This window comes from Aphelocoma coerulescens, chromosome 27 (assembly GCF_041296385.1).
Source record: "Aphelocoma coerulescens isolate FSJ_1873_10779 chromosome 27, UR_Acoe_1.0, whole genome shotgun sequence".
NCBI lineage: Eukaryota > Metazoa > Chordata > Aves > Passeriformes > Corvidae > Aphelocoma > Aphelocoma coerulescens.
This window is the reverse complement of record NC_091040.1, coordinates 1,130,298-1,199,883: the sequence shown is the minus strand read 5'-3', so window position 1 is coordinate 1,199,883 and position 69,586 is coordinate 1,130,298. Positions and strand designations below refer to the sequence as shown.

The window sequence follows — 69,586 nt, the reverse complement described above, 5'->3', positions numbered from 1 at the left end:
TCACGTCAATTTTACAGTTTTAGGGCTTTGTTTGGTGTGGAGTTTATTTCTTTTTTTAATCAATTTATTCCCACGCGCAACACGTTGAGAGGGAGGATGTGGCGAAACTCTCGTGGGCATTTCTGAGGCCGCCTAAAATCCCCTTTGATTCGGTGAAATTCGCAGCCGTGGTCTGAGGATGTTGCAGATGATGAATTTAGAGTTACAGGTGACGAATTTAGAGTTACAGATGATGTTAGAGATGAAATTAAAGACCAACGCCCAGCCACGAGCATCAGCCGCTCATCTCTGCGCGGTTTTGTGTCTACAGACCCCGGCTTGGCATTTATCCATCCCTAAAATCCTGCGGCAGGAGCTCCTGGGTGACCAAATATTCAATACTCGCACAGCTAAATCCCGTATTTTCCATAGGAAAAATCGCAGGAGCCGCTAGCCAGCCCAGTCCCTATAAAAATTGCCAAGGGGACCTTTAATAAACTTATTTTATCAACTGGAATAATTAAACCCAAGAGCTGCTCACAGCCCCTTTGTGCTGCCCAAACCCACACGTTACCCTTTACACCGAGCTGGAGATCACAGCTCCTAAAATAAGACGCCCTTAAATTCCTTTATGGCTCTGCGTGTATTTATAGGGATGCATTTTTATGCCAGACACAAACGGAGGGGTTTGCTGACCCTGGGCCGGGGAGGATTTGCCGGGGAGGGGGATTTCAGCCTCTGAGAGGCGCCGCAGCCTAATTAGAGCGTTAATAAGCTCTTGATGATTCGGGGCGTGACTGCGCTGTCTCGCAAAAGGTCCCTGGAAGGGGGATTTAAACAAAGAAAGCGTCACCCCTGCCCCGGCGGTGCCCGGTGCTGGGGCCCGGGAGCGGCGGGGGATGGGGCGGGGGGACGGAGCCGGGGCTGGGGACACGGATCTGGGGTGGGGGACACGGAGCCCGGGGCAGGGGACACGGACACGGTCCAGGGGATGGAGGGCAGAGGGGATTCAGGGCCCTTCCAGGTCCAAATTCCCGTGTCCGGGAAGGGGATCCGGATCATGGATGAAGGGGAGTCACGGTCCCGGGAGAAGGGACACGGAGCCGGGATGGGGGATACGGAGCCGGGGTGGGGGATACAGAGCCCCATTCCCGGTGCCGGTGAGGTCCAGGGGATGGACAGGAGGGGGAAAATTGGGCTGCCAACCCTTCCTCATCTTTCCCGGGATAAACGCCCGTCTCTGGGAAGGGGGATCCGGGCGGGGGGTGAAGGGGAGTCACGGTCCCGGGAGAGGGGACAGGGATTTAGGAGGGGGACACGGTCCCGGGAGAGGGGACACGGTCCCGAGTGGGGACATGGAGCCAGGAAGGGGAACAAAGACCCCGGGAGGGGGGCAAAGACCCAGGGATGAAGGGGAGTCACGGTCCCGGGTGGGGACACGGTCCCGGGAGAGGAGACAGGGATTTAGGACGGGGACACAGTCCCGGGAGAGGGGACAGGGACTCAAAAAGGGGACACAGACCCAGGAGAGGGACCCAGAGCCTGCATCTCCACTCCCGGTGCCAGCAGGGTGCAGGAGATGGAGGAAAAAGGGGCAATCCAGGGCTGCCACCCCTTCCCCACCCTCCCAGGGGCCAAGCAGCGCGGAGGAGAAACTGGAGTAAATCAGGTAGTTTGATGTCCTTGTGTTTGAAACGAAGAGCCCAACAACATGAAACTACCTAATTCACAGAGCAGTTCTAGTTCAGCCTTGGGTCAAAGGCTAAAATTCCCAAGAAAGGCGCCCGGGCAGCCATTTTGTTGGGCATCATCTGCGATCTGAACTTTTATAAAAGAAAACAGTTGCTAGGAAACAAAAGCAACAAAAGGATCTTTTCAGCGCCCGCATAAAAACCCCTCGGATTGCAGGGAATAACTATTGAGATGATTTCCTATGTACAGTGTCGGCAGCGGCTCCCTCCCGCAGGACTTTACAAATAGTTTACAAATGGACCAGAGGAAACAGTAAAATGCTATTGACGTTGAGAAAGAAGCGATTATCGCAGCCATAAAACAGAGCAAAAATCCCCAAAGTTCTTCCCCCGCCTCCTCTGGAAAGGCAATTTGAGGGATGGTTTCCTATATGAAGCCGATTTATCAAGATTTCGTATTAAAACGCCATTACCGCTTCTTTTTTTTTTTTTTTAATTTTTATTGGTTTGGGTTTTTTTTAAATCTAAATCTGCCAGAGTTTGGAGAATTTTTCGCAGAGTAAAAGCAGTGAGTTCTGGGGGAAAAAAAAGGGCGATTTATTCATAATCTCCTCCCCTGGAAGGAAGTATGACGTGAGTCATTTAGAGAAAAGAAAAAAAAAAGAAGGGAAAAAGGGTAAAACCCGTAGAAATCAATTAAAGAAAGAGGGGAAAAACGTGAAATTTGGGCTATTTTGAGCAATATAGAGAAATTTGTGTGTCCTTTTCTCCCTCAAATTCCCTGCCCGAGCTGGAAAAGTGTTATAAAATAATGAATTAAAGTCCAAGGAGGCGCCCAGGCCCCCGGGGCTTCCGCGGGGGAAGTTTGCAGGAAGAAAAAACCCGCCAAAATTCCTATTTAGGGACAAAAAAAAAAGTATTTATTATTTTTTTTTAAAAGACAACGCTTCCCCAGCAAACAGGGTCAGGCCGCAAAACGCTTTTTCTATGTAAATATTCAAATATATTGAATACAAATTCAAAGTCTTACCTGGCGAGCTGGGGGTTGTCCTCAGAGTGAATTGAACAATTAAACGGGGGATGAAAAATGAAAAATAAACTCTGAAAAGGCAACAGGGCAGGGCCGAAAGGGCAAATCTGGGGGGGAGTTTAAAAGTTCAGCGGAGGAAACAAATCCTCCGGGTTCAGGAGATGCGCGGAGGAGGCAGAAACTTGGCGATAACTCGGCTCCATTTCCTTGGAAAAGCCTTTAAAAAGCCTGGATGGGCCGGGATATAAATCTATTGTACCGGAAATACAATAAAACTTCGCCCTGTTGTTGAACTTCAAACACTTCGCACCAGCTCGGGCGGGGAGAGGGGAAAATAAACAAACAACGGCGGCAAGAACCCCTGAGAAACCCCAAGCAGGCGTTTGGGAGGGCATAAAGAGGGGGGAAATCCCTTTTTTGGGGGGGAATATTGACATTCTGAGCTTTGGTTTGTGGCTTTGTTTTGTGCCAGGTTGGAGCTCTAAAAGAGGGTCCGAGCCCGCGTTTTTATAGGCTGTAATTTGAAATTAATACAGATTTCCCCCCCCCCCCCCTTTTCTTTCACATTTCGCCGTTTCTCTGCTTTTTGTCACATAAATATGGGGCAGGGTCGGCTCTAAGCGCAACCTCTGAATCCGAAAATTCGAATTTTGCTGTGAAGCTTCAATTATTTTTACACGTGAGGGACCTCCAGCATCACATACCTACAATATTTATTATTTAGTATTTATTATTATTATCCTTTTCTTACCTGGACCACACCCGTAATAACTTAAAATTTTTGATTTTTTCTGTTCCTTGAACAGGAATTTTGTTTTAAGAATCCCTTGAACCCCCTGCTTTACTTCTGCCAATGCAATTTATAAGACAAAAGTCTTGGTTTACCCTTGAACCCGTCCTATTAAAAGCTCTTTATTTCACCCCAAAACAGGCAGCAGGGATTTTTTTTTTTTAATGAACTTTCACTGCTGCAACTCGGAAATGGAGCCCTTAAATCGCAGAGCGGGAGCGTAAATGAGGAAAAGCACTCAGGGTAAGCATGAAAAACACGCGAGCGCCGTTTAAATTCGAAAATAAATAACATTAAGGCGGGAAAAAAATGAGGGGGAAAAAAAACCCATTAAAAGCACCCCAAATGTAACTAGGTGATGTATGAGCGTTAATTCCTGGGGCTGCAATCGCATTTTAAGGTAATGGCTCATTTTTTTCCTCCTCTTCTGGCTGCTGCTGAAGTTTGTAAAGACATTTTAAATTCAGATGTCAGCGGCGAGTCGCGGCTCTCAGACACTAAATGGGCGCCGGAGCTGCGAGATAACTCCTCCCTGTCAGGGGAACGGGCGCTGGGATAACGAACAGGCCGCGATGGGAGGGATTTCGAGTGGGAATAGATCAGGAAATGCAGATTTGTGTCCGAATCCATCAGGCGCCCACTCGCGGGATGAAGGATCGGCCGCGGGGAAGCGGCTCCTGAATTTTCCAGTCTCATTTACGGCTCCCCCGCGCCCCGCTCGGGGCGGACAAAGCCGTATTTTTATTAAAATACGATGATAGCAGCGGCTCCCGGCCGTCAGCGCCCGCCTTTGGGAATATTTGGGTGGCCGCTTCTCAGGAAGGGGAATTTGGGGTGCTCCCAGCAGGACCGGGGGGCGAACAGGAGGCGTTTAGAGGGAAAAGGATGGAAAAGTTGGATTTCGATCTTAAATCCTCCTCCTGACGGCCGTGGGGGACAGCTCGGGGTGGGGTTTTTGTCCCTCTGCCCGAAATCCGTCAGGGCCTGGGACAGGGAAGAGCGCGCTCAAACCGGGATATTCCTGAAACGGGATATTCCTGAGCCGGGATCATTCTGAACCGGGATAATTCTGAACCGGGATATTCCTGAACAGGGATATTCCTGATCAGGGATAATTCTGAACCGGGATGTTCCTGAACCTGGATAATTCTGAACTGGGATAATTCTGAACCGGGATAATTCTGAACCGGGATATTCCTGAACAGGGATATTCCTGAACAGGGATAATTCTGAACCGGAATAATTCTGAACCTGGATAATTCTGAACTGGGATATTCCTGAACCGGGATAATTCTGAACCTGGATAATTCTGAACTGGGATAATTCTGAACCGGAATATTCCTGAACCGGGATATTCCTGAACAGGGATAATTCTGAACCGGGATAATTCTGAACTGGGATATTCCTGAACCCGGATAATTCTGAACCGGGATATTCCTGAACTGGGATATTCCTGAACAGGGATAATTCTGAACCGGGATATTCCTGAACTGGGATATTCCTGAACCGGGATAATTCTGAACCGGGATAATTCTGAACCGCGATATTCCTGAACCGCCCCCCCCAGCAGGCAGAGAGGGATTTTCCCGAGTTCTGGCAGGGCGGGCGGTGCCCGTAATGCCACAAATAATTCCATCAACAATTCCATAAACAATTCAGTCAGTGGGAAGAGCGGGTCCGAGCGGCCGCAGCCGATCCGGGCCGGCCCCGCCGGGACCCTCGCGGTGGCCTCGGGGCGGCGCTCGCCGGCCGGGCTGGACCCGCAGCGGCTCCGCGGGGCCTTTTGTTCCCCTGGCAGCGAGAGGAAAAACATCGCCCCGGTTTCTGTTCGGTTTCCTCTTTCTCTTTCTCTTTTCCTTTTTTTTTTTTTTTTTTTTTTAAATTTTATTTTATTTTAATTTTTTTTTTTTTTAATTATTGGTGTTTTTTCAAGGGGAAGGAGGGAAAAGCGAAAAGGGGTTTGGAGTCAAAATCAAGGTTTGTGGCTTAAAGAAAGGCGAAATAAAGTAAAGTAAAAGTAAAAGCAAAGTAAAGGTAAAGGTAAAGGTAAAGGTAAAGGTAAAGGTAAAGGTAAAGGTAAAGGTAAAGGTAAAGTAAAGTAAAATAAACCCTACTAGGGCACAGTAAACACGGACCAACCACACCAGGACACCCTAAAACACAGAGAAACCGACCCAGGGCAGCCTAAAACAGGAACAAACCAGACCAGGGCACCCCAAAACACGAACAAACCTCACCAGGACCCCCTAAAACACGAATAAACCAGACCAGGACCTCCTAAAACACAAACAAACCGCTCTTGGACTCCTTAAAACACGAATAAACCAGACCGGAGCACCCTAAACCACGAACAAACATCACCTGGGCACCCTAAAACACGAATAAACCAGACCAGGGCACCCTAAACCACGAACAAACATCACCTGGGCACCCTAAAACACGAATAAACCAGACCAGGGCACCCTAAACCACGAACAAACATCACCTGGGCACCCTAAAACACGAATAAACCTCACCAGGACCCCCTAAAACACAAACAAACCGCTCTTGGACTCCTTAAAACACGAATAAACCAGACCGGAGCACCCTAAACCACGGACAAGCGGCACATGGACCCCCTAAAATGCGGATCAACCCGGCCGGGGGGGTCCTGGCTGGGAGTCCCCGCTCGGGATCCGCGCCAGGAGCAAATCCCGCACTTGTTGCTGCGGGAGGAATTTTCCTCCGGGATCGGGAAAACCTGAGTGGGGTGGGAAGGGAGCCCTGGAGCCTCCTCCCGCCGGGGGATTTGCTTCTCTATTTTTGGCTTTTTCCCCCGGTCGAAATCCTGCGTAGAGCCCCCGATTTTATCAATGGAGCCCGTAATTAGATGGAATCGTTAATCCCGAGCTGGAACACCCCAAGGAACGGCCCCGCAGCGCCCCTTTCCCTCCGCACCCCCTTTTTTGGGGAATTAAGTGAGAAACAGCTCTTTAAAAGCAGAATCCACCTTGGGAAAGAATAAATTCCGATTCATTCCAGAGGGCCAATTAGTAGGAAAACTCTAATTAGTAGGAAGGAGAAAGCGGCGGGAGGTCCTGCACAGCTTCTTTGGGATAACTCTGAGAATTCCCTGGATTTTGCAGGGCGAAAAGGGAACCCAGGCGGCCCCAGAACGGCACCGAGGAGCGCCGTGAGCATCTTCCCCCAACACCCGAAATGAAAATTTAATTCAATTAATTATGGGATGTCCGGGGGTGCCTTTGCACCCTCACGGCCCCATCCCGGCCCAGCCAAAATTGAGGGGGAAATATTAATTAATCTCCAGACATGCGGCAAAGTTTAGTCAAATGAGGTTTCCTTTAATTAGCGATTTTCGGCTGGAGGGTTTGGGCGGTTAAGCCATAAAAAGTAAATTTACAGCTACAAAAGTGCCCAAAACATCGCGATTAAATTGAATTCATTAGCAAAATATTTCGGCTGAGCCCATGGTCGGACAAATCCACTTTGCTTTCCTGAATTAACCTCTCGCTTTGCCCAGAACGTTTCAGGCCCAGCAACTCGTGCGAGGATTTATTTTGCTCCGCAGATTCGCCTGCCAGCAAAATAATCCTAAAATCTTAGTTTTAATTAATTTTTCACGGGAGTTTTCCTTTCTTTTTAGGAATTCCTTCAAACGCTGCGTTCGGGGTATTTTGAATTAAATCTAAATATTTGCAAGAATTCTCGGTTGGATAAGAAAATAAGTTTGGAAAAGGGATTCTATTGATTAAAAAATCCTTGGAAATGAGCAACAGAAATAAATCCAACACCGGGCGTTGCCTTAAAGAAAATATTCCATTTGCTCCTATTCCATCCATTTGCTGGGAAAAATCAATTAAGCCTGGCTACCTTTAATTATTTACATAATCCCTCTGTCCCGGAGACTTTAATGGGCTCTTCCCTGGTTTCCAGCATTGTCCTTGGAAATCCATAAAGCCGGGGAGGGACGGGAAATTAAATTTAAAGGTACCTCATTATGGGCCGAGCTCTTTCCCAGCGCTGCGAGGGTTTGGAGACGGAGAGAACCCCCTGGAAAAGCGGAGTGGACTTGGCAATCCCGGAGAAATGACCTTTGGGATCCAAGTCCAGCCAAGATCCTTCCTTCCCATCCCACCCGAAAGCCGGGAAAAAAAAAAAAAAACAGGGAGAGAAGAAAACCGTGCAAGGAAAAAGCGGCGCGAGTAGAAAGTGCGGGGTTGAAGAATTATTATTATTATTATTATTATTATTATTATTATTATTATTATTATTATTATTGCTAAGGAAAGGCCGGACTCGGGCGGGATAATCCCGAAGGTTTTCCCAGCTTTTGGAGCCAAGGATTTCTCCGCCTCTGATCCGCGGTTTTGGCCAAAGAGAGAAATAAAAGAGGGATGGAAACGATGGAAAATCGGCTCAACGATGGAAAAAGAAATCGCCAAAATTCCCAGCGGGAGGAGAAGCAGCGCGGATTTTCCTCGGATTTCTGCTTCGGAAGAGCTTGAGGGGTTTTAGAGGGCGGCGCACGGAAATTCTGGCGAAAAATGAAATCAAGAAGGACTAAAGCCGAGCCCGCCCGCTCGCCCAGAGCTTTTCCAGCCCGAGCTCTGCGCAGGGTGAGGATAAAACATTCCCGGGAAGCCGCACGTGGGAAACGATCAAAAACCCGCACTCACTTACCTGGCCGTGCCTTTCCTCTCCGATTTTCCTGGTTTTTAAGATTTTTTTTTTTTTTTTCAATCCAAACCTTCCCCTCCCCCTTAAAACCCCCGGGAAATAAAGAAATCCCAGCAGAGCTCTGCAGAGGCGTCCTCGCACCACTTGTTACAGCCCGGCCCCGCCTGAGCGGATTCGATTTCTTCCATCATTTTCTATTTCTCTCTTATTTTATTTATTTAATTTTTTTCCCCCCCCCAAGCCTGGCGATTGTTCCTGGTGGAGCTTTGCCCCGGCTTGAGAGCGAGGGTGCCTCGAATTAATTTTTAACCGAAGGGCCGCTGTGTCAGCGAGGGGAAAAGAACAAGGGAAAGAAAGGAGAAGCCACAAGCAGCTTCCCTCCCCGTCTAGACCAAATCGCTGTTTTGACGGCGAACCGCGGCCTCTCCCCTCTCCTCCCCAATTCCTGCTCTTCCTCCTCCTCCTCCTGCTCCAAAAACGGCGGAGCGGAGCTGGATTTTGGGTTTTTTTATTGATTCGCTTTTACCCACCTTCGCATTCTCGGGCTGCCTCAGCATCTTTAGCCCCGGCTAAAGAATAAAATTTAAACTCTAAAGAGCGGGGGGCCCTTCTGGGCGCGTCCCCCGAGCCACGGGGGCTGCGGGAGGGGTGGGATGCGGTTCCAGCCCCGGTTTCCAGGCGGGATCCCAATTCCGTGCCAGGCGGGAGGGACAGGGGTGGGCAGGGGGGATCCCGCGGCTCCCGGGGGGAGCGCAGGAGCCGCAGCCGCTGATCCCAACCCCAAAAAAGACGCGCGGGGAGCGGGTGGGGGGCAGGACCCTTCTCCCCCCCACTCCCCAGTTTAGGGTGGGAAATAGGGAGGGAGCAGAGAAGGGAAGGAGCCGGCTGGAGCTTGGCAGAGCGGATTTTTGGGGGGGAAAGCGGGGTGGGGGGAGGTGTCTGCCGCTGGAATTATCTGCTGGAAAAGCGTCTGCAGCGAGCTCAAACCAATCCGGGCTCAAACCCTGCTCGGCCCAGCCCCCGGGCTCGGTGTTAACGGGGAACTTCCCCGCTTTGCAGAGGGAGGGGATGGATTTTATTTAATAGAAAAACCCGCAGCCCTCCCCCCCCACCGCCCCCAGCCCCTCCCCGCGGTTCGCTCACCCCTCCTTCTCCAGGCTCCCCGTTTTCGGGTTATTTTGGGAAAGCCCTTCCGCAGAGGTGAAGCGACGGCGGCGGTGCCAAGGCGTGAAAGCCCAACCCCAAAAACGAAGAAGGGAAGAGGAGGGAGAGCCCTGCGCAGAGCTGATGCTCAGATTTCCCCCGCTCGCAGCCTCCTGGCAGCGCACCTTGCTGCGGAGAGGGGCCCAAACCTGAATATTCCGCATTAAATATCGCCTTCTAAACACCGCATTAAACATTGTATTCTACACATCAGATAATAAACACTGCGCGTGACTCAGGAGCGTGAAATGTTAAATACTAAATATGAAATATTACCGCAAATATTGCGTTTTAAATATTATACATTAAATATCTAATGCTTTTAGGGAAGGGAACACGCCCTGACCTCTGGGATGGGTTTTTTTTTCCCTATAGGGCCTGGAGCCACAGGGAGAAGACTGGGGAGATGACACAAATCCCAGAAATCCCCCCCAGATTTTGGCAGATCCAATGGAAATCCCTCCCTGCACACGCGTGGACCTGGTGGGGCAACAGAACGGTTCGGATTGAGAAGGTGGAAAAAGGGGGAATTCTCTTCTTCCATAGGATCTTTTTGTGGATTTTTTTTTTTTCAATTATAATTTACTTTTCCTTTCGGGAATGAGCCCCCGGGTGTTGTTGGAAGCCTCCTAAAGTTTTGGAGTGGAGATTTTGCGGTTTAATCTGGTTCCGTATTCCCGACACGTTCTTAAAAGTGCTGAAATACACCAATTTAAGTAGCTATTAATGGTCAATAACGGGGAAAAAAAACAAGGAAAAATATGGAGGAGTGGGATTTTTCAGATTTTGGGAAGCACAGGTGTGGATCAGAACTTCATACAGGAAAAAAAAAAAAGACCCCAAGCCCACCCCAACCAAACTTCTGCTGTGGAATAGCCTGAGAGGAGGGAGAAGGGGCACAGGTCCGAAAGTCGGGATCCCCTTTTCAGCCTCCTCCAGGGCCTTTTCCAGCCCTTTTCCAGCCGCTTCCAGCCGCGGTGCTCCCCCCTGGCCGGGACGGACCCGCTCGCCGAGCCGGAGCTGCGAGCTGTGAAATTGGGGTGGTTTTCCCCAGTTTCCCCCCGCTTTTATCTCCCATCTCCTCTTCCAGCCGGGTCCCCACTTTCTCTCATCCCTTAATTAAATTCCTTAATCAAAGCCCCACCTTTCGCCTCCCGGCTCCGGTTCTGTCCCGCGGTTCCTCGCGGGGACTTTTCCCTTCAGCCTCGCCCCTTCCTCTCCCCGCAGGGAGCCAAGTCCGGGCCCGTTGATCCCGAGGTTCAAATGTCACCCGTGGGAGCTTCCAGAGGGTCCCGGGGACAAACCCAGCGCCTGCTGCCCGAGGGGACAGCCCGGGACCGTCCCCCTCCCCTCCGACCCCGCTCCCGGCACTTGCTCCTTTCCCGTTCCCGGGAGCCGTCGGGGAATTGGGGAGGGAGAACCGGGAGGATGCAGAGGAAAAGTCCGGGATTAAAGTTTCAGGCTCTGGGGGATTTTTTGGTTGGTTGGTTGGTTGGTTTTTTTGGTTGGTTGGTTTCGCTGGTTTTTTGTTTTGATTTTTCTTTTTTAAAAATATATTTTAGTTAGCAAAAATCTGCTCGTTGGAAAAGCGCAAAGGAAAAAAAGATCCTGCGGGGTGAGCTCCCTGCAGGGAAAAGGGGCAGGAATCATTCCTTGGAAAGGACCCGAGCATCCCGCTCAGGGCACAGCCCTCGTGCCCCAGGTTCTCCCTTGTAAAAGTCACTTCCCATCTCCCCATCCCGAAAACCGCCCGGGAACAACTTTTTACGAGCCCACTCCCAGGACAAGGATCCATCCAATTCCTCAACTCTTCCATCCCTCTCCCCCCGGCCAGACCCCTCGGGTTTAGCTCGAATTTAAACACTCAAACCTTGCAACGAGAGCTGATTCGCGGCCTGGCCTTGAGCAGGGGGATTTTGGGACCATCTGGAGCTGAACTCGGATTGCAGCTGCGAGGGATTTTTGGCTTTTTAAGAGTCCGTGGGATTCCCAGGATTGTGGGGAGAGCCCCTCCTACAGCAGCAGCTCTGTGGGAAGGTGCTGAGGGTGGTTTGTCCCGCGGTTTTCCTGGCGCCGGGATATCCCAGTGATCCCAGCTAGGCCCAGTTATCCACGCAGAAAAATCCCATCCCGATCCCAGCCTGGAGCAGCTCCTCAGGTGTTCCAGTTGCTGCTCTCGCTGCTTTTCCTCCCGATTGTGAGTTTTGGAGTCGGAACTGGGAGCTTGGAGAGAAGGAGGTGGGAGAGGGGGAAAGCAGCCCCGGGAATCCGGCCGGGGATGAAGCGCAAGAGCAAATCCATGAATCCATGGCTCAACTCGCCTTGGAAATGGATGGATGGGAGCCCTCCTCCCCCCGGGCCCTGCTCCGGGGGCTTTTTCCTCTCAGGTTTATGGTTCTTGTCTGTGCAGTGTCAGCGTTTCACACCCTGCACGGCGCAGCCTCCCCTCCTCCGCTCCCCCGGAAGGTTCAGATCCCAAAGAGAGCAGGAAAACCCCAAACTTCTCCATCTCAGCGCTGCTTCCCGGTGCTTTGAGGGTGCCGTGGCTCTGCTGGCTCATCCACCCTGAAGAAATAAAATCCAATCCAACGCCCCAAAACCAAAAGAGCCGAACAAGAGCGCAGATCCCGAGCGGCCGAGCTCGGCATCCCTCGCCTGCCGGGGAGCGGAGGCACCATCCTGAATCCATTTAGTTCCCATCCCTGGCAGATAGGGGCCTTTTAAGGTCTCTTCTCCCTTCCCCACCCCCCAGAGCCACTACCCCTCATATATTATTTTTACTCATGTGCTGGGATTTTTTTTTTTTTTTTTTCCCTTTCTGGGAGGAGGAGGGATTTGTGTGGCCGGAGCAGAGGAATTTCGGGAGAGAGAGAGGGAGAGAGGGATGGCCCTGCTGACTCGAGGGATGTTGTTCTTGGGATTAGAGCCGTCTGACCTTGAAGGTCGCAGGTCACGGTCTTGAATGAGGCGCAGGAGTGGCGGGGCCGGGGATTTGAAACCCGAGGTGCGTCTGCCGCAGATCACAGGGAAAACTCCCCCCGAACAAAGAGGAACGGGGCGAGAAAAGACAACTTCCCCCAGAATTACGGCCCTGCATAGCTGCAGACCCCCCGAAGGATGCTCGGAGGGGAGGAAGGAGGGGCGGGGTGGCTGCAGACAGAAGGCCCCGTTATTTATTGCTGTTTGAGCTCTGGGCAGGCCCGGAGGCCCCAGCGCTGGAAGTTTTCTGAGGAGGATGGAAAAAGGAACATCCCAGCCCCGGGGAGGAGGGCGGAGAGCAGGGAGGGTGCCCAGGAGTGGCTCGGTGGGACGGGGAGACGAGAGGAGACTCCCCAAAAAAGCAGAGTGACCCCGCCAGAGACCGGAAAGCCGGCTATGAAAGGATCTTTGGGAGTCGCTCCCAGCTCTGTGCCTCAGTTTCCCTCCTGGAGCAGCAGCCAGAGGGGCCAGGAGATCCTCAGGCCGGGCTTTAGGGCAGCGAGGGTGGAACAGTCGGCAGAAATCTCATTTCTCTGCCGGGATCTCCATTCAGAGGTGGAAAATGCGGCGTTCAGCGGCGCGGAGGCAGCGCTGGTCGTGCCCTGGGTGCCGCAGGCGGGGTTTGTGCATCTCCCTCTGGGTGCCTGAGCTCTGCCTCTGCCCAGGGAACGAGATGGGGGTGACGGGAGCAGGATCCCGGCACGATCCTGCTGATATTCCCCGCTGCAATCCCGCCCATCCCACCCAAACTCATCCCTTGGCTGATTACACAGCCTTAAATCCGTGCTCAGACAAATCCAGCTCGACCTGCCGGGAAAGGGCGGTGAGGAGCGCAGGGAAGAGTTTGAAAATCCAAGACCTCTCCAAGGTTTGCAATAAAACCCCACAGAGCAGGACTTTGAGGCCTTTTCCTGCCCGTTTCCAGGCCTGGAGGTGGGGAAGGGGTGGGGAAGGGTCGGGATGGGAGCGGGCCCTGCCCCGGGAGGGGACCCGGGCGACGCTAGAGGGAGCCCAGGGCTCGATTAATTAACGAGCAGGAATTAACCGAGGGCGAAAAGCCTTGGAGCGGGGAGGGAAAGTGGGAATTCGCTCACCTGAGTCACTGCGGGCGTTTTATGTACCGAGAAAAAACCTTTTTTGTGTAGGGTGGGGCGGCACAAACCCAAAACACGGCGAAGGAAATGGGGTTTTGTGACGTGATTCGGGGCAATTTTGGGGCTCTAACTGATGGAAACCTGCTTTTTCCCTCGGCCTGGGTGTTTATTCTCCACTTGGAAGCCTTTCAGGGAGAGTAAAAAGCCTCAGCCTGCCTCCGAAATGCCTTTTTAAAAACCCCGGTATTGATTTTTTGAAGCATTTCTGGAGTAAAGGGGAATCTGAGGAATAAGTGTTGAGGAGTTTGATCTTTCCCAGCCTGGCCCAGCCATAAATCGTGCCTGGGGATGCTCCAGGGAGGTCCTAAACCTGATCCAGAGCCTAAATCCAGTGGGATCACAGCCAAGAGGAGGCTCTCGGAAGCCCTGGGCACCCTCGGGTGCAGCCTGAGTGGCCACAGCGGGCTCCTCTGGATTTTGGAATGCAAGAATTCCAAATTTTGGGGAAATTTCTGGGTTCTGCAGATCCACCCTGAGTCCCAGCCTCAGTTTCCCCCTCGTGTCCCTCCCTCTGCAGCATTCCCTGCCCGGAGCGAAGCCTCGGGAAGGCACCGAGGGTCAAAAACTCCCTGAGCTGCTCTGCCAGGGCTGGATGCGTCCCTCAGGAATCTGCTGGATGCTTTCCCAACATTTTCTTTGAAATCTTGGCTTCTGCGTCCTCCCGCAGCAGCCGCGGAGGTGAGAAATGACTCGTCCACGCTCGGAAACAGAGGAGAAATATTTTCCTGGGCTCTTCCCTTCGTTTTCCGGGCTGGGCCAGGCTCTGCCATCCTCCAGCTCAGCCATCCCTCTGTGAAAAATCGGTTTTCACCCCAATTTTTTGGCGGAGAAAATCCTCTCCTCCAGGGCAGCGCGTCCCAGGAGAGCCAAAGTGTCCCTGGGGTGTGGCAGGTGCAGGAATTCCAGCCCCAGGGGAAGGGCGGGGAGCTCCTGGGATGCGACTTTCCCGGTCCTCCAGGAGAGGGCAACCCCCGGCTGGAGCTGAGCTCGGGGAGGGATGCTCGGGGGGAGTGGTTTGGGTTTCTCGCTGCTCCTTCCCGGCAAAAGCTCAAATTACTGGGACGGGAGAGGGTTGTGAAATGGGAAACGCAGATGGGAGAAGACACTGGAAGTTTGGGGCAGGCAAAACGCGGGGGATTGCATCAATCTGCCTCTGCCAGAGGGAAAAAACCCAGAATTAAACCTAAACCAGAGCTTCTGAACAAGAAATTAGGATTTTGCGTTGGGTGACCCAGCCATAAGCAAATCTCACCGCCTGTCCTCATCTCGTTGATGCCGAGTTTGTCTTTTCAAATATTTTCTTTTCAAGCCCAGACGGAAAGTTCGGGGGCGTGTGAACACCAACCCTACGGGTGCCCCTCTCTCCACCTCCCCCAAACACTGGATTCTTCACCAAAACCACTTTCTGTTTAGGAAATTCACTCTCACAGAGAGAGAAACAGACTTTCCACCTGCCCTGGAGAGCAAAACCCCGGCAGGAGTTAATTCCCTGTGGGATCCGTGCCATCGGGTGATGGATCAAAGAGCTTTTTCCCTTTTTTTCCCCCTCTCACTTTTCCCATCTGCAAAATCGGGACCCCGAAACCGCAAGGTTTTTGCGAGAGGCCGCCTTTTGCAGCAGCCGTGAATGAAATGTGATTTTTTTCAGCTGTCCTCTGTCCTGAGAGGGCGGCGGAGATCCAGGGAAGCGTTTCCAGGATGTTTTATGGCACACGGGAGAGGTGGAGCCGCTTCGGCCTCAGTTTTGCACTTGGAGGTGCCCAGGAGCTGGCGGGGAGAGGAAAAGGGCCCCAAATCCTCCCGGAACCCTCTCAACACCTCAGCGATTCCCTTCGAATGATCTCATTCTCAACACCTCAGCCATTCCCAGCCACTTCCAGGGAGAAGCTTTGGGAAAACTTTATGGGAAGGGAAGAGTTCATCCCACCAGGCCGCTCCGCCCCAGAGAGGGTTTGAATATCTGGAGAATAAATGAGCAAAACCTCGTTAAAAGAGTCCTTTGAACCACCCAGCCCCTTGCTGACTGCTAACCCCAGAAGAAAAGCAGGAATGAGGGGGGGAAAAAAAACCAAAACCCCACAGGAGCCCGGGAGAAGCGGAATGCGGAGTTTTTTGGGCCCAGGCCGAGCGGGAGAAGCTTCCAGAAGGAAGAACGCGAGCGAGAGGGTTATTAGGAAAGGCCAGAGTGTCAGAGCTGTGCTGGGAGTTAAAAGGCTCCCATAAAATCCACTTGGGCAGGGACGGAGCCGGAGCAAGGTTGGAGTTAACTCCTTAAAGCCCAGGAAGCAGCGAGAGGCAGCGGGAGGAGCTTTTCCCTCTGCCGGGGGCAAAGTCCCGCCTCAGCCGCCACCGCCGGGCTGTAAAGAGGGGGAAAAAAGCAGATCCAGCAGGTTGGGGAGGGTTTTATGCAGCGCCATAAAGGGCTAGAGCGGCTTTCTAATGGAAACTTCCCCTTTTGTAGCTGCGCAGAATAAATCCAATAAAAAAGCACAGAAAAGGGAATGGGATCTGATCCGTGAAGTCCCACCCGGGAATGGGAGAGCAGCACAATCCGGCCTCGTTTTCCCATCGTTGTTAAAAAATCCTGCAGCTTTGAGGGGCCGGATCTTACAGGGGGAGTTTGCAAACTGGTTGCAAAGTAGGGAAAAAAGGGAATTTCAGTGGGTTTTAGTTTGTTTTCCCTGCTCAAGCCCTCTGCAAAGGCTGAGCAGTGAATCCCTGCAGGCTGCAGAGCAACTTTCCCCTTTTCTGTGGAAATTCAGTGGGAATTTGCAGATATTTGAATCTTTGATTTCCCTTAAAAGATAAATATTAGAGCAGTGCCCAAATAATTTGTGAAAGGCCGGAGTGTCTTCAAGGACAGCACAAAACCCGGTGGGTTCAGGTCGCAGCTGTGATTTATGGGATATGTTTTCCATGGTTTCGTGCTGGCAAGGAATAAAAAAAGGATGGATTTGGGGTCTGGTGGGAGATCTCTGCTGCTGGGTGGGTGCGAGTCACAGGGAAAACAAGGAAAAACCAGGATTTTTGGCAAACCGAGCCTGGGATCGCCTTCCTTAAAGCCCTGAGCTCCTCCTGTCCTTGCAGGGCGCCCTCACTGACCTCTGATCCCACATCCCGGAGCAGTTGGTCCTGGGATCTCAGCCCAGCCCTGTCCTTGCTTCCCCTCCCGCTCCCGGCCTTTGGATCCTGACCCCGTTCCCGAAATGTGGGAGAGGAAACCCGGGAAGGACCCAGCAGGAGGAATCCCAGCTCTGGCTCACGCACACCAGGGAATGGCAGAGAAGCAGCGGGGTGTGCGAGAGGATGAGATTTTGGCTGGAAATTTGGGTAATTCAGGGCCGTTTCGACTGCCGAGACGTTTTGGGGGACAAAAAAAAAACCCCACGTGGCCAAGATTTGGGGGGGGGGGGGGTCCCCTCCCGCGGCAGGTGCTCAGGCAGCAGAAATGATTCCACCTTGACACACCCCAGAACAAACTCCGCGCCTCCGACGCAGCAGGGCAGAGCTGAGCGGGGGGGGAAAAAATCAAACCGAGAAGCTTTGAAAAGGCAGAAACAGGCGGAACGCGGCCGCGGAGACAAACTAATGAAAGTCAGGATGAATTTATGAGGCGCCTTAATGAAACACGTGGCCAGGCAGGAGATGGAGCCGCGATGGTTGAGCTTTTAGGGCGGCCGAGAGGACGGAACTGGCCGTAAATCTCCCGGCAAATGGACGGGATCATATTTGCCCAGGGAAAAGCTTTGCTCAGAGCCGGCGTGGGGGCCCAATCCTCACAATTCCTCAATCCCGCCCTCCCCGGAGTCCTGTGTCCTTTATATCCTCACAATTCCCCAGTCCCTTCCTTCCCTGCGTCCTGGGAATCCACATTAATTCATAATTCCCCCTTCCCTGCGTCCTGTGTCCTTTAAATCCTCACAGTTCCACAATCCCGCCCTTCCTTGCATCCTGCGTCCTTTAAATCCTCACAATTCCATAATCCCGCCCTTCCCGGAGTCCTGAGTCCTTTAAATCCTCACAATTCCATAATCCCTCCCTTCCCTGCTCCTGTGTCCTTTAAATCCTCACAGTTCCACAATTCCCCTTTCCCTGCGTCCTGTGTCCTTTAAATCCTCACAATTCCATAATTCCCCCTTCCCGGAGTCCCGTGTCCTTTAAGTCCTCACAATTCCCCAGTCCCTTCCTTCCCTGCCTCCTGGGAATCCACATTAATTCACAATTTCCCCTTCCCGGAGTCCTGTGTCCTTTAAATCCTCACAATTCCACAATCCCTCCCTTCCCTGCCTCCTGGGAATCCTCACCATTCCCCACTTCTCCCTGCCCTGACTCCATCCCCGCCCTTCCCGAACCAGCAGGGATGTTAAACGCCCAATTAGGGCGTTCATTAATTGCACAATTGGCTCCCTCCAAGCCTCGCCAAGGCCGCACCCCCGAAGCGGGAACATTTTATGGGTTGGAGGCCAGCTCTGCCCCACAGATGGGGCTGGTTCCTGCCAGCGGGGAGATCCCAGGGAAAACGAGAAGGGATCGTGTCCCGCTCCGCGCCCGCGGTGGCGGAACAGAGACAATAAATGTCACCTTGCCTTGGCCACGCCGAGAGCGCTCGGGGGGTGCGCGGGGGATGCTCAGGGGATGCTCAGGGGGTGCTCGGGGGTTGCTCAGGGGATGCTCAGGGGATGCTCTGGGGATGCTCGGGGATGCTCAGGGGATGCTCAGGGGGTGCTCAGGGGATGCTCGGGGGATGCTCAGGGGATGCTCAGGGGGTGCTCGGGGGATGCTCGGGGGATGCTCAGGGGGTGCTCAGGGGATGCTCTGGGGTTGCTCTGGGGATGCTCAGGGGGTGCTCGGGGGATGCTCAGGGGATGCTCAGGGGATGCTCAGAGGGTGCTCGGGGGATGCTCAGGGGGTGCTCGGGGGATGCTCAGGGGGTGCTCAGGGGATGCTCAGGGGATGCTCGGGGATGCTCAGGGGGTGCTCGGGGGGTGCTCAGGGGTTGCTCAGGGGATGCTCAGGGGATGCTCTGGGGATGCTCAGGGGGTGCTCAGGGGATGCTCAGGGGGTGCTCGGGGGATGCTCAGGGGGTGCTCAGGGGTTGCTCGGGGGGTGCGCGGGGGAAGCTCAGGGGATGCTCGGGGGGTGCTCAGGGGATGCTCTGGGGTTGCTCGGGGGATGCTCGGGGGATGCGCGGGGGATGCGCGGGGGATGCTCTGGGGGGGATGCTCAGGGGATGCTCGGGGGATGCTCGGGTTGCTCAGGGGTTGCTCTGGGGTTGCTCAGGGGTTGCTCTGGGGATGCTCGGGGGATGCGCGGGGGATGCTCGGGGGGTGCTCGGGGGGTGCTCAGGGGTTGCTCAGGGGATGCTCAGGGAGTGCTCGGGGGATGCTCAGGGGATGCTCAGGGGATGCTCGGGGGATGCTCAGGGGATGCTCGGGGGTTGCTCTGGGGTTGCTCCTTGGCGGGGACACCGCGGGGCGGTGGCGTTTACGAGCCCGGGCACCCCCGGAGCCGCCCCCGCCGCCCACCCGCGGCCAGCGGGGAGGGGCAGCGCCGGGACCGCGCCCACCGGGGCACCGGGAGAGCCCCGCCGCCCCCCCCGCCGAGCCCCCCGGGCGCGTTTGAACCCGGGGCCGGCAGCACCGCGGAGAGCTCCGGGGGATGGGCTGGGAATGCCCCGGCTCCAGCCTCTCCCCGTTTGCACTCATAGATAAATAATTTTATTTTTATTTTTATTTTTATTTTTATTTTTATTTTTATTTTTATTTTTATTTTTATTTTTATTTTTATTTTTATTTTTATTTTTATTTTTATTTTTATTTTTATTTTTACTTTAATTTTTATTTTTACTTTAATTTTTATTTTTATATATTTATATTTACATTAATACTTATATTTACATTTATATTTATATTTATACTTATACTTTATGTTTATGTTTATATTTATATTTATACTTTATATTTATACTTATATTTATATTATACTTATATTTATACTTATACTTTTATTTATATTTATATTTATATTTATATTTATATTTATATTTATATTTATATCTATATCTATATCTATATCTATATCTATATCTATATTTATATCTATATTTATACTTATACATACTTATTCTTATACTTATACATACTTATTCTTATACTTTATGTTTATGTTCATATTTATACTTATATTTATACTTTATATTTATATTTCTATTTTTTATGTAAGGCTCCTTCCCTCTGGGCATTGACACGCGCACATTTCCTGCGTGTCACACACCCTCACCATTCCCCAGTTCTCCTTTCCCTGAGCCCCGGCAATCCTCACCATTCCCCAGCTCTCCCTTCCCTCGGTCCATCCGCGCCCTCCAGAAGCAACGGGGATGTTCAAAAAACCTCTTTTTAAATTTTTTTCTGCATTCCTAATTCACTTTCTGCCCTGCGTTCGCGGATTTCTGTGCAGCCCTCCCCGAAGCGCCCGCGCTCCACCACAAATCCCTCCAAAGTGAACCCGCGGGAGTTAAAGCGGCGCCGCCAGCTCCGATGACAGAAGCAAAGGAAGGAAAAGAGCAATAATTAAAATTATTCCAAGGCCTCCAGCGGGATTTACCAGCGAGGGACGGAAAGAATCGCTCGGCCCCGCAGAGGAGAGGGCAAAACCCGGGAGATGAGGAGCGGGATGAAGGCGGGAGAGTTCTGGGGTGGATTTGTGCTTCCCGAAAGCTCCTCAGGTGCGTCTGGAAATGCAGGGAACGAGGGAATTTCTGCCTGGGCAGAGCCGGCTGTGCAGCACAGGCGGCTCCGCTCCCTCTGCTGCCTTTAAAATCTGTTTTTCTTCCAGCCAAGCCCTGAAAATTCTTTGTTTGAGAGCCAAGCAGATGGAAAATCCCCAAATCAGCCGCGCGTTTGTGCAGGGGAGAAACGCCGGGGTCGGTTTTATTTTTATTTTATTTTATTTTATTTTATTTTATTTTATTTTATTTTATTTTATTTTATTTTATTTTATTTTATTTTATTTTATTTTATTTTATTTTATTTAAATTTTATTTTATTTTATTTTATTTTATTTTATTTAAATTTTATTTTATTTTATTTTATTCTATTCTATTCTATTCTATTTTTATTTTATTTTATTCTATTTTATTCTATTTTATTTTTATTTTTTAAATTTTATTTTATTTTATTCTATTCTATTCTATTCTTATTTTATTTTATTTTTCCATTTCATTTTTATTTATTTAAAAATATATATTTTATTTAAAATTTTATTTACATTTTTAATTCAATTTAAAAAAAATTATTTAATTAAATTTTTTTTTAAATTTAATTTTCTTTTCCCACAGCTCCAGCCACAACTTTCTGCCGAATTGGAACCCAGAATGATACAAAGCTGAGCGAGGAGATTCCAGCTCCTCTTCACCTTTCAAAGTGATTTTCTCGTCCCTTTTCCACGAGAAATTCAGGACCGCGGATCCCTCCTAAATCTTTAATTTTATTTTATTTATTTATTTATTTTATATTTGGTTTATATTTTTTATTTATATAATTTATTTTATTTAATTTATTTATTTTTCACCCAGGCAGCGAACAAAGAAAAGCCTCGCGCACCCCAAATCCGGGATGGAAAATTTCATTGACCCGGCGGGAAGTGGGACAGGAAATAAGAGACAAAAACCAAATTGTAGCCTAAAAAATTCCATCTCTGGATCCGGGGAGGGATTTATTTGGGATTGAGGAAGGATAAGAGCGGCTGGGGGGGGATCAGTGGGACATTTCCCACCTCAAAATGGGTCACGCGAGCGCGGAGATTTGGGCAGAAATGCTTCCCAAGGCTGAAATTTGCATTTTGGGCCATCATTCTCCTCCCCCCGGTAGAACGATAAACATCGCCGGAATTATCCGGGAAATGTTCCTTTGTTATTTGCTGCGCGTTCGGCCCCAAAGAAACACCCAGGGAGCGCGAAAGCAGCAAAAATAAAGAGTTTTTTTTTTTTTTTTTACAGAATTTTTTGCAAACGTGCGGCCGCAGAGGGGCCACGCGGAGTTCAAGGGTTTTCCATCAAAACGCCCAGTGGGATTTTGGGTTGTGGGATTTTGGGATGGGGTTAAAAGCTGCGGAGTCGTCCAGAATAAATTAAAATCGGCATAAAACTCCGGTTGCAATAAATTGGGGTATTGGGGTCTTTCCCCCGCCGCCTTTAGGAGTTTCTTCCCTTCGACAAGAAAACAAAATTGAGTCATTTTTAAATTCCCGAACTCCCCGAGCCGCAGCTCCGGGATGTGGGGATGCGGTGGGATCAGCCTCAAACCCCGCTGCGGCACCCGCGCCGACCCTGCTCCTCAGGGCAGGAAAACCTCCGGCGGCTGCTTCCAAACCCTTTTCCCGTCCTTTTTCCCGGCCGGGAGAGCCCCTCAGCCGCTTCCCGGGATCCTTATTCCAGGTGATTTTCCCCCAAAACGCCTCGCGCGGAGCCCGGGCGGGGCCCCCCGCTGTCCCTCGGGATTTTGCCGCTGGATGCTCCGGGCCGAGGGATGAGATCCAGAGCTGCGATTTCCCGGGAATAACCGGGATATCAATCGCGGGAGGCACCCACAGCTCTCCCGGGGGGGTGTGTGGGGTCATCATTTAATTTATTAACGCATCATCCCCGATCCTTTTCACTCCCCGCGTCTTTTTCCATGGAAAAATTCCCCCCGTTTCCCCTCTCGGCGGAGCCTCGGGGCAGGGTGGGGGATGTGGATTTACGACCCGTCCCGTCGGGAATGGAAGCGCCGGGATTTACTGGAAAACGTCGCCTTTCCCGGAGGGCTCCGGAGGCGACAAAGTCTGAGAATGTCACTTGGCCGGGGTTTGTGGCCCCCAAAAAAAGAAATAAAAAGTTCCCTTGTTCGGGGCGGGCGATAAATTTCCCCTCTGGCACGGAGCAAATTGAGCCGCGGCAGGGGGGACAGGGGGGTCCCGGGAAGAATTCCCGTCCTCAGCCCCTCGATTCCCAACGATTCCATCCCTGAGGAGCAAATCCAGCTCCCACCAGGCCACCCCCTCCCTCTGTAAAAAGCGGGAACCCCCCGGTTTTAGGGGATCAGCGGTGCTGATTTACACCCAGAGCGTTTTTGGGATGGGTCACGCTTCCCAGGGAGGGAAAAGGAATGAGGATCGGTGGCTGGAGCGTGGGATTTTTGGGGTGGGTTTGGGTGGATTCGGCCCCCTCGCCGAGTAATTTTGGGGCTTCTCTCTCCGAGGGTTCAGTGGTGAAGAGAGCAACGATTCCCTGCAAATTCCCTCAAGGGGAGTTTTGCTGTCTCACTCCTTGTCCTGCTGGAGTTTTTACTGGCGGCAGAAGAAAAAGGAAAAAGGCAAATAAGGAGGAAAAGTGGCGAGGAGCCAGAAAGAAACAAAAGATCACCAAAAGCAGCAGGTCTGGCTGAGCAGAGATCCCGAATTCCTTAATTTCTAATTAACTTCTCCTGCCTTCCACTCAGGCCTGATCCAGGAGTTGGTCCGAGATTCCAGGGGAGATGGGGCAAGGGAGCCAAGGCAGAGCCACTCCCGCCCTAATTCCCACACCAGAGGCGGAAATAAAGCGCTTTTCCCGGAGTCTGTGCCTGGAATTTCCACTCAATTAATTAAATTAATGAACTAAATCAGTCGCGTTCTCCTGCAGGGCTTGGGTGAGGTCTGAGGTTGCTGATCGGGCATTGACGACCTTGTCCTGCAGCGTCCTGGTGAGCCAGGGAGAGTCACTGCCAAATTCCCCTTTTCCTCTTGACGTTTGGGGTTGAGAAACCTGGATTTGGGGGGTTGGTTAAAGAAAACAGCCCAAAGACATCTGGATTTGGGGACAGAACCACCCTCGAGGCTCTCCATGGCCTGGTCCGTGGGGAATCCGGCCAGAAATTCCTGCTGCTCATCCCTGCAGCCTTTTCCTGACCTCTGCTGTCCTCCAGGATGGGTGACCCCACAGCTTTGGGGTGTTCCACAGCGCTTTGGGGCTGCTGCCAGGGTCTGGGCAGGTTTGGGGGGATTTCTGTGAGATTTAGGCCATAAACGACCCTGGCGAAGTTCCACAGAGATCCCCGCGTGGTTTACGACTGCGAGAGGTGGAAATAAAATTCGGGATGATGGCAAAGCCAGAAGTTCAACTTGAACCTCTCCAGTCCCAGGGTAGGACCCAGCCTTGGCCCTTGGGGCTGCTGAAATCCATGAATTTGCAGCAGGAGCCCGAAACCAAGGGCAATCCAAACCTCGGGATTTTTATTTAAAATGCTCCCAGCCTCGGGCTTTGAATTCACGCTGAGGGAGCAGAGAGCAGCCAACATTTATTTCTGTCTCGGAGAAATCCAAGGCCTGAATGTTCCCCTTTTTCTCCTGGAACTTGGGTGGGGGAAAGGGAGCAAGGGCCTGGATTCTGGGAAGTCGTGGTCAAAAACCTCCAAAGATTTTATGGAGATTTCCTAATTCAACCCTTTCAGCTCTTTGGGGGGTTTTGGGACACGCAGCAGAGGGGAAGGTAGGGGCAGCGCTGGGATAGGACAAATTCCAGATCCTTTTCCAGCCCTTTCCCGCACATATTCCATTGTTCCATGTGTCTGTGCAGCCCCGAGGCTCGGAGGAATGTGCCGGGGTGATGGCTGAGCACAGATGGAGGGAAAGGCTGCCAAAAGCACTCCCAGAAAGGACGTGGGACTGGCAATAAACGGAGCTGCATCAGCAGGAACGGAGGCTGCGAGGCCGGGAATCTCATTCCAGATTTCACATCCTCCGTGGGACGATGGGGACGGGGAGCTTGGGATGGGGACAGGAATTCGGGGTGGCTGATGTCCCAACACCAGCAGGCTCGGCGTCGGATGCAGCGACATAAAACGAGCAAGAGAAGGGAAAAACCCGAGGGTGCTTCGATGGTTTGGGTTGGAAAAGGTTCCCATGGATTTACAGGGATGGGAGCACAGGAAGCCCCATGGAGCTGGGCTGGGAAAACTGCAATTTCCAGGTGTCCAAAACTCAGCCAAATTCAGCCTGGAGAGGGAAAGCAGAACAGGCAGAGCTGTGAGGTGAAGGGTGAGAACGCTCAGGGCTCAGCTGGGCACGGAAAACGGATTTTTATGCCCCAATCTCTGTTTCCTCTCAGAAATGGGGCCGTGCAAAAAAAAAAGAAAAGAGTTTTGTCCCCTTTTCCATTTCACTGAATCCCCTCAGAACCGGGACTTTGCAGGGCCCTGGGGTTGAGCTTTGTCCCATTTTCCATTTCACTGAGGCACCGCCGAGGAAAATCCCATTTGTTAATGAGGACAAAGTGACCAGGTGGGGACAGAACCTCTCTGATCGCGGGTTATGAACGCATTTCCCTGAGGTTCCCGGCCCTGGGGGGGTCATCAGCTTCTTTTTCCCCTGCCAAGGGAGAGGAAAATTCCACCCTGCTCTGCTCCAATCATGCCCAGCCCGTCTGGAGGGCCAAAGCAGCGCCAGGATTTGTAGGGTGCCCCAAAACCGACCCTGCAGACAGAGCCACGATCATAAAGCCGAAGGGGTGTGGGTTTTGTGTCAATATTTATTTAAATGCTGGGTCTTCGGTCTGCTCTGTGAAGAGTCCTGTAGGATTCCTTAAAATCCCTCCTAAATTATGGGATGAGGAGTGAGGGAGTTCATGGAGAAGGAATGGAAAAATCAGGGATTTTGTCAGGAAGGGCAACACCCATTAACCAGGGCTCGCCATAAAAGCACCACTGACCTTCCTTGGCCTGTGGAAATCCAAGGAGCTGCAGCACAAAAGGACTTTTTGACTTTAAATCCCAGGGCCGGGCAGGGAAAGAGCCGGGACTGGGTAAAAAGTGCCATGGAGGTGGGAAAATCTGGCTGTGGAAAAACGCTCTGAAGGATAAAAACCTGGAAAAACGCACGGAGGAATCCGAAAGAACACCCCTGAGAAATCCAAAAAAGTGTCGGTGAGGAGCAGGAGCAAAGCCACGGCTCCGCAAGGATCAGCTCACGATACCGTGAGGGCAGGGGGAAGCCGAAGAAAACGAGAGAAACGAGAGAAAAGAGAGAAACGAGAGAAAAGAGAAACGAGAGAAAAGAGAGAAAAGAGAGAAAAGAGAGAAAAGAGAAAAACGAGGCCACTCGAAACATTCTCAACAAACCCGGGGATGTCGGAACGCTCCCACCTCGGGGGAGACGGCGGAGAGGGCGAGCCTCGGGATGCCAGGAAACCCACCCCAACCTGCCGTGTAATTCCGAGGAGGAATTTTAACAAGAAGCACCTGCCCGGCTCCCCCAGCCCGGCCCGGCCTTTACGGCTTTCCACACGTTGTTAAATTTAATCAAGCACATCAGTTTACATATTGCCCCTAATGATGAAAGCCCCCACGGCTGCTTTGTGCGCGGAGCTGAAGGTACCCAGGTGTATTAAAAATTGTTCTTTTCAAATTTATCAATCGGCCAAAAATTTGCCTTGTTTGCACGCTCCTGACTCGGGAAGTTTTGTATTCCCGGCATCCAAGAGTTCCTGAGGAATGTCAGAGGAGGGGGGTGATGGGATGGGGAAAGAAATTGGGTTTAATGGCTGGTCTGTGTGATACAGGTAGAAGGATTAGCCCAGTTCCAACTCTTGTGCTGCTGGAGGACCTAAAATCAGCAATTTTAAGGTGTTTTCGTGGTGTTTTTCAAATTCAGAGGTGAGGAAATATTCTGATGTTCTCCAGGGTTAAAAAGCAAGGGGGGGAAATGGGCAGAAATCGGTGTTGGGAAGGGAAGGGAAGGGAAGGGAAGGGAAGGGAAGGGAAGGGAAGGGAAGGGAAGGGAAGGGAAGGGAAGGGAAGGGAAGGGAAGGGAAGGGAAGGGAAGGGAAGGGAAGGGAAGGGAAGGGAAGGGAAGGGAAGGGAAGGAAAGGGAAGGGAAGGGAAGGGAAGGGGTCTGAGGGTGCTGGATCCTGCACAGAGCTGGCTCCTGCAGGCACCAGCACATCCCAAATCCACACTCCCACACCTCCATGGCTTTAATCCATCCCTGTTTTCCTTCGCTCCGCATTTCCAGGTGTCCAAACCCCCACGGCCGAGTTTCTCTCCTTCCACCGAGGCGAAATTTTCCTGGGTAGATAAAGAGAACAAATCCTGAACCCCCGAATTCCTGCTCCTTTCCCAACTGTCTGGCTCGGCCTCCTCTTCACGGCCCCGCAGGGACAATTCCTGGGGGCGCAGCTGGAGGAACGCAGGAGCACGTGGATCCCCCCGGGATTGTCTCCTCCATCTGAAAGGAATTCTCTTAACGGGGGGCAGACGGAGAGGGAGGGAAACTCTCGGCGCAGGGAATTGGGAGGCTGCGGGAGGAAGAAGCAGCTCCGGCGGCTCCAGGGCGGTTCCAGCAGCGCCCAGGGAGGGATTTTGCAGGGGGACGAAGAGGAGAAGCCAGGATGAGGTGACATCAAATAAAGAGGTTTATAAAATAATAAAAAAAGGCTCCACCTCATTCCTCCCAAACGCGCAGGAAACGCCGGTGCCGGTGTCCCCCTGAGGAGGCGGCTTCGGACTTCCCCAAATCCGCGGTTTTCCCGGAGCACTTTGGGGGAGCCGCTGTGGGTTCATACCCAGGGAACCCCAGGGGATGAGGAGAGGAAATGCCCTCCCAGGGACGAGGTGCTGCGCTCAGCAGGGCCGCACGTGCTGACCCCCAACACCCCCCGTGGGGTTTGAGGGCGTTTTTAGGATCAAAAACAGTCGCGGAATTGTTTGGAAGGCCCTTAAATCCCATCCAGCTCCATCCAGGGACGTCTTCCACTATCCCAGGGTGCTCCAGCCTGGCCTTGGACACTGCCAGGGATGGGGCAGCCACAGATTCCCTGGGAACTCCATCCCAAACCCTCCCCATCCTCACAGGGAAGGAATTGAAATCTTTCAATCTGGAAGCTTTTGCTCCTGGAGCTCCTGGCTCTGACTGAGCCCCCTCTCTCAGGATAAATGGAATTTAATTTATTTATGTCCCATTTCCTGCCTCTCCTGTCTCGTGCCTTAAACTGCTCAAACCCCGAAACACCTGAGAGAATAATAAGGTTATTTTAGGGGTTTTTTTTCCGGTTAAACCACCTCGATGCCTCTGTTCCCGACCAATTTTACAAAAAGCTGGTTCCTGCTTTTCGTGGCTGCGGCTGCAGGTGCCAAACCAGGGCCGGCTAAAGCAAAAGGAAACTTATTTTACATCTCTTCATTAACCTGAGGTGTGGGGACAAGACGAGGGCGTGGAGCTCGTTTCATATCCTAAAGTCTTTTTTACTTTTCAGGAAGAGATTTCTCCCCAGGAGCCTTTTCCGGGGGGGATTTTCCAAGGCACAAATATTTTCCCTCCTCCTCACCTGCTCAAATCTCCCCAGGTGAGCCGGGACTGTCCCAGCCCCCTCCGATTTTGACCCCCCACGCTCCCCGCAGCCGCTGAGGCTGGAAGGCAACCTCGGAATCAACCTCGGAATCCTCGTGTCCCCCAAAACGCTGGAAAACTGCTTGGATTCGAGGCGGATTGAGGTTTTCTGCCTCGTTCACCTGCTGAAAGCAGCCGCTGGGTTATCCCGAGGCGTTAATGAGGGAACGAAGCCGCAATTCCAGGGGGATTTTATTGAAAAATGGATCACTGAGTGCCGCCCAGACGCATCCGGACTCATCTGTGCTCCCATCCCTGCTGGTTCCATCCCTCTCCGGAATTCCTGAGCATTCCCCACGGTGCCAGGGCTGTGCGGGGGTGGGGTAGGGCTGGAGGTGAATATTAGAAATCAGATTTTTTTTGATATTCCGGTCGCTGGAAAGGGCTTGAGGTGGGATTTGGGGTTTTTGAGGTCACCCAGCACCGTCCTGTCCCTTCGTGTCCCAAACCCCTCATTCCTATGGATTTCTCAGGAATTAATGGCATTAAAATGGAACGGATCCTTTAATTCCATGGGGGTCTTTCCCCCCCTCCTTTTTCTGTGCTAAAAATCCCCATTATCCCATAACGACCAACCTACAGATTTCCAGATTTTTATTTCATCGGGTGGAACCATCCCCGCGTCCATGCAGAGACAATTCCTTAAAAAAAATGATTAAAAGCAAGGGGGTGTGTCCTCAAATAAGATCATTATTAATAATAATAATAAAAATATCTGTACAGGAAGAAACCCCAACAGGTACCGAAAAACTTCTGCCGAGGTGAACTCCAGTGCAGCCAAAATTCTCCCGGTTTAGGGAAAATTGGGGTTTCTGCCGAGGTGAACTCCAGTGCAGCCAAAATTCTCCCGGTTTAGGGAAAATTGGTTTTTTTTAAGGGTTTTTTCCCCTCCCTCCCACCCTGGGGGCCGCAGTCCCGTGGGGTGCAGGATCCCATGGAGGAAATCTTTGGAAAAAATCGGGTTTTTCCCCTCATTTCAGCACCGGGCTCTGGTTTTTCCTCCCGCTAGGAGGAATCGCCTTTTTTTTTTGCACTTTTTCACTTTTTTTTTGCACCGAAATCGCTGCGGAGGAGGGCGATGGAGGCCGAGGGACGCAGCGCAATTCAAATATTCCACCTCGCCTTTCTGCGCGTTCATTAATTATCCTTTAAATTAAAAAAAAAAAAAAAAGGGGGGAGGAGGGGGGAAGGAGTTTATTCGTCAAAATAAAGCCCCAAAGGTGCTCGAGAGGAATTGAAAAGCGCCTCTCTCCTTTTCCTTCTCTGTCGTTTGGTTGCCGGCTCCGTAATGCGGATTTTTCCCATTAAAATTCAGCACACGGAGCCCTGCAGCAGGAATCGAACGGGTTCGGGTGGGAATAAACCAAACCCCACCAGAAAACCGCGGCCCTGGTAAATTCCAGCCCGGAAAATTGAAATATTCCTCACTTGGACGCTCATTTCTGCGGATCAGAGAAAGGGGGAGGGGGAAACAAGCGAGGAAAAAGCGCTTTTTTGTTGTTGTTTTGGGAATGTTTCATCCCGGTGGCGTGAGAGCCGCAAACAATAAACCTGCTCCGTGTTTGGGGTTTTTTTTTTAAACTTTAATTTTATGAAAAGCAATTAAATCATCCAGCAGATAAAGGGGGGAGAAAAAACGGATTCCAGTGGAAAATGAATTCCGTTTTGCCTTTGTGCAGAGCTGAACGCTGATGTACGGAAAAGGAAATGCCCTGGAAGGGCTGGAGAGGAGCGAATTTGATTTTAAGTTTATTGGATGTCACCCCAACGAGGAGTTTTCCTGTTTTGTTTACAGGTCTAAAATTACAAGGTGACGTCGGGCAGCTCGCACATTTAAAATTCCCGTTCTTTTAGAGCTGGAAAGAACCCAGTAATAATTCAGGTTTTGAGTAGAGGGAGAGGGCGGGAGGCAGCGCTCTGCTCTGTAGGTATAAAATGAAATATTGGGGTTTCTTTTTGGGGCTCGGATGAGGAAGCAATTCGGAAAAAAATTAGGAAAAAAAAATTAGGAAAAAAATTAAGGTGAGGAGGTAAAAAAAAATGTACCTTTGGTGGCGCTGAGGGAGAGCAGGGGGAAGGCAGAGCAGTCTGAGGTCCCCGTTAATGACATCCCAGGAATGTTTACAGCGCGGGCTCAAGTTCAATGACAAAATCCTTTGAAGGGGAAAGGGGAGGAAAAGAGGGGGAAAAAAAACCAACAAAAAACCCAGCCCAGACAGAGACTTTGTGCGGTGGGAATGAACTTGAACAAAAGAAAGGAGTCAAAGGCTGCCGAAAGGGGGGGAGGTGTGAAGGGGAAGCTCGGAGAGGTGTTCCCAGCGCGCCTCTTCGGGGTTTCTCGAGCTCTGAAGTGGATTTTGGGTGTGTTTGGGGTGGTTTTAGGGGGAAATTGGGAGAGGAGAGGAGAGGAGAGGAGAGGAGAGGAGAGGAGAGGAGAGGAGAGGAGAGGAGAGGAGAGGAGAGGAGAGGAGAGGAGAGGAGAGGAGAGGAGAGGAGAGGAGAGGAGAGGAGAGGAGAGGAGAGGAGAGGAGAGGAGAGGAGAGGAGAGGAGAGGAGAGGAGAGGAGAGGAGAGGAGAGGAGAGGAGAGGAGAGGAGAGGAGAGGAGAGGAGAGGAGAGGAGAGGAGAGGAGAGGAGAGGAGAGGAGCTCGATGAAGGTGTCGGACTCTCCAGTGACTCTGTTTTAAACCCAATTTTCCCACTGAAACCCCACCAGAACCCCCCCATTCCCCTCCCCAGGCCGGCACCTCCCAGGGCAGCTCCTCCCCAGCTTTTGGGACCGCTCTGCCCGGGTTCTGCTGCTCTGCCCGGGTTTGGGGCCGCTCTAGCCCGGGTTTGGGGCCGGTCTAGCCCGGATTTTGGGGCTGTTTTAGCCCGAGTTTGGGGCTGGTCTAGCCCGGATTTTGGGGCTGTTTTAGCCCGGGTTTGGGGCTGGTCTAGCCCGGATTTCGGGGCTGGTCTAGCCCGGGTTTGGGGCTGGTCTAGCCCGGGTTTGGGGCCGTTCTAGCCCGGATTTCGGGGCTGGTCTAGCCCAGGTTTGGGGCTGTTGTAGCCCGGGTTTGGGGCCGCTCTAGCCCGGATTTTGGGGCTGTTCTAGCCCAGGGTTTGGGGCCGCTCTAGTCCAGGTTTGGGGCTGTTCTAGCCCGGATTTTGGGGCTGTTCTAGCCCAGGTTTTGGGGCCGCTCTAGCCCGGGTTTGGGGCTGTTGTAGCCCAGATTTTGGGGCTGTTCTAGCCCAGATTTTGGGGCTGTTCTAGCCCAGGGTTTGGGGCCGCTCTAGCCCGGGTTTGGGGCTGTTGTAGCCCAGATTTTGGGGCTGTTCTAGCCCAGGTTTTGGGGCCGCTCTAGCCCGGGTTTTGGGGCTGCTCTGCCCCGGGTTTTGTGAGTCTCAAGTTCAACGGCAAAGGGAGGGGGCGGGAGCCTTCACCTGGCCCGGCGCCCCCCGGCAGCGGCTCCTTCCCGGCGTTTTACGAGGATGTCGGGCCTTTCTCGCCCTTTGCTGAGGCCGCCGTGTAAAGGTTTTACAGCTCTCCCCGAGACTCTCCTCCTCCCCTTCCCATCTGCGTTCTCCGCTTCGGGTTCGGGGGCTGGAGCTGGGAGCAGCGCTTGGGGGCGGGGGGGGCGAGGTCTCCCAGTTTCAGCCCAGTTTCCCACTGGGATGGAGGGGGTCTGGGAATACCGGGAAAAGATCTCTGGATGGAAAAGGAGGAAAAAGGGAAAAAAAACCCTCTCCCTAAAAGGATTAACCTTGAGCGTGCCGGAGAGGGGAGCGCAGAGAGGAGCGACCCTTCCCAGAGCCGTAAATCCAACTGGATTTACTTTTATTTTATTGGATTATTTGGCTTCCTTTGGGGGACACCCGAGGGTCGGGTGACGCCGCCTCTGCAGCCCCACGGAAATCGGGCCGAGGAGGTTCATTACTGGGGTGAAAACAGGCAGATTCGGGGGTTTTCATCCCTCCGCCCGCTCAGAAAAACCCGGATATTCCCAAGAGAGCAGGGAACGGGGGGGGACTCAGGGCCGGGATTCTCCCTGCGGGCCAGGAATTTAAAAAAATGAACGGGGATTGGAGAAAATCGGAGGATTTCAGAGCAGGATCGGGATGGGGAAGAGCCCCGGGGTCCGCCCCTTTCCCTGCTTTTTTTTTGGGAATTTTCTGCCGGGCGGAGCGGCCGCCGGGGGTCACGGAGCGGCCCCGACGACTGCCCCGGCCCGGGGAGGGGTTTATGACGTCAGCCACGCCTCCTCCCCGCTCTGACGTCACAGCCCGCTACGCCCGCCCATTGGTCGTTCGCCTCTGCGGGGTTCTGACGTCGCGCGTGACGTCACGAGGGAAAGGCTTCGCTCCGGCAGCTCCGCAAAGCGCAGGGAGGAAATATCTGGGGAAAAAAGGGGGAAAAACAGGGAAAAAACCAAGGGAGAGCGCGGCTGGCTCTGCTCCGCTGGCCGGGAATCTTCTGGAAGCCCGAGCAGCCTCAAATACTCAATAAATCCTTTATTGAGCAAAAAAACCTCTTTAAAATTACCCTTATTTAGGGCAAAACCCAGTTTAAACCCCGAAATTCCTGAAAGAATGGAAAGGCGGGGCGGAAAGGCAAATTTTGGAGTTTTTCCGCCTTTTCCGAGGTTTTTTAGGGATTTTCAGGCGGGTTTGAACCCGAGCCGCTGCCTTGAGGCAGCGAGATATTAAACAAAGAAATTGTGAGCGCGGAGCCGGCGCTTCCCCCGAGCCTGAAAAGAGCCGAGAGAAAATAAAAAAAAGGGGGAAAAAAAGAAAGGAAAAGAAAAAAAGAAAGAAAAAGAAAAAAAAAGGAAAAAAAAGAAAAGAGAAAAAAAAAGGAAAAAAAAGAAAAAAAGAAAAAAAAGAAAAAAGAAAAAAAACAGAAAAAAAGAAAAAAAAGAAAAAAAAAGAAAAAAGAAAGGGGAATCCGAATATATTTAATTTATACATCTTTAATTTCACCCCGTTTTTTCCGCTGCTTCTCCAACACCGACCGGTTCGCGTTCACACGGGGCTTTCTCTCAGCGCATGCGGCGAAACGCGGGGCTGAAATTCCGCGTTAATAAAGGCAGGGAAAAAGAAATCCGCGCGTACAAATCCACGGATTTCAGCACGAACGGAAGCGCGGGAGGGGTTTGGGGACTCGCCTTGACCTGTGTCAAAATACAAGCGGTGGAAATGGGTATTTGCGGGTTACAAGTGCCTCTACACCTCCCTCCGAGTATATTTTTATATCTCCAGACAGGGCTACATCGCCTTTAATCGTGCATTTATACACCGGGGTAATACAGAAATACTCGCAAACACAAAAATCGCGGGGGGCTGGGGTGGGGAGAAAAGGTAAAATAACGCTAAATATGAAATATGTGCATGTGCATATGGAGATTTTATATAGAACCGCGCGCGAAAAAACAACAAAACAAAATTTAAAAAAAAGGAAAAAATTAAAAATAATAATAATAAAAATAAGAAATAAGTACGTGCCTTTATAAATGGGTGCCTACATGTGTCATAGCATATCCTGTACATTCAATTTTACGGAAATAATTCAGGTGCGTTTCGCTGGAACACGCCCGGGTTTATTTTATTTCTTCCCCCTTAACGCGCCTTTTGATGCTTCTGCCCGAATTTAGGAGAATTTTTTTTTTTGTTTTTACCGCTTTCCGTACGGCTTTTTCGTATTTAAAAACCAAATCCTCCCGGAGACCCCCCCCCGCCCCCACCGCCCTCTCCAGCCGGGAGCGGCGTTTTGGGGTTAATTACTGCGATTGGGCCAGTTTTAATTGATATTTCCAAGTCTCTGGAGCGCTCTGAGGGTGCTGCTGAAGGCAGGAGCGAGCTGGGCAGGGTCCTGTGCTGGCACAGCGGGCAGGGCTGGCGATGTCCCCTCCTTTGGGGGGGGAGGGAGGGTCCCGGTGTCCCGCCCTCCCCGGGGACAAACGGGGGCCCTCAGGGGGTGCCGCTGGTGCTGCTCTTGATTTTGGCCACGACTTTTTTCTCCTTGACGCGGCGGTTCTGGAACCAGATGGTGATCTGGCGCTCGGTCAGGTTGGTGGCGGCCGAGATCTTCCTCCTCTTGTCGCGGGTGATGAATTTGCTGCTCGCGTACTCCTTCTCCAGCTCCTTCAGCTGCCCCTTGCTGTAGGGCACCCGCTTCTTGCGGCCCCGGCGGAAGGCGCAGCCGTCCGGGGGACACTGCCCGCCCGACTCTGGGTTTGGGGACACACGGGGCTCAGTGGGGCGGCGGTGGGGTGGCCACAAAGCCCTCAGCGCCCACCCGGCACCCACCTCCCTCCCCGCCGCCCCGTTTCTCCCCTCCAGCCTGCTGGCAGCGGCGATTTTAAAATATTTTTAATTTCTGCATTCCCCCTCTTGGCATTTAAAGATTTGGGTGTTCTTGCCTAAATTTTTAACTTTTATTTTGTGGTGCTGAGGTCCGGGTATTGGCAAAGCAGCCGCGTGCTGAGCCCACTTTAATCACTTGAATTCATCCCCGCCTGTTCTCTCCGCGGTTTCAGCGCGGCCGAGCAGGGCCGGGGACAAATTCAGCCCCACAGCCGTGGTGTGGGCGGTGGGAAAAGTGCCCTCATCTTCTTGTGGGAGCCATGGGCACCCCCTGTGCCCTTCAGAGCCCCCCGAAAGCCCAGCGCTGCTCGCCGGTCCCGGCTGGGCCGTGCGGTGTCTGGACGCGGGAGGTGTCACCCTGAATTCGGGTAATGTCACCGTGTGCGCCCCGATAACACCACCAGGGGAACCCGGATAATATAATCGTCTGAACCCCGATAAGCGATCATCTGAACCCCGATCAATCACCCTCTGCCTCCCTGCTCGGAGTTACATTTGACTGATAACTCGGATCGCTATTGAGTGAACCCTAATTTGCTCCATTTCACAACCAAACGCCCCAGGACAGCGAGAACAGATCCCTATGACAGAAACAAACCCCTAAAATGAAAAAAATGACCTCAACCCAGGCTATTTTAACCCCTGGTGCCTATTCCACCCCCAACCCCTGCTGTCCTCCCGCAGCGCCGGGAGCGGGATTTACCTGCGAAGGCGGATTTCAGGAGGTAGCCGGCCTGGCCCTGCTCCTTGGGGCAGCACATCTGGCCGCTCCAGCCTCCTCCCAGCGCCCAGGGCTGGTGGTAGCCATCCACGGGCAGCAGAGTCTCGTGCCGGGCCTCGCCGGGAGCGCCCAGCCCGGGCACCACGGACACGTCCAGGTACCCGGCCACGGGCTGGTACGGGGCGCCGTAGCCGGGGTAGAAAGCGAACTCCGCGGGGCGGCTCTGGAAATCCTCGCTGCCCGCGGGGGGTTCCAGGTATTTCTCGGCGGGGAAAGGCCCCTGAGCCGGGCCGGCTTTCAGGGAGCTGCGGGCGACGCGGCACGAGTAGTACCCGCTGCCGAAGTATCCGTAGGGCAGCGGCGCCGAGGCTGCGGGACCCGGCGGGGGCGGCGGAGCTTTGGGGGGCTCGGGCGGCGCCTCCGGGGGGTACCCGGGGTTCATCCCGGGGGGAGGCGAAGGCCCGGCGAGGGTCGGGGGAGGAGGAGGAGGAGGAGGAGGCAGCAGCCCCCTGCCCTGGCCGCCTGCGAAGCCGCCGGGAGCCAGGAGCCCCTCGAGGCCCGGGGGCTGCATGGGGGGCGGCGCGGGGGCCGGGGCATGGGGAGAGGCTGCTCGGCAGCGCCCGGGCACTGCCCGAGGGGGGTCCCCGGATCTTTTTAAAAGGCTGCGAGCCGCCGAGAGCTGCCTTTCCCCCCGCCGGGCTGCCCTGACGCAACGGGTGGAGGTTTCCTCATTGGTTGGTGCATGGGAGGTGGGGGGGGGGGGGGGAAAGGACGGAGAGGAGGGGAAAAAAAAAAAACCCCAACCCCGCACCAGAAAAAAAAAAAAAAATCTTCCAGCCCCAATAAAGCGCTGCAGAAATTGCGAAAATACTTTTATTGCAAGGGGAGAGGAGGAGGAAGAGGAGGAGGAGGATTAGGAGGAGGGGACCCCCCCGCTGGTGACAGGAGGGGACACGGAGGTGGCTCCTGAGCTGCACCTCGGGAAAAAAAAATTAAAGCAGAGGTGGGGAAGGAGGGGAAGGAGGGGAAGAAGCAGGAATGGCAGACCCCGGGTGCAAAAATCCGGGCTCAGATTAAAAACACCTTTATTTTAAAATCTAAAAAAATATTTTAAAAAATGATTTACTCCCACTCAGAGCCGGGGGGGTTCGGCTGCCAAGCCCGAGTCCTCCCAGACCCAGGGACCATTCCCGGCCTAAGTGGGGCAGCGATGGACCCCTGGGAACGGGGCCTTCCCTCCATTCCAGCCTTTCCAGCCTCATTCTCCTCTTGCTCAGGGATTTTATCCCACTCCAATCCCCTCAAAAATCCCAATTCTGTTCCCCCGTGGAGAGCGCTTTGCCCTCGAGGCCCTAAAAGTACAGAGAGAGGGGAAAAGTGGCCTCTGGTATCCCAAAAAACAACCCCTGCAGAGGTGCTGGAATAATCTGGCGGGAGCCCGGGCCCTGCGGATCCCGCTTGGGAAGCATCCCAAAGGGAGAGGGCTCGGGAAAGGCAGGTGGGAAAATAAAGCAGAAAATCCCTTGGGGTTCCAGGAGCACCGGGCAGGTGGAGGGACAGGCAGAGGAAGGGGAAAGACCCAGATTTGGGATGAGGGACTCCACGGGCCTGGGAAAGTCTGGGTTAAAGGCAATAATCCCTGAGGAGGGCCCGCTGTTAAATCCTCCAGGTATTTTTAATTGTCTGCGCACACGGTACGAGTGCCCAGACGTTCCTCCACCTTTTCCCCTCTGTTTTCTTCCCAAAGGTGCTGCTCGAGAAAAGCTTTGCCGAAATTCCCCCAAAGGCAGCTTCAACTCGGGCGTCGTTTCCTTCCTGCGGAGAAATCCGGAGGTTTCTGCCTTCTGGCCGTCAAACCGCAATAAAAACCCCCCTCCTGCCACGTCCTTGGGCCACCAAAGAACGCCCCGGAGGAGCCACGACAGCGCTGGACACGCAGGGACAGAAATCGGGTGGAAACTGGAGTTAGGAGCGATGATGGCAGAGCTCGCCCAGGCGGGGAAAACCCCAATTTCTCTGCTGGAAGCAGCCCCCAACCCCCAGTACCCCAAACACAGCCCCCCGAATCCACCCTTAAAAAATCCCTCAGCCTCCGCACTCGCTGATTTTCTATTCCCGGCGGGGGGAAAAAAAAAATTAAACAAAAATCACAAATCCCGGCGATTTCAGCCTTCACCTTCCCCGTCCCAAAGCTCCTTCCTTCCCTCGCCGCAGTTTAACGACCGCGCTCCTGCTTTGATGCCCTTTTTACCCCCCCCCCGCTCCTCGCTCTCCCCATTTGCTCTCCCCCAGCCCCACAAGCGGGGCCGGGGGCCCGGCCGGGTGTTTGCCGAGCGTCTCGCCCTGTTCCCGGCAGGAAAGGTCGGGCTGGAGCCCGAGGTCAAGGCCAAGTTGAAAGTTAAAAGCCCTGAGGACTTGGGGGGATTTTCTTCCCTTTCCCGAGCTCCCGGGGCCGCGGGGACCCCTCGGTTCCCGCCGAGGTTTTTGGGGGAGAAGCTCCGGATTGTCCCAGTTGGAGGCTGGATTGGGATGTGCGGACGGAGGGATTCGCTGCGGGTTTTCCTGCGGGTTTTCGACCCCTTTGGTTTATTTGTTTTTAGGGCAGAAAGGACGAAAAGGACGAGCGGGATCGGCCGCGCACGGACATCCCGAAAAAGCAGGGGACGGAGCCAAAAATAGATGGGAATTGGGTTTCATTCCCTTTGCCGAGGAGTGGGGCTTTGTCCCGGCCGGTGAGTGGGGCTTTGTCCCGGCCCCGCGGATGCCGCCCCGGGGAGGAATTCCCCTTTTTCACCCCCAAAACTGCCCTTGGGTTCATTTATTACAATTTTTTCCCAACCCGCTTTTAAGATCGCGCTTCCCTCAGCTCATCTCCTTCACGAATGTGAGGGAAATTTCCAGCCGCGGAAGCGATTTAAAAGCGCGATTTCCAAGCCGATAATGAGATTTTCCTTCCCTGACGATCTTACGGAGCGAAATTTCACTGTTTAAAGCAAGAGCAACGGGGTTGTTTTAAAGGAAAGAACCTGAATTCTCTCACCAGTCCCTCTCTCAATGACCGACATTAAAATTACCAAACGCTCTTATCAGCTTGCAGCCCTCCTTTTATCATATTCTCCATAGGATCCATTTAATATTTATCCCATCTGGAACCCGAAAAATCTCTGGAACAACTTTTTAAAAGTCTGGGACTTTTTTTTTTTTTTTTTTTTTTTTTTTTTTTAAGCATTTGAATCCGATCCGTCATTTACAAAATACAAGGGGAAAAAAAAAAAAATCCAACCCAACCCAAACCCCAAAGAAGTTTGAAAGGAAAGGGGGGAAAAAAAATTGGAACTACTTAAAGACTTCACGTTTGGAAATAATCAATCGCTGGAAAATTGAATTCTGGGTCTGGAAGGGAGCCCAGCTCTTCGGTTTCCGATTCTGGCAATATTTCGGGGAGGAAAAAAAAAAAAACAAATCAAGGCAAACATTTTGATCTTTTATTTCTTTTTTTGTTGTTTCTTCCCACCTCTCTCCTCAGCGCCGGCCCCTCCTTCCCCACCCCACCGGCAGCCCCGGAAGGCCGGGGGGGATTGTAGGTGCGAATATTTCTCTCCCTGATGCCGGCAGGAGCCGAATTTGGACTTTACAGCACATTTTTGGTGGATCCTTTGAACAAATCACTGGCAGGGGAACAGAGAGCCCGGCCCGGCTCCTCCTGGCTCCTCTCATCCCCTCCCCGCTGCAGCCCCGGCGCCGCAGTCGCTGCGGAGCATTTCCAGCCCCACCTCTCCCCCTGTTTGGGGTGGGATGTGGGGTCATTCCAGAGTCGGGGGGTTCTGTTTAATGGGGTTTTGTCATTGCTGCGCCTCCCAGGTTTTTCCGCCGCTCCCCAGCCTCGACCGCACTCCTTTTTTGCCTTTTAGTTTCTTTTTCAGGAGCCAGGGCGGCTGAGTGGCTCCTGAACCCTCCGGTTCGGGTCTGCCCCTCCTCCCCAAGGCAGAACCTGAGCCCCCTCCTCTCCCAGCCCCAAACCCCCCGGAAAATGCCCCACCTGAGCCCCCTGCCCACCTCCTGCCCCTCCCCGCAGCCCAGGGAGGCTGAAACCCCCAAGGGACCAACCCCGACCCCGCTCCTGCCTCCGTGAGGGGCACAATCGTGGTGGGAATCCCGTCTGGCTTCGCCCACGGGAGCGAATCCTGGAGGGGAGCGGCCTGGGGGCGGTTTGTGCTCCTGGAGAGACAAAATTGAAACGTTTTACAGAAGATTTGGGTTTTATCCCTCCGGCTGCTCCACGCAGAGACATTTGTGCGTCGTCCACCTGGAAAAAGCCTCGGGAATGCAGCCGGGGGTCCCTGCTGGCCTTGGCTTGGGGACAATCCCGGTTTTCAAACGCTTTCTCTTTAAATACGGCAAAATAGGAATACTTGTGGCTGTCCATCCATGCATCCATGGATCCCTCCATCCATCCATGCATCCATCCATCCATCCATGGATCCATCCCTCCATCCATGGATCCCTCCATCCATGGATCCATCCATCCATCCATCCATCCATCCATCCATCCATGGATCCATCCCTCCATCCATGGATCCCTCCATCCATGGATCCATCCATCCATCCATCCATCCATCCATCCATGGATCCCTCCATCCATCCCTCCATCCATCCCTCCATCCATCCATTCATCCATGGATCCCTCCATCCATCCATGGATCCATCCCTCCATCCATGGATCCCTCCATCCGTGGATCCCTCCATCCGTGGATCCCTCCATCCATGGGTCCCTCCATCCCTCCCTCCCTCCCTCCCTCCCTCCCTCCCTCCCTCCATTCCCCTCCCTGCCTCCCTCCATCCATCCATCCATCCATCCATCCATCCATCCATCCATCCATCCATCCATCCATCCATCCATCCCTCCCTCCATCCCCCCTCCCTGATCGCTTTGGGATCAGCCCCTTTTCCCCCTCGGCAGCGGGGTGGGATCCCCGCACCCACCCGGGGCTGTCTCTGCCTTCCCCAAATCCCTGCTCAGCCGAACCGATTTATTTCAGCTCTTGTGGGACAGGAGGGGAATTGCTCCGGGCTCAGCGTTTGAACCCCTCTGATGCATCATCCCTCGGGAATTTTCGGGATCTCCGGTGCTTCCCTGCTGCTCCTTCCCCCGCTGTGTGTGTGGCTCCCGGCACGGAGGGGTGGTTTTGGGTGGAATCAGCGGGATTTCGAGGCCCCTTATCCATAAGTGAGACGTGCAGGGGGTGACTCTGGTGGCACCCGGCCCGCACAGGAGCAGCTCTGCCACCCCGGGCGCGTCATTGCTCGGGATCCTGGAGGTGGGACCGGAGGAATGGAGGAATTCTCTTCTCCCCTCAGGGGGAAGAGAAGCTGAGAGCGCCTCTGCTCCAGCCCTGCTGCTCCCGGTGGGATTTTCTCTCTTTTCTGGGCTTTTCTGGTCAGAGATTTCACCCGAGGGCAGCGATTCCAGCACGAGGGCTTCTCCTTGTGGCACTGGGAATTCCGGAAATCCCAGTGAGGGCCGGGCCCTGACTCCCTGCCTGGAGAGATTCCCTCTCCACACTCCAGGAACTCTCAGCGAGCTCAGGATGCACATAAATCCTGGCAGGATGATCCACGGCTGCTCCCAGTCCCAGCTTGATGGATGAGCCCAGGCCAGCAGGAATGGGGTCCCCAGGCCTCAGGGCAATGGGGTTGTCCCAAAAAACCTCCCCAGGCCTTTGGAACCAAGTTCTTCGGGCGAAATCGGGGTGTGAACACCCTCAGGGCAGCCCATGGAGGTGTCAGAGGTGTCACTGCTGCTTTCCCAGCTGGAATTTTGTCTGGTTTTACTTCCAGGGAGAGCTCTGTGCATCCCAAAAAAAAAGTGTCCAAGTGCTTTTTGGGGCTTTTTCTGCTTTCCTCACCCCAGTGGGGGATCCAGACTGGACAATCCCTGCAGGAACGAGCTGGGAATTGCCCAGACAGAGCAGAGACCACGTTGAATTTCCTGGGGGAGTTTGCGATTCACCAATTCCCAGGACGCGGCTCCAGTTCCTGGGAGACGGATCCGTGCAGTGCCCTCCCACTGGCACTGGCACTGGCACTGGCACTGGCACTGGCACTGGCACTGGCACTGGCACAGCCTGGCCAGGGTCTCTCCCACCTCCCCTCCCCATGCCTGAGGGCGATTCCCAGTGAGGAGAGATGGATTCAGCCTGGAAAAGACCCCAAGCGTCACCCCGGGGCTGCCCCCGAGCTCTGGAGTGCCCTGGGCTGTGGCATCGCCAGGGACAGAGGGAGATATCCCAAATCTCTGGGGTCTCTTCTCCACAATTCCAGCTCCTCCCCGATTCACGGGTGGGCAGCAGGGTCCCCTCCCTTCCCCTCCTCCGGTCTGACATCCCAGAGTGAGGTGGGAAGAACAATAGTGAGGAATTGAGAAGACAACCCAAAATGGGACTCACTGGGAACTGGGAACACTCTGGGGCCAAACTGGGGCTGCAGAGCTCCCGGGGCTGCCCTGATTTCCCTCTCCTCCCTCTCCCACCCCGCCAGGGAGCTGGAAATTGGATGGGAAGGGCAGCCAAGCCCCCTGGAGCATCCCGGTCTCTGCCGTGGGCACCCCGAGCCTCGCTCGCCGCTCCCCACAGGTGCCCTGGGTGGCCCTGGCGGTGGCCCCGGCCGTGTCCCCTCCCGGGGTGACCCTGAGTGCCACACCCGCCCTGCCCTTCCCCAGGGCGCCGGCGTGGCGTGGGCGGGTGCCAGGAGGGGGGAGAGGCACCGGGGGGGGTTTCAAAGTTCGCCCTTTCCCACCCCTTTGTCCCTTTCCTTATTGCAGGGGCGCGGCCGGGGAGGAGGGTGAGGAGGAAGGAGAGGGGAGGGAGGGAGGGAGGCAGCGGGGGGGGGGGACACTCTGGAGTCTCCCCGTTCCCTCTCCGGGATGCAGCCGGTGCTGGGGGGCTCCAGGGATTCCAGGGGCTCCAGGGATTCCAGGGGCTCCAGGGGCTCCAGGGCTTCCAGAGACTCGAGGGGCTCCAAGGATTCCAGAGGCTCTGGGGGGCTCTAAGGACTCCGGGAATGCCGGGGATTCCAGGGGCTCCAGGGGATCTGGGGGGCTCCAAGGACTCCGGGAATTCCGGGGATTCCAGGTGCTCCGGGGGCTCCAAGGACTCCAGGGGATGTGGGGGCTCTGGGGACTCCAAGGACCCCGGGAATTCCGGGGGCTCCAGGTGTTCCAGAGGCTCCAGGGGATTCCGGGAGCTCCGGGTTCCTGCCCAGTTTTCCCCGTTCAATGGTAACCCAACCCCAAATCCAGGTGTTTATTCCCTGGCAGCTCCCTCGCGCCCCATTCCCGGCCCTCGGCACCGTGCGGCCGACGCCGAATCCGTTCGGTTTGGGGAATAAAGGCGTCGCTGTGGATCCTGGAAAGGTTCCTTGCCAGGACGGTGGGGAAACGGTGCCAGGACGCGCAGGACGAGAGCCGGAGCTGTTTGTTCACAGCCGGACTCCATCGTGGGGACAACGCCGGGGTTGTCGCCTCAGGAGCCGGACCGGGCGCTTCTCATTCTGCTTCCCAGGGCCGCAATCCCGTCCTTTTCCAAAGGGCCTTTCCACAGGGAAAACATCCCCCCGAGCCCGGCGTTCCCAGCGGGTTTTGCTCCCCTCATCCCCATCCCCAAGGAGGGAGGATTTTGGGTTCCCGTCCCGGTCCCGCTGGGTTTTTGGGGGGTTCTAGGACCTTTTTGGAGTCAAAATTCCGCAGGTTTCACACCTGGACCGGGAGCCGGGGTAGGGATGGCAGAAGGAATTCCTGTGGATGCAGGAAAGAACTGATTTAGGGCTGAAGGAATCACGTCTGAATTGTTCATGTCGGAATCATTGATGCGGCTGCAGGTGAATTCAAATGGAGCCGGTGCCGCCTGATGAATAAATCCAGGGAATCAGAGGCGGTCGAGACCCAGGAATTCCACGTCCATAAAGGATCAAGGATTTCATATTCCCCGCTTTTAACGCCCTCCTGCTAAACCAGGACCCGGCCGGGCAGCGAGGACCTTGCAGGGCTGAAATCTCCCGTCAATCCCAACATCGACGCCCCGAGCCTGTTCCACTCGTTTCCCCTAAAAATCCCTGGAAATCCCTGCTGTTTTCCCTCCGCCGCCGCCACTCTCCTGGAGGGATTTACGTGGCGAACCAGCCAGAACGATCACCGTGGCCAGAACTCGGCAGATTCTGATTTTCTGTATTTTTTGAGGGGGTGCCCGCTCCATTCTCAGCATTCCGGGGCCCCGAGCTCCTCTCCCTGCGCTTGCTGTTTTCATCCCGGTGCCTCCCGCGGTGGGAAAACCGCCGAGAAATATTAACGCAACCCCTCCAATGATGATTAAAACCCAACACCCCTCTGCGAGCTGCACCGCGAGGTTTTAACAAATTCTATTCAGTGTTGGGATAAATATCAACCTAATCATTGATTTGTTGTGGTTAATACTGGCGCAGTAATAACTCCGTTAATAAAACTAATACCAGCGCATTGTGTTTATTATGATAAGAAGAATTAACAAAATATCATCCCCAGGATCTTTTTATTTGATATCTGCTTATGGATATGTCCCAAAAAGTTGTGGGAAGGCGTCGTCAGCTTCGCAAATTCTTCGTGCGAATAAAACCACAAATTTACCTTTTCTCTCGTGCGGAGGTAGGAAAAGTTTATTGCCATCCTCGCCTTCAGTTCAGTCTGCGCCAAACCGCCAAAAAACCCCCTCAAAACCCCCCAAAAAAAAAACCCACAAAAAAAAACCACAAAAAAACCCCAAACCCAACAACAAACTCACCTCCAACCCCACTAAAAAGCACTGAGAAAACACCGCAAAAAAAGGAGAAATAATTATAAAATTGTAAATTTTTAAGCTTTTTTTTTTTTTTTTTCCTCCACTCATTCCCTGTGCTTCCCGAATTCCCCTAAATCCCAAGGTTTTCCCTCCCTCTCTGGGATAATCCAGCTTTTTGATCCATCCCGGGAAAACGGGGGGGCTTTGTCCTCTCTCGCTTTGCCATCACCGACTTTGGGGCTCCCCGGGGAACCCGCAGCCCCCGCCGAGTTTTGGGGGTGAATTTCCCCCCCAGAATTCCCAATTCCCGGCAGGAAAGGTGCTCAGGGAGGTGGGAAAGGTGCGCTTTTATCCCGCTCCTTCCTCCCTCCCCGGCTCCCAACAGGATCCAGCTCCCCCCCTCGAGCTCAGCAGCTCGGTTTTGTGTTAATTATCCCATTAATTAGAATTAAACCAACGCAAAGTGCCCCCAAAAGTGCCCCCAAAGGTGCCAAGGTCGCCACGGATTTCAGGTTTTTCGGGAACAAAGCCGGCGCCGCCTCCACGCGTAAATTCTGGATGATTTCGCTTTCGTTTTCTTCTTTGTTTTTCTTCTTCTTCCCGACAAATTTATCCCGGGGGGATCCTTGGGATCCCGGCGGGGAACGGGACCCGCTTGGAAAAGCTCCAAATTTCCCTCCTGGAGTCACTGCTGGGATGGAACAACGCCGCTTCCAGCCGCCTCTCCCATCCTTTCCACATCCCCATTTCCAGGCGATCTCTGCCAGCTTCGAGTTCCCCACCAAGGAGAATCCATCCCCCCTCCCTCCCCCCTTTAATTATCCGGATTAAACAACCCCGGATGTGAAAAATGAAAGATTCCAGCGCGGTCAGAAATTTAAAATTAAGTCGCTGCCTTTGGAGCAGTTATCTGTGAACCGCTGTTTTCCTCCCCTCTGGAATTTCTTTCTGCGTCCAGGTTATTTTTCCTTATTCCCACCCTGAGGCGTCTCCCCGTGCTGTCGTGCCAGGTGGTTTTGTGCTGTTTGGGGCTCATTGATCACGATTTCCACTCCAAAACAATTCCGCTTTCGGGCAGCTCTGATTGGTTTTAGCGCGTTAAAAGTCCCGATATTGAAACTCCCAGCTCCCAGATTTTTTCTGGGATTTTTTCCTGGCCGCACCTGAGCAATTCCCCACCTCACCTGGGAATTTTGCCGCTCTCAAACCACATTTTCCTCCTCATTTTAGCCCAGTTCTCGCCGCTGATCCAGGTACGATTTCAGGTACGATTCCCAAAGCATAATTTCAGATAAAATAAATTCACGAGGCCACATCAAAAAGCCCTTCCGAGCCCATCTTCAGCCATTCCCGGTGGGAAAAGTCCTTGCAGCTCTGCCCAGAGCGCTGTCCTTGGAGCCGAAGCAGATCCTGGCACACCCACACCGCACCTGGCCGCCCATTCCCAAAATAATCAGAATTTTTCAACGCTCGTGCCCACATTTCCTCCCAGCGGGAGAGGCAGCGCTGCCTCCTCACCACATCAGAGCTTCCCAACCGCTTCCCAAATCCCGGCGCTGTTCCCCGTCATTCCCAACAACCTCCGGCTCCTCCCGGAGCCTTTGAGGAGTGCCAGGGCCATAAAATCCTGGTGCGAGCGATGTTCCCACCCTGGGATTTAACGGGATCGCGTTTTCCTGCGCCCAGAGCTGCTCTGTTGGACTCGGGGTGTGACCCTGCCGCCGGTGGCTTCACGTTTTTCATTCTTTCATTCATTTTTTTCCTGAATTTTTCCTTCATTTTCCTCAATTTTTCCTTAATTTCCCCTAATTTTCCTTAATTTTCCTTCATTTTAAATTCATTTTCCATTCATTTTCCGTTCATTTTCCTCCGTTCTCTTTCATTTTTCATTCATTTTCCCTCCATTTCCCTCCATTTTTTTCTTCATTTTCCTTCATTTTCTCTCATTTTTCTTAATTTTCCTTCATTTTTTCTTCATTTTTTCCTTCATTTTTCCTTCATTTTCTTTCATTTTTCCTTCATTTTCCCTTCATTTTTCCTTCATTTTTTCTTTCATTTTTCCTTCATTTTCCCTTCATTTCCCCTTCATTTTCCATTCCTTTCCCCCTCCTTCTGGTAGAAACCCCCAGTGATTTTTTTTCCAGGAAAAAGATTAAGAAGTGTCCTTTTCTCCCTCCTGGATCTCTTTGCCTGAATTCCTCCTTTTTCCACTCAGACATTTCCCTCAGACCACGAAGTTCGCTTTCCTTTCTCGAAGAAAACGCGGCTTTCTCGCCCATATCCTAAAGAAAATCCCTCTTTTCTCCCCCTCACCCCCGTATTTGCCAGGACTCCACACGAGGCCTCTCCCGGCCCTGCTGTGAGGGAGGAAATCCAGAAGAATTCCAGCGGGAAGGAGCCGGAGCCCGCCTGGAACATCCATCCCAGCCTGGAACATCCATCCTGGCCTGGAACATCCATCCCGGCCTGGAACATCCATCCCTGCCTGGAACATCCATCCTGGCCTGGAACATCCATCCCTGCCTGGAACATCCATCCCTGCCTGGAACATCCATCCCCATCCATCCCCACCTGGAACATCCATCCCAGCCTGGAACATCCATCCCGGCCTGGAACATCCATCCTGGCCTGGAACATCCATCCCCGCCTGGAACATCCATCCCCGCCTGGAACATCCATCCCCATCCATCCCGGCCTGGAACATCCATCCCTGCCTGGAACATCCATCCCGGCCTGGAACATCCATCCCCATCCATCCCAGCCTGGAACATCCATCCCCGCCTGGAACATCCATCCCAGCCTGGAACATCCATCCCTGCCTGGAACATCCATCCCGGCCTGGAACATCCATCCCCATCCATCCCAGCCTGGAACATCCATCCCAGCCTGGAACATCCATCCCGGCCTGGAACATCCATCCCCATCCATCCTGGCCTGGAACATCCATCCCCATCCATCCTGGCCTGGAACATTCATCCCAGCCTGGAACATCCATCCCCATCCATCCTGGCCTGGAACATCCATCCCCATCCATCCCTGCCTGGAACATTCATCCCAGCCTGGAACATCCATCCCCATCCATCCCAGCCTGGAACATCCATCCCAGCCTGGAACATCCATCCCAGCCTGGAACATCCATCCCCATCCATCCCAGCCTGGAACATCCATCCCGGCCTGGAACATCCATCCCAGCCTGGAACATCCATCCCCATCCATCCCAGCCTGGAACATCCATCCCGGCCTGGAACATCCATCCTGGCCTGGAACATCCATCCCCTCCTGGAACATCCATCCCCACCTGGAACATCCATCCCCGCCTGGAACATCCATCCCCGCCTGGAACATCCATCCCGGCCTGGAACATCCATCCCCATCCATCCCGGCCTGGAACATCCATCCCCATCCATCCCCACCTGGAACATCCATCCCCGCCTGGAACATCCATCCCTGCCTGGAACATCCATCCCCATCCATCCCAGCCTGGACCATCCGTCCCCATTCCCGAAATCCCAAAAGCCGCGCTCCCAAAGGCGGCCCGAGCTCCGCGGGCGCTGGGAGCGGCGCGTTCCCGATCCCTGGGCACGCGGTTCCGGCGTTTTGGCTCCCGAGCCGTGGCCAGGGGCTGCCTTTGCTCGGAGCCACGCCGTGAATGGGATTTTGCGCTCCCCAAATCCCATTTCCACTCCCCAGAGCTCTGCCCCGAGCCTGGCCCAGCTCGTGCTGCTCCCGGCCCGGGCAGAGCTTCATTAAAATGCTGCTAATTGGGGGCTAATTGGAGGTCATTTACTCATCTCTTCATCTGTCCATCCATTTATTCATCTCTTTATTCATTTATTCATCTCTTTATCCGTTTATTCATCTCTTTATCCATTTATTCATCTATTTATCCATTTATTAATCTATTTATCTATTTATTCATTTATTCACCTATGTATCAGTTTATTAATCTCTTTATCCATTTATTCATCTCTTTATCCATTTATTCATTTATTTATCAATTTTTCATCTCTTTATCCATTTATTCATCTATTTATCCATTTATTAATCTACTTACCAATTTTTCATCTATTTATCCATTTATTCATCAATGTATCTATTTATTCATTTATTCATCTATGTATCAATTTATTAATCTATTTATCCATTTATTAATCTCTTTATCCATTTATTCATCTATTTATCCATTTATTAATCTATTTATCAATTTTCATCGATTTATTAATCTATTATTATATTTATCAATTTATTAATACATTCATTCAGTCTATTTATTAATTTATTAATCCATTTATGAATGTATTAACAATTCATTTATTCATCCATTTATCCATTTATCAATCAATTTATTAATTTATTAATAAATTTATTAATTTACTCATTCTATTTATCCATTTACTCATTCTATTTGTCAATTTATTCATTAATTATTAGATCAATTAATGGATTTTAAATCACCCTCCCCACCCTGGCGCTGCTCACACCCAGGGGCTGCCAGCACCCCACACCACCCTCACCTCGATTTTTCCGGCTCCTTCCTAAAATATCCCAAATCCTTCGTCCTGGAATTGGGAATTTTGGGATCCAGGCTGGAAATTCCTGCGGTTTCCGGGGTGCAGAACCCCCCCTGCAGCAGCACGGGGGTGCAAAATGGGATTGAAGGGATTTATTTGTGCCTGAAAATGGCAAAAAATGGGATGGAAGGGGGTTGTTTGTACTGGGAAATGGGAAAATGGGATGGAAGGGGGTTGTTTGTACTGGAAAACAGGAAAATGGGATCCAAGGGTTTTCTCTGCACCTGAAATTGGGAAAATGGGATTGAAGGGTTTTATTTGTACTGGGAAATTGGGAAAATGGGATGGAAGGGGTTTGTTTGTACTGGAAAACGGGAAAATGGGATGGAAGGGGGTTGTTTGTACTGGGAAATTGGGAAAATGGGATTGAAGGGGTTTGTTTGTACTGGGAATTGGGAAAATGGGATGGAAGGGGTTTGTTTGTACTGGGAAATTGGGAAAATGGGATTGAAGGGGTTTGTTTGTACTGGGAATTGGGAAAATGGGATGGAAGGGGTTTGTTTGTACTGGGAATTGGGAGAATGGGATGGAAGGGGTTTGTTTGTACTGAAAAATGGGAAAATGGGATTGAAGGGTTTTCTCTGCACCTGAAATCGGAGCAATTCCCGCTCCTGCTGTTTTGCTGTGCCAGTGACCCACGAGCTCGGGGCCTGAACACCCCCAGGATAAAAGGAACTGGGATTTTAGGGCTCAGGAGGGATCAGGATGAACCCCAGCACCTTCCCCACAAAGGAACCCCTTTTTCCCTGTTTTTCTCACCACTCCTCTTTCCCAGCTCTCATCCCCAAGGAATTAAAAATGACCAAACAACTTCATCTTCCTGCTGGAAGTTTGATTCCCGCTGGGAAGCGCCGGGAATTCGGCACCGCAGGGAAGGGACCCCAGGACCAGCCAAACGTCTGAGCCCAACCTCGGCTGAGGGGCGGCCCCAAATCCTCATTTTCCTTCGGATGAACTCCGGGATGGGATAACGGAGGGGACGAGGGCAGAGCCTCTGCTGGGTGACACCGAGCCCGTTTTGTGGCGCTGGAAAAAAATCCCGAGCCCGGCACCCTCCGGATCCCGCTCGGTGACCCCGAGGTGGGGCTGGGGCGGCTCCTGGGATGGAAACGTGATGGAAAATGAGCTCGGAGGAGGATCCTGGGATGGAAACGTGATGGAAAATGAGCTTGGAGGAGGATCCTGGGATGGAAATCCGATGGAAAATGAGCTCGGAGGAGGATCCTGGGATGGAAATCCAATGGAAAATCAGATTGGAGGTGACTCCTGGGAGCAGAACCCGAAGGAAAATGAGCTCTGAAGAGGATCCTGGGATGGAAATCCGATGGAAAATGAGACGGGAGGAGGATCCTGGGATGGAAATCCAATGGAAAATGAGATGGGAGGAGGATCCTGGGATGGAAATCCAATGGAAAATGAGATGGGAGGAGGATCCTGGGATGGAAATCCAATGGAAAATGAGATGGGAGGAGGATCCTGGGATGGAAACCCAATGGAAAATCACCTCAGAGTCGGCTCCTGGAAGCAGAACCCAATGGAAAATGAGCTCTGAGGTGGCTCCTGGGAGCAGAACCCAACGGAAAATGAGACCCAAGGTGGATCCTGGGATGGAAACACAATGGAAAATCAGCTCTGAGGTGGATCCTGGGAGCAAAACCCGATGGAAAATGAGATCCAAGGCGGATCCTGGGATGGAAATCCAATGGAAAATGAGCTCTGAGGTGGATCCTGGGATGGAAATCCAATGGAGAATCAGCTCTGAGGTGACTCCTGGGAGCAGAACCCGATGGAAAATGAGATCTGAGGTGGCTCCTGGGATGGAAATCCAATGGAAAATGAGCTCTGAGGTGGATCCTGGGATGGAAATCCAATGGAAAATGAGATCCAAGGCGGATCCTGAAATGGAAATCCAATGGAAAATCAGCTCTGAGGCAGCTCCTGGGATGGAAACGCGATGGAAAACGAGCTCAGGCACGGAGCAGCTTCTCCTTCCAGCGGGGTCGGAGCCCGGCTGCTTCCCCTGTCCTTACACAAGAAGGTGCCGAGGCCTTTCTCCATCGTGATTTTAAGGAGCTCTGTTCCCGTTTGGGCACTGAGTGCATTAATTTGATTTTTCAGAAGTATTTACAACCAGAAATGGGAGGAATTGCCAAAAAATCGGAAGGAATGCCTAAAAATTGGAAGGAATGGCAAAAAACTGGAAGGAAATGCCCAAAAAATTGAAGGAATTTCCAAAATTGGAAGGCATTGCCAGATTACCAATAATTACCAAATTAACGCTGAGATTTCGGGCTGGAATTGATCCAGGCCAGCTCAGATTCCGGAGTTTGGGATATTTCAGGTGGAGATGCTCACGGATTGCCAATTCCCAGGGAATTAAATTCAAGGCATTTCACATCCAGCTGCTCCTCGTGCTGCAAACCCCAATCCCGAGATCAATTCCATCGTTTTGGTGGCATTTCCAGCACCCTCCGTGCTCCTGAAGCCACCTCACAGAAACCCCAAACAGGATTTTTTGGAAGAGACTGAAATCCTGGGATGGGACAAATCCCGAATTCCCTCCCCCAGGTGCTCTTGAACTTGGGAAACATCCCAAAAAATCCTCATTTCTGGCAGGAGATTTGTCCTGTGCTGCCTCCCGAGGCTCAGATCGACGGCAGCACCTCCTTGTCAAGGCTTTTCCTGGCAAATATAAAATCCCTGGAGTTCATCCATCACTCCTGAGGCCGCTTCCATGCCCGGGATGTTCCCGATGAATCATTTCCCACAGGAGCAAATCGATTCAGCAGCGCCCGATCCTTCACCCCTGAACGGCTTTAGAATGAAAATCAGGGATTTTGGGTGTTTTTTTTCCTCGGGATAACAAATGGAGGACACAGCGCTGAGTCAGAGGAGAAAATCGGAATTTTTTGCAGCTCTCCTGGGCACAAAGACCTGGAAAGGCACAAATTCCAGGGCCTGGAATTGGAGAAGGAATCCAGGTTTTAAAGGCCTGGGATGAGGAAAGGAATGAAGGTTTTGGAGGCCTGGAATGAGGAAAGAAATCCAGGATTTAGAAGCCTGGAATTCGGGAAGAAAGGGATGTTTTTGAGGCCTGGGATTAGAAAAGGAATCGAGGTTTTGGAGGCCTGGGATGAGGAAAGGAATCCAGGATTTAGAAACCTGGAATTAGGGAAGAAATGGATGCTTTTGAGGCCTGGGATTAGAAAAGGAATTGAGGTTTTGGAGGCCTGGGATGAGGAAAAAATTGATGTTTTGGGGGCCTGGGATGAGAAAAGGAATGAAGGTTTTGGAGGCCTGGAATGAGGAAAGAAATCCAGGATTTAGAAGCCTGGAATTAAGGAAGAAATTGATGTTTTGGAGGCCTGGGATCAGAAATCCAAGGGGTTTTTGCCTCCTGCCCTGACCCTGGGATCTCCTGGACGTGGATTTTGAGCCCTTCCCGAGGGATCCCTCCCCCTCCTGCCCCAGCCCCTTTGGGATTTCTTTGGGGTCCCGTGGTTCATTCGGAGCCGCCGTGGATTTCCCAGGAGGGAGAGGGGGAGGCCGGTCAGGGGCGCCCCGAGCGGGATCCCTGAGCTCAGAAGTGATGGAAATTCCGGGATTTTGGGTTCAACAAGCCACAGACTCTTTCTTTAAACTGGGGGAAAACCCCTCTCTTTTTATCCGCCCTGTCCTTGGTGAAACGTTGGGTTTTTCCAACGCTGCCGAGAGGGAAAGAAATAAACTCAGAGATTTGGGGATGGCGGCTGGGACTGAGCCCGTCCCAGCCCCGGGAGCAGCGAGAGAGGAGCTGGAATTTGGGCCACGTCCCGTCCCTTCCACCCCTGAAACTCCCACCGAGGCTGAGCTGGGAGCAGCATTCCCGGAGATTCGCTGGAGTCTGTCCCCCTCTGCCGGCCGAGAGCTCCCGAGAGCCGGAACATTCCCGGGGAAAAACGTGGGAGAGGCTGGGAGCGAGCAGTGGGCTGGGAAATGGAAATGAAAATAGAAATGAAAATGAAAATGAAAAAAAGGAAAAGGAAAATGAAAAAAAGAAAAAGGAAAAGGAAAAGGAAAGGAAAAGAAAAAGAAAAAGAAAACGAAAAAGAAAAGGAAAAGGAAAAGGAAAAGGAAAAGGAAAAGAAAAAGAAAAAGAAAAAGAAAAAGAAAAAGAAAAAGAAAAAGAAAAAGAAAAAGAAAAAGAAAAGTAAAAATAAAAATAAAAATAATATAAAATAAAAATAAAAATAAAAATAAAAATAACAATAAAAATAACAATAACAATAAAAATAAAAATAAAAATAAAAATAAAAATAAAAATAAAAATAACAATAAAAATAAAAGAAAAAATAAAAATAAAAATAAAAATAAAAATAAAAAAAAGAAAAAATAAAAATAAAAATAAAAATAAAAATATAATTAAAATAAAAATAGAAATAAAAATAATATCGATAACAATAAAATTAATAAGAATGTGAATAATAAAAAGAATGAAAAAGAATAGAGACAAAAATAAGAATAAAATAAGAATAAAAATTATATAAAATTAATAAGAATAAAAATAAATAATAATGATGATGATAATGATGATAATAATAATGATATATTAATAATAATAAATATCAATTCACACCAGATTATGTTCCAGGATCAACCTCATTTTATCAGGGAGTTCCCAACAATTGCGGTTTGGATTTGCCATTCGGGATCATCCAATCCCTGGATTTTTAACACGGGCAGCTGGCACAGAACTGGTTTGGCCTAGAAAATCCAGATTTTAATAAAAACATCTCTGATGTGCGCCCGAAATCGCAGCCCCGCCGCTCCAGGCAGGGATTAAAAGCAAACAGGATCCCGAGAAAGGTGGAATTCCAGGAATTCCGGTGGCAAACGCGGATTTGGGCCGAGCTGGGGCCTTCCCAGCGCTCAATCTCTGCTCCGACCCTCGATGCAAGTTTAATTTTGATTTCATTTTCGTCCTGCTCAGGCCTGGGAGCCTCAATTGTTCCAACGTCACCGACTGAGAACGCTCCAAATCCATGGAAAAAGGGTTTGAAGGAGGATCTGGGAATCGTTAAGGTCGGAAAAGACCTTTGAGGTCACCGCGTCCCTCATTGCGAGGCCACCCCTGACCTCGGCCCAGGCGCCGCATCCAGAGGGGCTTCAAATCCCTCCGGGAATGGGAATTCCGTCACCTTCCCAGTGCTGGGACCAGGGATCATCCCAGGTACGGATCTGCAGGCAGAAAACTCCAGGAGAATGGCAGAAGAAAAGCTTGGAAGAGGAAAAAATGGGGAAAAATGGGCAGGAATAAAGATAACAAACGCTGTGAAAAAGTGGAATTGTTGTGATCCAAGATTACCTGGAAAACTGCGGGAATGGGAGCATCTCCTTAGAGGGAGGAAAAGCAGAGTTTAATTAGAAATGGGAGGAATTTGATCTCTGGGCAAGAACTGAAACGAGCCCAGCGGAGAACAAACTCCCCCGGGGGCGTTTCCTTCCCCATTTTCTTTCCTGATTTTCCTTCCAGATTTTCCTTCCCCATTTTCCTTCCCCATTTTCCTTCCTCATTTTCCTTCCTCATTTTCCTTCCTCATTTTCCTTCCTCATTTTCCTTCCTCATTTTCCTTCCTGATTTTCCTTCCTCATTTTCCTTCCTGATTTTCCTTCCCCATTTTCCTTCCCCATTTTCCTTCCCCATCCTCTCTCTCTTGAGCTCCTGCATTTCTCCAGCAGCAAAACCCAAACTGAGCCGGGAAAAGCTCGGGGAGAGATTTGGAGGCTCAGCCGAGCGTGGGAGGCTGCACAGGGAGAAAAGCCCCGATCCCGATCCCTCTGGGAACACCTTGGGAATGTCCCGGGATTTTTTTACCTTTCTTTCCAGCAGAATGAACTCAGCTCTGGATAACGGGATAATTTGGGAATATTCCTGGTTTTCCTTTCCCACTTCTTTTTTCCCGGCGGGATTAACTCCGCTCTCATCAATGGGATAATTTGGGAATATTCTGCTTTTCCCCTTCCCACGTCTTTTTTTCCTGGCAGAATTAACTCAGCTCTGGAGAATGGGATAATTTGGGAATATTCTGCTTTTCCCCTTCCCATGTCTTTTTTTCCCAGCAGAATGAACTCAGCTCTGGATAATGGGAGAATTTGGGAATATTCTGCTTTTTCCCCTTCCCATACATTTTTTCCAAGCAGAATGAAGTCAGCTCTGGATAATGGGAGAATTTGGGAATATTCTGCTTTTCTTCCTTCTCACGTCTTTTTTTCCCAGCAGAATGAACTCAGCTCTGGAGAACGGGATAATTTGGGAATATTCCTGGTTTTCCTTCCCCACATCTTTTTTCCCGGCGGGATTAACTCCGCTCTCATCAATGGAAGCATTCCTCAGCTCAGGGCATAAATAAATAAATAAATAAATAAACTCGGGGTTGCAGAGGGACCAGAGCTCCTCCCTCCCTCCCTCCCTCCCCCCCGCCCCATCCCGGTCAATCTGCGGAGTTTCTTAATTAAGCACGGGAGATTTAATGGCTCTGGAGGCGCCCGGCCCGATCCCATTACTCGGAAGAACCCAATAAATGAGGCTCAACAGTTCCCGTTCCGCTCCGGCTCCATCTCATCAGCGCCACGATTCCGGGAATCCGCATTTTCCGGGGGGGCTGCGCCCCCTGCCCGGGCAGCTCCCGCTCTCCAACCAATTATCAGCCGAGTTAATTCCCGGCTGGAATGGTCCCGAACCTTCCCAGCCCTCAGCTCCTTCCAGAAAGAAGGAAAAGGAATTCTTTTTGCATTTAGCATCAGTTTTTGTTTGGTTTTTTTTTTCCCCTTCCAAAATTCATTTTTCTCGTAAACATCTTTTTATTTTAATTCATTTTTTCTTCCCCTTATGGTAAAGCTTCGAGGAAAACAGCACCAGAATGATACAAGGTTAATTAATCATCTCTATCCAGAAGGAATTCTTCCCTGGAGGGTGGGGAGGTGCTGGGATGGAATTCCCAGGGAATCTGGGGCTGCCCCTGGATCCCTGGAAGGGCCCAAGGCTGGGCTGGACGGCGCTTGGAGCAGCCTGGGATGGTGGGAGGTGTCCCTGGATGGGATTTAAGGTCCCTTCCCACCCAAACCCTCCTGCGATTCCAGAACTTTCCAGACCCAGGCATCGCTGCTCCTCTTTTAAAGACAGAGAAATGGATTCAGGAGGGGATTTGGGGGAGAAATTCCTCCCTGGGAGGGTGGGGAGGGGCAGGGATGGAATTCCCGGGGAATTTGGGGCTGCCCCATCCCTGGGAGTGTCCCAGGAGTCGTTGGATCACCCTGGGATGGTGGGAAGTGTCCCTGGGGCTGGAATGTCCCCAGGTTTGGCCGCTTCGGAGCTGGAACTGATTTTTGGAACATTTATTTCCACCAACGGCGGGAAGGGAGCCTGGGCCCGGCCCTGCCCCCCTCCCGCTCCAGCAAATCCCAGTTCCCACTTTCTTCTCCTCCTTTGCCTGTCCTGCCTTCCGTCTCTCCTCACTTTTTCCAGACATTCCATCCTTTCCTTGGAGCATCCCCTAAAAACCCCGCAGCGAGCTCGGCTCGGAGCCCAGCCAGCCCCGCGTGCCCAAAAGCCCACAAGAAACCCAAGGAAAAGCAAATCCAAACAAGCAGGGAGCTCTTTAAGATCTCACCTCAAACTCCGTTAGGGACAGGAATTACAGCGTCCGTCAAAAACGCTTTGGGGAGAAAATTGTTCGGAATAGGACAAGGGAAAATCATCTTTGATGTGAAATTTCCCTGTCCCATCCATCCATCCCGAGATCCCTGAATTCCTGTCAAGGTGAAAACCTCCGGAGCCGTTTGGGAGCGGAATAAGCCGGGAAAGGATCATTTTTCTCCTGCCGGCAGTGATGGATCTGCAGGGAATGACCGGGAAATTCCATTTACGGCTCACCCCAGGGCAAGGCTGAAGGAGCTGCTGGAGCCCCGGCTGGGTGACAGAGCAGTAAAACTTGGGAAAAAGGGATTATCCTTGGAATTCAGAGGTGGCAGAGCAGCTCCTGGCCGGGCTTGATGTCCCTCTTGGATCTGGGGATGGGAAGAGCCCAGTTTAGGAATAAAAAGCTCAATTTATGGATAAAAATCCTTGGTTTTTCTCAGCAATTGGGCCTCATGTTGTCCTGACTCTGAGGAGGGAACCGGGATCAGTGGACACAACAGGAATTAGGGAATGCTGACATTACAGCGTCCTTTTAATGGAGACTTTCTAGGCTGGTGTCCAAGGAATTCCTGGAAGTGTCGCTCGGTGCTCTGGGCTGGGGATTGGGCACAGCTTGATGATCCCGGAGCGCTTTTCCAACCTCAGCAATCCCGGGATTCTGGGATTGGCCTGGTTTAGGGGATCCTCTGGCCAACCCCTCATAAATTCTACCAAAACCTCCGATTTTTCTCCATCCCAGGATCTTCCCAGCACCGACAGCTCCACTGGTATTCCCGAGGATTCCTGGACTACAGCCCTGGCCGCTGCTTTGTTTGGGTTGGGAACGGAGCCATCGGCAGCGGTTCTTGTTCCCCTCCCGGGGCACGGCTCCAGCAGATCCTGGCAGGAGCTCACAGAGGCGAAACTTTGACTTCTTGCCTGGCTCCAGCCATTCCCGGGGAAATCTGGGAAGCGGGACAAGCTCGCACTCGAGGAAGATTAAACGCCGGGGGCGGCGGATCCCCGCGAGGAGCAAATGTTACAACAACAGGGGCCCACAAAGGCTCTGATGGATGGCTGGGGGCACCCGGAGCTGCCGCATCCACGCGGGAATTCCGGGAGCGGCTGCCAAAGCCTGCGGAAAACAAAACCGAGCGGCCACCGAGGCTTTGGTTTTCCGACAGCTCCAGGGATGGGGGGAAACAGCGCTGCGGCCCCTGTGGGAATGGGAATTTGGGGTGGGCGAATGTCAGCGTGGGAGCTCTTCAGTGGGGTTGGGGAGGGAAGGAGGGAGGAAATGTTGGATGGGAGGGTGGGGAGAAGTTGGGATGGAATTCCCGGAGGAGCTGCGGCTGCCCCACGCCTGGAAGTGTCCAAGGCCAGGTTGGGCAGGGCTGGGAGCTCGCTGGGATGGTGGGAGGTGTCCCTGGATGGAGCTGGGTGGGATTTCGGGTCCTTCCCGCCCAAGCCATGGAATTCCGCCACTGCACCACGATTGTTTCGGCCTCTCCACCCAAGACACGACGCAAACTCCGCCCCGGGGCCCCGTCCCTGATCCAGGAGGGAATTCCGCATCCCAGGAGCCCAAGTGCAGCCCCAGCCCGGCTCCCGGGGCTCTTTTTCCCGAGGTTTTTCCCTGGATTTGTCACCCGGGACCGGCACGGACCCAACGCGGCCGGACCGGGACGGCCGGCGCCACGCCCCCTCATTAGCATACTGCCCTCTGATTGGGCCACGCGGCAGGAGCGGTCGTTGATTGGGTAAAGCAAAGAGGGGGAAGTGTTGCTATGGCAACCGAGGATGCGCGGGGGGCATGGGGCGTGGCCTTTCCCCACGCCACAGCCAATCACAGCGCGCCTATTTGAATATTCATGAGCGGCAGGGTAATAAGGGGGGGCTGGTCCCCGCCCAGGGATTTTGGGGGTTCCGGGCAGGATTTTGGGGTTTTTTCATGGGAGGATTTTGGAGGTTTCTGGCAGGATTTTGGGATTATTTCATGGCAGAATTTTGGGGGGTTCTGGAAGGATTTTGGGGTTATTTCATGGCAGAATTTTGGGGGGTTCCTGTCAGGATTTGGGTTTTTTTCATGGGAGGATTTTGGGGGTTCCTGGAAGGATTTTGGTTTTTTTTCATGGCAGGATTTGGGGGTTTTCCCAAATTATTAAATTCATATTAAATGAGAGAGAAGGGACTTCCTGAAGGGGTAAAAACCTCTGTGCTGCCTAAAAAAAACCCTTAAAAATAAAATAAAATAAAATAAAATAAAATAAAATAAAATAAAATATATAAAATACAATAAAATGCAATAAGATACAATACGATACAATACAATACAGTAAAATAAAATAAAATAAAATAAAATAAAATAAAATAAAATAAAATAAAATATAAAATAAAATAAAATAAAATAAAATAAAATAAAATAAAATAAAATAAAATAAAATAAAAGAACGTCTCTTTTTCCTGTAAGGATCCAGCCTCTCTTCCCAACCTCCCCCAGGTTTGGGATCAGCCTTTTCCTAACAAAGCCCGGTTTAGGGACGGGCTGTCAGCCCCTAATGGCTCCATTAGGGCTGCCCTGGGTTCAGACAAACGGCTCCAACCCGGCCATAATTCCCAGGAATTCACATCCCATATGTGCCCCTCAGCTGTGCGGCAGAACGCGGGCGGCAGCTGCTCCCCAAAAAACATTACAAATATTGTTAAAAAAACGGAATTAAATTCAGCGTGTGGCAGAGGAAACGGGGAGTTTTTATAGAAAACCCCCAAATTTAGGGCAAAACCCGTTGGGAATCTCCCGGCCGGGCGAGCGTTTGGCTTTTCCCATTGTCCCTGCCCGTGTCAGGTGGCGTTTGGACGCCGCAGTCCCGGCATTCCCACGGGAATTCCGCTCATCAAAGCGCCGCCGATATTCCCGGCTCATTCCAGATGCTGCGGAGCCGCAGGGCTGGAATTACCGGCTGGAATTACCGGCTGGAATTGCCGGCTCCTCCCGGAGCAGCTGCTCCCTCCCGCTGGAGAATTCCCCGCGGATTCCCGGCTCAAGCGCAGCGTGAGGAGCCCCGCCAGGTTTTCCAGGCTGGGAAAACCTCAGGAAAGGTTAAACCTCCCCCCCGAGCCTGCAGCGAATCCATCCCTTCTGCTTCCATCCCTTTTTCCCCATCCCGGCTTTTCCCAAAAATTAAAGTTCAGCCTGGGAAAGGGGGAAAATGGGATTTTGCCACAAATTTTCCACGCGGTTTTGGCCGAATTCCGTCGTGTCTGTGTGAAACAGGAGCGATTTTTAAGCAGGAAAAAATTCCCGTGGGGAACAACTCCGTGGGAGCTGTGAGGGTGCGATGGGAACGGGATTTAAGGGGATCCATTCGGGATCTGTGGGGCCATTCCCAGGATTTCTTTCCCAGCGAGTGGGATGGGCACGAGCGGGGCTGTGCCCGTCCTGCCGTAATTCCATAAAATCCTTTATCCCATGGGCGACCGAGCTCCAGGCCCTCCCCAGGAATCTTTGGGGCCGCTATCCCAGCGGATTTTAGGGGATGAGGAAAGGGGGGAATTCGTAACAACCCAACTCCGGTGAAGAACACAAAGCTTGGATCGGGGCGAGGACTCAAAATTGCCCTGGATTGGCTGGGAAACTCCAAAAAATTCCTCTTGGGAAGCCCTCCCTGCCTTCCAGCAGCGCTCCAGGAGGGATCCAAACCCCACAAAACCCCTGCAGGGGCGGGGATTTATCCCACAGCCCCAGCTGGAAGCGGCGGCACATCCCGGGAGCATCCCTGGCTCGGCCATTCCCGCCTGGAATTGTCGCTCTCCAGCCCGGACGGCCCAGGCCGTTCCCACCCCGCAGCTGCTTCCGCAGCCGCCAACTGTTCCCAATCCCCGGCCCCATTCCCAGATGTTTTTCCCGGCCCTATCCCACCAATCCCGGCCGCCCGGCACATGCGGGAAGCGCGGCGGCTCCAGAGGGGGAATTGTGATGGAAATGAGGGAGGGGATGAGCCGCGGCTGCCCGGATTTACGGCGCTCCCGGGGATCCCATTAAAACCCCGGGCGAGGCGTGATTTATGGGATATCCCGGGATCCCATTCTCCCCCGTAGTGCTGGGAATAAATGAGGAAGAGGATGGAAAGCATTCCTGGTGGGATGAGGGAGGGGGGAGATGCTTTTAGGGGGAGCAATTGCGGGGACTCCGGGATTGATCCCTTCCCAAACCAATCCAAGGTTCGCTTCTTCCCGTGGGGTTTAATTTGGGACCAAGAGGGGGAGAAACGCTTGGATTTGGGGCCGGGATGGATTTGGGACCTTAAATCCCATCCAGGGACACCTCCCACCATCCCAGGCTGCTCCAACCTGGCCTGGGACGCTCCCAGGGATGGGAGCAGCCCCAGATTCCCTGGGAATTCCATCGCAGCGCCTCCCCTTTTGGGGTTTTGCATCCCCAAATCCCACCTCACCCCACCCTCTGGCAGTGGGAATCCGTTCCCTGTGTCCTGCCACTAAACACGACCAGGAGACGACTTGGATGGACCCCTCCAGCTCTGGATATTCCATTTTTCCCCCAAAAAACGACACAAATTCCCCAGGATTTGCCTCTCACAAGGTGAAATCCTCCCTTTGGAGCCATCCCTAAGGAATTCATCCTCATCCTCCCCAGGAATCGGGGTAGGAACGGGGTCAAACTCCTGGAAATCTCCCGGGAAATTTATTTCCAATAAACCCCAATGGAACGCTGGCCCCGCTCCAGAATGTAACTCCAGCTGATTATCAGCTGCTCCAGCTGCTCCTGGCTGGATCCATAAAAAAACCAGGGAGAGAGGATTGGAAAAGCCTTTTCCCATTCCAGAGGCCAAAAGCAGCGTCAATAACGCCGGGAACCGTCGGCAAAACGAAAACCTCGCCCGGGAAATGGATGGAGGGATTTGGGTTTCGGGGCTGAATCAATCCCTGGATGCCCAGGCCTGATCCCGTGGAGCTCTGGGAGTTGGGATCGGGGTCGTTTTCCCAGGGAAAAAAAATGTTCCTGGAAATGGTGGAAAAAAAGCAGCGGAAAAAAAATAATCTCATTTTCAGTGGGATTTGTTGTGGTCTGACCCCCTCTGCCGGTGACGAGGCAGGAAAAAGGAGGGAAAAGCTCAGGGAATGGGAAAAGGATGGGGAAAGCTCAGGGAAAGGTGGGAAAAGGATGGGGAAAATCTTAGGGAAAAGGATGGGGAAAATCTTAGGGAATGGGAAAAGAATGGGGAAAGCTCAGGGAATGGGAAAAGGATGGGGAAAATCTTAGGGCAAGTGGGAAAAGGATGGGAAAAGCTCAGGGAAAGTGGGAAAAGGATGGGGAAAATCTTAGGGAAAAGGATGGGAAAAGCTCAGGGAGAAGTGGGAAAAGGAGAAAATCTTAGGGAAAATTGGGAAAAGGATGGGAAAATCTTAGGGAATGGGAAAAGGATGGGGAAGACCTCAGGGAAAGTGGGAAAAAGACAGGGAAACTTCAGGGAAAGTGGGAAAAGGATGGGGAAAAGCTCAGGGAAAAGTGGGAAAAGGACGGGGAAATCTCAAGGGATGGGAAAAGAACGTGGAAAACTTTAGGGGGAAAAAAGCGTTTTCCTGAAAACCAGAGGGATAAACGAGGCTGGTTTGGATCAATTTGGGTGTTTAGGGGTGGAAATCGGGCTGGGGACGAGGCAGGGACGCACGGGAGGAACAAATCACCGTAAAACACGGACAAAGAAAACGTTTAATTGCAAATATTTCATCATTCCAAGGAGGTTTCCAGCTCCTTTTCCTGGTCCAGGCGGACAAAAGTGCGGCTGTGCTGGATGATCCCAAAGGTTTTTCCCAACCCTAAACACTTCCAGGGTTCCGTTGTTGTGGGACAAGGAATAACGGGATTTATCCTGAATAACGGGATTTATCCAGAATAACAGGATTTATTCCTCTTTATTCTCCAAGCTTTGGGATTTTTGGCTTCCTGATCCATTATCCCAAATTTTCCTCTGCCCTTCATCACCGATCCCCAAGGGAATGTCCAAGGGACAGCCCTTTGAAGGCTGAAATTATTCAGAATTTAAATATTTTTTGTAATAAGCACAAAAAAAAAAAACCAAATAGCTCCCAGAGGAGCCCAAGAATCCCAGTTTTTTCCAGGATGAACTGACTCCAACATCATTTCCAGAGGTATTTTCCATGGATTTTTTTTCAGTTTTATTTTGAGGTTGTTTTCTGTTCAATCTCCTTGGATAAAGTTCCTCAGCATCACACCCCTCCAGGCAGAAGAACTCTGATAAAAACCTTATTTTTGACCCTAAATATTCCTTACATCTCCATCCAAACTCCAGGATTTTTTATTGCTTTGGATCCTCAGAAGGAAAATCCAGGATGAATTTTCACCCAGCTGTGTTTGCATGGAAAAAAACCAAACCCCGCCCCCCCCCCCAAAAAAAAGAACTTTTAAGCAGGAATTGAAAATCCTGAAGGAAAATAAAAATATTCATTGGATAAGCTGATATCCCAAGGCACTTCAGGCTGAAAATTCCAGGGATTTGGGGCTGGGATCAGGCTCTCCTTGGGCAATCCATGAGGTTTAGGGGCATCAAAATCACCCAAATTCAGGATTTTATTTCAGCGAGGATCCCCAGGGTTTTTTTATCCTCAGCTGCTGCTTCCCTGCGGGCTCTGGGAATATCCCTGGGCAGGAATTCCAGGTTTTCCTCATCCTGGAATGCTGAGGGAATGATTTTCACCCTAAACCCAGCCCTAACCTTTGAGATCTCCAAGAGAAATCCCATCTCCTTGGGTTTTTTTTTTTTTTACATTCAAAATTTGCTTTGCACCAAGAGATGAATTTTTATTGCGATTTTGGAAGTGTCTGTAATTAATTCTGCATTCCAGGAGTGGAACAGGATCCCGGAAAATCCCAGAAAAGGCTCCTGCTCTTTGCTCAGCCCTCAGAGATGAAAGAGAAAGCCATGAAAATCGGGGTTTTTCAGGCTAAAAATGAAAATTCCTGTGCCACACCCCATCCCTTGGACCCTGATTAATTAGCAGAGGAAAAAAACCCAATTTTAGGAGTTTTAGCTCTTTTAACAAGGCCTAAAACCCCCCAATTTTAGGAGTTTTAGCTCTTTTAATGAGAACTAAAAATCCCCAATTTTAGGACTTTTAGCTCTTTTAACAAGGCCTAAAACCCCCCAATTTTAGGAGTTTTAAGTTGTTTAACAAAGCCTAAAACCCCCCAATTTTAGGAGTTTTAAATTGTTTAACAAGGTCTAAACCCCCCCAATTTTAGGAGTTTTAAATTGTTTAACAAGGTCTAAATCCCCCCAATTTTAGGAGTTTTAAATTGTTTAACAAGGCCTAAAACCCCCCAATTTTAGGAGTTTTAAATTGTTTAACAAGGCCTAAAACCCCCCCAATTTTAGGAGTTTTAAATTGTTTAACAAGGACTAAACCCCCCCCAATTTTAGGACTTTTAGCTCTTCCACCAAGGACACAAAATCCCTTCAAGGCAAGGTTTGGGTTCAGGACGGGGATTTTTCTGTCCATCCTTTTTTTGGGGGGGGGCCAAAACCTCCGAATCAGCAGCACGGGCTGGGTGATTTGGGGTGATTTTGGGGCAGAAAAGGAGGATTTGAGGGTTATTCCAGGCTGTGGCAGAACATGTGGTCGTGGAACACCTGCGGGGCGGCCCTGTCGAAGCTCTCGCTGCAGATGGGGCACTCCAGGAGGTGGCTCTGGATGTGCTCCTCCAAGTCCCCCACGGCCAAATCCTCGGGAAAAACCTCCTCACACATGGGGCACTTCCTGAGGGAAGGCTGAAATCCCAAAAAAGCAAAGCAGAGATGGAAAAGAAGGGGAAAAAAAAGGGGGGGAAAGGAAAAGAAGGGGGGGGAAGGGAAGGGGAAAAAGGAGAGAAATAGGGAAAAGGAAAGGAAAGGGGAAAAAGGGAAGGGGAAAAAAGAAAGGGGGAAAAGGAAAGGGAAAGGGAAAAAGGAAAGGAAAGGGGAAAAATGGAAAGGAAAGGGGAAAAAGGAAAGGAGAAAAAGGAAAGGAAAGGAGAAAAAGGAAAGGGGGGAAAGGAAAGGAAAGGAGAAAAAGGAAAGGGGGGAAAGGAAAGGAAAGGGGAAAAAGGGAAGGGGAAAAAGGAAAGGGAAGGAGGAAAAGGAAAGGGGAAAAAGGAAAGGAAAGGAGAAAAAGGAAAGGAAAGGGAAAAAAGAAAAGGGGAAAAAGGAAAGGGGAAAAAGGAAAGGAAAGAAAAGGGGAAAAAGGCAAGGCAAGGCAAGGCAAGGGAAAAACGAAAAAAAGGAAAGAAAAGGAAGAAAAAGGGAAAACAAAGGGGAATAAAGGAAAAAAGGGAAAAAAGGGAAAAAGGGAAAAAAGGGAAAAAAGAATTTAAAAGAGGGAAAAAAGAGGAAAAAAAGGATAAAAAAAGAAAAAAGGGGGGAAAAACGGGAAAAAGGGAAAAAAGGGAAAACAAAGGGAAAAAAGGAAAAAAGAGGGAAAAGAGAGAAAAAGAGGGGAAAAAAGGGAAAAAGGGAAAAAAAGAGGAAAAAAGAGGAAAGAAGCAAAAAAAAAGGAAAAAAAAGCAGAAAAAAAGCAAAAAAAAAGCAAAAAGGAGGAAAATTAAAGAAAGGCAAAAAATCAGAAAAAAAGAACAAAAATCCACAAAAACGACCAAAAAAGCCACCAAAAAAAGGAAAAAAAAAAAAAGAGAGAGCAAAAAAGCAATAAAAGAGCAAAAAAGCAAAATAAAGAGTAAAAAAGCAAAATAAAGAGTAAAAAAGCAACCCCAAATTCCCCAATTCCTGCCCCCAAAGCCCCAATTCCTGTCCCCAGACCTCAATTCCTGCCCCCAAAGCCCCAAATCCTGCCCCCAGACCCCAATTCCTGCCCCCAAAGCCCCAATTCCTGCCCCCAAAGCGCTCATTCCCGCCTGGAATTCCTTTACTCACCTCAGCTCCCGTCCCCAGTTTTCCTCTTGCACCTGGAAGAAGGAAAAAAAAATCCATTTTAGCCCCAGCAAAATGCAGAATAAAAAACTTGATGATTTTTGGAACATGGGAATGTGGCTCTGGAGCTAAAGCTCGGCATTTAGGACTCTGGAAATGGGATAAAATCCACAAATGAGCTGATCCCAGCTGGATAAATCGGCGAAAATTTGTCTCTTTTGGCAGAAAATCCTCCCTTAATCCCCGTTTTTAACACCTGGCAGCGTTTCGGAGCTGCCAAACCCTCCGCACGCTCACGGAGGTGCTGTAAAAATGGGATTTTTTCCCCAGTTTGCTGCCCCGGATTTGTGATTTCGGGACAGAATTCCAAGGAATCTCACCAGAGTAGGGATTGCCAAAGAGGAGCTCTCCTTCTGCAGGAGCTGGGCTTGGAGCTGCCGAGGGAGCAGAGCCGGGAGAAATCCTCCGGAGCCGGGAGAGCTCCCTCCGGAGCACCTCGTTCTCATCCCGGAGATCCTGCAGGGCCCAGGGCATTCCCAGGGGAATATCCCAGGGGAAAGAAAAAAATCACATTTTGATGGAACTTTGAGCCCCTTGGTCGGAATCTGAACTGCTCTGGATTTTCAGGGAGCTCGGCCCTGCTCCGGCTGGAAAAAGCAGGGAGGGAGGAGGGATGGGATGGGATGGGATGGGATGGGATGGGATGGGATGGGATGGGATGGGATGGGATGGGATGGGATGGGATGGGATGAGGGGGAATGGGTTCAGACTGCCAGAGGGGGGGATCAGGTGGGATTTTGGGATGGAATTCCTCCCTGTGAGGGTGGGGAGGAGCTGGGATCAAATTCCCACAGAAGCCGGGATCCCTGGAAGTGTCCCAGGCCAGGCTGGAGATGGTGGGAGGTGTCCCTGGGTGGGATTTAAGGTCCTTCCAACCCCAACATTCCATAATTCCTTATCCCTGGGAGGTGCCTGCAGCTCCCTGGCCCTGCTGGTGCCCATCCAGGCACAATTTGGGAGCTTTTTGGACAAAGGATTCATGGAATTGTCCCCAGGCTGAGGGCTCGGAGCCGTGCTGCCCTCAGGGACAGCCAGGCCCAGTTCCCACCTGGTTTTCCTTCTTCACTCCAGCTTTTTCCTCCTGCAGGGCCTGGATCCGATCCTGCTGCTCCCTCAGCTGCTCCAGCACATCCTGGGTCTGTTTCTGTGGGAAGAAAGGTTTGGGAAATAAATCCTGGGAAAAGGGAAATCATGGAAAAGGCCTCGGCCTTTCCGGCCTGCAGGGCCTGGGTCCGACCCTGCTGCTCCCTCAGCTGCTCCAGCACATCCTGGGGCTGGTCCTGTGGGAGGAAAAGCCTGGGAAATAAATCCTGGGAAAAGGGAAATCATGGAAAAGGGAAATCCTGGGAAAAGGGAAATCCTGGGAAAAGGGAAATCCTGGGAAAAGGGAACTTGATCATGGGAAAGGGGCTCAGCCTTTTCCTCCTGCAGGGCCTGGGTCCGACCCTGCTGCTCCCTCAGCTGCTCCAGCACATCCCGGGGCTGGTTCTGTGGGAGGAAAAGCCTGGGAAATAAATCCTGGGAAATAAATCCTGGGAAAATGGAAATCATGGAAAAGGGAGAATAAAAGGATAACCCCATGCTTGCTGCCTTTATTCCCCATAAATAAAAGGGAAAAGGAAAAGGGAAGAGGGAAGAGGGAAGAGGGAAGAGGGAAGAGGGAAGAGGGAAGAGGGAAGAGGGAAGAGGGAAAATGGAAAAGGGAAGAGGGAAGAGGGAAGAGGGAAGGGCAGTAACCTGGACAGATTTTGGGTAACTTGTTTTATTTACCCCTAAACCCAATTCCTGAAACAATTTTGCTCAGAGGCAACAATTCTGCAACAAAGCCACTGCCCAGTACCCCTGAATTCCCTGGGGTTCCCTCCATCCCCACAGGGATCAGGACAGAAGCTGAATTTACGGAGAGGTTCCTTCCCAAAGCGAGCCCCGGGCGAGGCGTTTGCATCTCAACTCAGAGTGCCTGTGCCCAGAGCCACCATGGAGATCTCTCTTTTCCTAAAACTCCTGAGATTTTCCAAGGATTGAGCCGGATCTGGAGCTGTTCCCTGCCTCAGCCCCTCCGGGGAAGGCTTTACCTGGTGCTGAGCCGAGGTTTGGAGCAGCTCCTGATTCTCTCCCTTTAAACTCTCCAGCTGCTTCGTCTTGTCCTGCTCCGCCCGAGAGAGATTTTCCACTTCTTTCTCATAATCCGACACTTTGGACTGGGGAAAAAGGAGATTATTCCACCATCTGAAGAGATTCCTGAGTTTTATGAGGAGATTTTAAGGCTGGGAACTCAGAGAACAAAGGGGAAAACCAGAGGCTCCACAGCTGGATGGGTTTTCCCATCGTTCTGCATCTCCAAAATCCCAAACCAAACCATTTTCAGTCTCCTTTCTCCCCTCCCAGCTCCCAGTTTTGTTTCATCCCAGAGCTGGAGATAATTTTAGGATGTTTTTCCAAACAGAAGTGGGGGGTTTTTTTGCCTGGATCCTTGGCAGGATCTTGGTTTGGGTCACTTCAGGGAAGGGGAGTTTTTTAGGGATAAAATCCTCCGAGTTTCTCTTGAAAATTCAGATTTCTGGAGCTTAAACCCCGTCAAAAGTCGGCATTTTCCTAAAGAACTCAAAAAATCCAAACCAAACCCCTCATTCCCTTGCTGGAGACCCCTCAGTTCTGCCAGGAGGGGACCGGAATTCCATTGGAATTCCCAGGAAAGCAGGGAATTCCGCTTGCTACCTGCAGCTGATCCAGGTGCTCCAGGGCTGCCCTCAGCCTCCCTTCCAGGCGCTCCTTGTCGGAATTCTCTCCCTGGATCTGCTCCTTGAGCCTGCCCAGGACAGAGCAGAGCACACCAAGGGTTTTTAGGGATGGGAATTCCAGCCCTGGGGGCGAATTCCCGTGGAATTCCCGGCGCTCACCGCTGCAGCTCCGCCTCCCTGCAGCCCCCCTGCTCCTTCAGGGCCCGGTTTTCGGATTTCAGGGAATTCAGCTCCAGCTCCATCCTCTCCGTGCTGCTCCTCAGGGATTCCAAAGCCTCCTGCAGCTCCTGGGAACCAGAAGGGGCCCCAAACAACAAATCCTGCTCTGCTCCGGGGCTGCAAAACCCCAAAAATCCCCCCCAAAAAATCCCTCCTTTCCACCCTGTTTCAATCCTGTGGAACCCCGGGAAAACCTCAAGGAGGAAATCATAATTCCAGTGGGATTTTTGGCCTAAGGATTCACAAATGGGGGATTTTGGAACCTTTCCTGCAGCTGCCTCTTTCCAGCACTTACTGCTGATCACAGTGGAGGTGTGGGATGGGTTGGGAAAGGATTAAAGAGGTAAAATGGGGAGAAACCTCTGGAATTCCCTGCGGGAAGCACCCAGGGAAGTCAGACCTGCCTCAGTCCCTCTTCACCTTTCAGCTTCTGCCTCAAAATATTCATTGTTGGGTTACCTGCCTTTCAAAATGTGAATTTTTGGGGTTATCTGTGTCTTAAAATATTCCTTTTTGGGTTACCTGTGTTAAAAATGTGAATTTTTGAGCTACCTGTGTCCTAAACCAGGAATTTTGGGGTTGCCTGTGTTTAAAACATGAATTTTTGGATTCCCTGTGTCTAAAACCACGGATTTTTGGGTTAACTTCACCTTTCAGCCTCAAAGCTTCTTCCTTAAAATATTCATGAATTTTGGGGTTACCTGTGTTTAAAACCAGGAATTTTGGGGTTACCTGTGTTTAAAAACTTGAATTTTGGGGTTACCTGTGTCTTAGAATATAAATTTTGGGGTTCCCTGTGTTTAAAAACTTGAATTTTGGGGTTACCTGTGTTTAAAAACTTGAATTTTGGGGTTACCTGTGTCTTAGAATATAACTTTTGGGGTTCCCTGTGTTTTAAACCATGAATTTTGGGGCTGCCTGTGTTTAAAACTGGGAATTTTGGGGTTCCCTGTGTTTAAAAACGTGAATTTTGGGGTTCCTTGTGTTTAAAACTGTGGATTTTGGGGTTCCCTGTGTTTTAAACCAGGAATTTTGGGGTTACCTGTGTTTAAACAATGAATTTTGGGGTTCCCTGTATTTAAAACGGTGAATTTTGGGGTTACCTGTGTCTTAGAATATAAATTTTGGGGTTCCCTGTGTTTAAAACCAGGAATTTTGGGGTTCCCTGTGGTTAAAACTGTGAATTTTGGGGTTCCCTGTGTCTTAGAATATAAATTTTGGTGTTCCCTGTGTTTAAAACTGTGAATTTTGGTGTTCCCTGTGGTTAAAACTGTGAATTTTGGGGTTCCCTGTGTTTCAAACCATGAATTTTGGGGTTCCCTGTGTTTAAAACTGCGAATTTTGGGTTTTCCTGTGTTTCAAACCATGAATTTTGGGGTTCCCTGTGTTTAAAACTGCGAATTTTGGGTTTTCCTGTGTTTAAAACCATGAATTTTGGGGTTCCCTGTGCTTTAAACCATCAACTTTCGCGTTACCCGTGCCTTAACAATACTCATTTTTGGGCTTGCCAGTGCCTAAAAACCTGCGGGTTTGAGCTCCCCGTGTCCTAAAGCAGGAATTTCCGGGTTCCCTCCGTTGGAAACCCAGGGATTTGGGGCTCCCCGGTGGTTGCCGGGGCTCACCC

At 51.6% G+C, this 69,586-nt stretch overlaps 2 protein-coding genes across 2 annotated transcripts in view; both read right to left on the bottom strand.

Moving 5' to 3' along the window:
* Positions 1-33,848: 33,848 nt before the first annotated feature.
* On the bottom strand, positions 33,849-35,536 carry HOXB13 (homeobox B13). The gene is made up of 2 exons (XM_068996550.1): positions 34,948-35,536; positions 33,849-34,108 (listed from the first exon to the last, which is right to left on the bottom strand). The coding sequence occupies exons 1-2, from the start codon at positions 35,534-35,536 to the stop codon at positions 33,849-33,851; spliced, it is 849 nt and encodes a 282-aa protein (XP_068852651.1).
* A 26,176-nt stretch (positions 35,537-61,712) lies between these two features.
* CALCOCO2 (calcium binding and coiled-coil domain 2) overlaps positions 61,713-69,586 on the bottom strand; it is a 14,269-nt gene continuing 6,395 nt past the window's right edge. Inside the window, exons 5-12 of the mRNA XM_068996438.1 lie at positions 69,585-69,586; positions 67,903-68,030; positions 67,721-67,811; positions 67,078-67,203; positions 66,051-66,146; positions 65,323-65,458; positions 64,946-64,977; positions 61,713-63,808 (exon numbers count right to left, since the gene is read on the bottom strand). The exon at positions 69,585-69,586 is cut by the window's right edge and continues 124 nt beyond it. Of these exons, the coding sequence (XP_068852539.1) occupies positions 63,632-63,808; positions 64,946-64,977; positions 65,323-65,458; positions 66,051-66,146; positions 67,078-67,203; positions 67,721-67,811; positions 67,903-68,030; positions 69,585-69,586 (788 nt within the window). The 3' untranslated portion in view covers positions 61,713-63,631. The remainder of the gene's footprint in view (positions 63,809-64,945; positions 64,978-65,322; positions 65,459-66,050; positions 66,147-67,077; positions 67,204-67,720; positions 67,812-67,902; positions 68,031-69,584) is intronic.

Coding starts and splice junctions, on each gene's coding strand:
- HOXB13 (XM_068996550.1), bottom strand. CDS start 35,536: ATGCAGCCCCCGGGCCTCGAGGGGCTCCTGGCTCCCGGCGGCTTCGCA. Junction 34,109..34,947: donor CCTGAAATCCGCCTTCGCAG/GTAAATCCCGCT, acceptor CCCCAAACCCAG/AGTCGGGCGGGCAGTGTCCC.